The sequence below is a fragment of the Erinaceus europaeus genome, chromosome 18 (assembly GCF_950295315.1).
Source record: "Erinaceus europaeus chromosome 18, mEriEur2.1, whole genome shotgun sequence".
NCBI lineage: Eukaryota > Metazoa > Chordata > Mammalia > Eulipotyphla > Erinaceidae > Erinaceus > Erinaceus europaeus.
Window position 1 is genome coordinate 69,564,916 of NC_080179.1, and position 72,089 is coordinate 69,637,004.

The following is a 72,089-nucleotide window of genomic DNA, read 5'->3' on the forward strand; positions in this document are numbered from 1 at the left end:
GACAGTGTGAAATTTTAGGGATCGAGACAGGACATACCTCTGAAGACTCAGGGGAGAAAGCTATATGCCCAAACCCCTCTGCTTGGAGAAGATACACAGCCTGGTGGTGGGGGGGGGGGAGGGTGAGTGGGGGGGTGTTTGCAAGAGGGCTTTTGTGTATCATTTTGGGACAGCCTAGAGCATGTGTGAGAGCAATGAGGAAATGAGACCCCCCGAAGGCAAGCTGCAAATGTATCAGGGTGGGTGGGTGGGCTGCATCTGCAGGCTTAGAGGTTTCTGGGGCTTCTGTTGCTTTTCCCATGTACTTTGACCCTTTGTTTTTCAGAAATGTAAATCTGCAGAGATGGCGAGGTCTGGTGGCTCTTGCATTATTCATAAAGCACACTGTCAGTGAAAAGTTCCCACCTACTGAATCTTCCTCTGGTCCTCGAAAAGCTTTTTCTAATTGAATTTATGTTTCCCAGAGGACTTTCTCATGGTATAGACACCTTCCTGCAAAAGAAATCTTTCTGCAACTCAATAACCTTAGTGTCCATCCACCCCACCCTTGACACACACACAAACTCCCCTGGCGGGGGGGGGATGTTAGAAAATTGGAACAAAAGTAATCACTACGTGTTTTCCAAATTCTTTCACATTTCATATCACTGCTCCTTCTTCTTCTTCCTCCTCCTCCTCCTCTTCTCCTTCTCCTTCTCCTTCTCCTTCTCCTTCTCCTTCTCCTTCTCCTTCCCCTTCCCCTTCCCCTTCCCCTTCCCTTTCCCCTCCCCTCCCTTCCCCTCCCTCTCCTCCTTTTTCTTCTTCTACTTCTCCTTCTTCTACTTCTCCTCCTCCTCCTCCTCCTCCTCCTCCTTCTTCTTCTCCCTCTCCTTCTCTTTCCCTTCCTCCTCTTCTTCCCCTCCTTCTCCCTTCCTCCTATTCCTACAGAATAGGCAGCAATAATTTGGTAATATCATATGCACAAAAATCCTGTCTTTTTTTTTTTTTGCCTCCTGATTTGTTGCTGGGGCTCCATGCCTGCATTATGACTCCACTGCTCCTGGAGGCTATTTTTTTCCCTTTTGTTTCCCTTGTTGTTTACCTGTCATGTTTTGGAGGCATCTTGTGGCTAGGTCTTTTGTCTGACCCTTCTTGCTTCCTACATTTCTGTTGAGATCTGGAATGACAAGTGGACTGTCTGGTTCTATGGGAGTCACCTGTTTCCCCATCTATAGGAGAATGTCAGAAGTTAAATATCCTTTTATAGCCTGGGTTAAAAATGTCCTTACAGAAAAACAACACTATGAAACTCCAAGATCAGCTCAGAAGAGAGCTACCGGGAAAATTATCAGAGTCTCCCATGCCTGAGCCTCTGCTCTGAGTTCCATCCAACTAGGTCTCTTTAGCTCCCAGCTTGGCTTTCTCCCAATTTTGAAGCTTTGGATTTTTAACCCCCTCTAGACATGTCTGAGAATTGTTTTGTAAATCCCCCTCTCCGGCCCCTCTAAGAGCTTCTCACAAAGCTTATTCCCAAATTAAGGATTCAACACAACCTCTGAGATTGCAGTCTATATAATGATCCAGTGCATTCCTGATTTTCTTTGTAGCCAGCATGAAAGATTGCTGAAGTATTAAAAGGATGAAGTCCATTTAGACAGTCTGATCATGGAATAATGTCTCCCTTTGGGGGCCTGTTCTTATTTTTTACTTTTCTAATCTAGTTCTAATAGTTTCCTTTTTTTTTTTTTCTGTCCTTCCTTCCATCTTTCTCTCTCTTATGGATTTATTTTCTTTGTTTTTTCTTTTTGCTGCCAGGCTTATCCCTGGATCTTGATGACTTCATGAATCCACCACTCCCTTTGGCCATGCTCTTTTTCTTTCCTTTTTTAGAGGAAACACAGAGAGAGGGAGGGAGGGAGAGCAAGACAGAGGAAAGCAGGGATGCTTGCAACACTGTTTCACTGCTTGTGAAGCTTCCTTCCTGCAAGTGGGGACCTAGGGCTTGAAACCCAGGCCTCATTCATGATAGCCTGTGTGCTCTACCTGAGAGAGTCACTTGTTAAAATTCGGAGGCTCTTGCCGGGCTGGCTTGCTTCACGGTGGGTAACAGAGACGCGGAGACAACGGCTGGGCAGGGAAGCTGTATTTCTTTATTCAAGAACAACGATTCACAAACTAAGACAAACTAATCACCAAACAGAACTCTGCTGTCTCTTTGCGGCGTCTGCTGTCTCTTTGCGGCGGCACAAGCACTCCCTCTTACTCTGTAACTCGGGAACTCTCCAACTCTGGAACTCTGGAACTCTCGTATTGGGGAACCCTCTGAAACTCTGGCACACTGGAACTCTCTCTTACTCTGTAACCCTGAAACGCTCGAACTCAGGAACTCAGGAACCCTCTCTCCGGGTTCCTTGGGGCGGGGCCAAGCGGGCCCCCGAAATTAACTGGACTGATCCAATTCTCTTGGCGGGGGAGGGCTAGAACAAACCAATGTAAAGCATACGACAATCACTCCCTGGCATCCTTAGTAGGTACTAAAGGGATTGCAGCTAAATATTTGGGAACTGCCAAGTTAAGATGCCACTGCTTTAGGAATGTGTATGTTACTTCCTTCAACTTGCAAAAAACTCCCTATAAAGGGCTAAGAGAGGAACATACACACTGAGAACACTGTATTAGCTTGGTTTTGCTGTGATAACAACATCAAAAACTTTATCAATAACCCAAACCTCTTTCTTTCTCTCTTTCTTCCTTCCCCCTTCCTTCCTTCCTTCCTTCCTTCCTCCCTTCCTTTCTCTTTCTTTCTTTTTTTAATATTGATTCCCTTTTGTTGTCCTTGTTATTTTATTGTTGTAGTTATTATTGTTATTGATGTCTTCGTTGGATAAGACAGACAGAAATCGCAAGAGGAGGAGAAGAGAGAGAGGGCCAGAGAAAGACAGACACCTGCAGACCTGCTTCACCACTTGTGAAGCGACTCCCCTGCAGGTGGGGAGCTGGGGGCTCCAAAAGGATCCTTATGCCGGTCCGTGTGCTTTGTGCTGCCTACGCTTAACCCGCTGCGCTGCTGCCTGACTCCCTCTTTCTTTCTTTCCATCTTTCTTTCTTTCTTTCTTTTCTTTCTTTCTTCCATTCTTTCTTTCTTTCTTTCTTTTTCTTCCCTCCCTCCCTCCCTCCCTTCTTCTCTCCCTCCCTCTCTTTCTTCTTTTCTTCTCTCTCTCTCTTTCTTTCTTTTCCTTATTGTTTTCGAATCAACAGGTGAAGGCTGACTCTGCCAGGCTCTGCTGGGCTCCCCTAGGCTTGAATGGACTGATTATGCATACCCTTCATGTGCATATATTTCTATGATATCAAGAAGAATCACAACTGTGAACAGATTGGCATGACAGCATAAGCCACTCTCCTTGGAGTTACCACTTTTACCCGTTTTTTACTATTCAAAGCAAGTCATGTGGCCAATCTGAGCCCAAAGCCAATTGGGGAGAGTGTTCTAGTTGACATAAAGAGTCATACAAGGGAGTCAGGCAGCGGCGCACCCAACTAAACACACATGTTAACAAGTACAAGGACCAGGGTTCAAGCCCTGGTCTTCACCTGCAAGGGGTCTACTTCACCATTAGTCAAGAAAGTCTGAAGGTGTCTTTCTCTCCCTTTCTGTATCTTCCTGCCCCCTCTCAATGTCTCCTAGTCCTATCTAATAATAGTAATAATAAATTAGAAATGGAAAAATGGCTGTGAGGAAAAGTGGATTCATAATGCATGCACAAGCCCCAGCAATAACCCTGGTGGCAATAAAAATTAAAAAGAAAAGAAGAGTGACATTGGACTGATAATTATGGTCTTTAGGGGGGGTGAGGTAAGCCCCCCCCCCCTTTTTAAACCAATTCCTACATTTTGTGAAGTTTTTGTACCTTTAAGAGATAGCAGGTATACCTGTCTTGTTAGATAACGAAGAGAATTTGGGACGTTGACAGGTTAAGTAATTTGCCCAAGGACTGGCCAATATTGTATCAAGGATTTAGGACTAATCTGTTAGATTCTAAAATCCACATTCTTTCCACTTTTGTCTAGAGAGAATACAGATCTCAGACTGAAAAGAATCACAGGCAAGCAGAAACAAAAGATTTTGACGTAGATTTAAAATATAAACTTAGTAATATTGACATAGATTTAAAATATAAACTTAATGATGTCTGATGAATGTAAATATCGAAAAAAATTGTAGAAGCCTATTTATATAATGCTATCTATAAGACCAGGGTAAGATAAGGCAGTCTTTAGAATCAGCCTTAAGCAACAGTGGGGAGACAGCCTTCTCTCTGCGTTGTGTTTCTCTCCCGGTAATCTCTTCTTTCATCAAAGGCTCTTGCTGCCTCTGTCTAAGCCAGCAGCTGCTTCCAGGTTCTTGGTGTGGGTCCTCCTTTGTGTCAGTCCTTCCTGCAATGACTGAGTTGTAGAATGTTTCTGGATCACGTAAAGTCTTCGGTAGCCAATGGCCTCACAACAAGCACTCATAAAGTCTTCGGTAGCCAATGGCCTCACAACAAGCACTCATTTTGCTAAAAAATTCCTCAAAGAGAAATGCTTAACTCCCAACTAGGGCATTTCTTATTTGACCACCTGGTCTTGGAGCTCACTAAAGGAAGCAGGTTTCAGTTGTGAAATGTTCTGGTAATTCTACAATCAAATGTGCAAAGTCCAACTAATCTGTACATGAAAAGATAATTTTTGTTTTTATGAACAACCCTCACCCCTTCTATCTAATTCATAGCCTATTGTCAAGTGCATTTTCTGCCTTGCTGAAAATAGATATGTCCTTGCCATCTGCTGGGATGCCCCTCTACACTTCTCCCTTGAGATGTTGCTTATTGGTGTCTGGTGTGTGTGTGTGTGTGTGTGTGTGTGTGTGTGTGTGTGTGCGTGTGTGTGTGTGTGTCTGTGTGTGTCTGTGTGTGTCTGTGTGTGTGTAAGTTTTTGCTCTGTTGACTTTGGGGAAAAATCTCTCCATGCTACTGATGGTGAGAAACTGAAACAGAAGGTTTCTTGTATAAGCTCTTTCAAAATGCCTTCTTTGGCCCTCTTCTCTATTTTAGGAGAAAAAGAGAAAATGTGACAGGAATTCTTACTACCATCATTGTTTGGTTAGTCTGAATATAGAGGCTTCTAAAGTAGTAAATTATAATATTTGACTCCCTGTCATTAGAACCTGAAAGAGATTAATCCATAATTTTCATACTGCATGCTTGGTATGTAATGGATGCTTAACACCTATTCATTGAGTAAGTAAATAAATTAAAGAATAAGTGAATACATTTGGTAAGTATTTTCACTTAGATTTATTCAGTATTTGAGCATTAGAAACACACACACACACACACACACACACACATATAACAAGTCTTTACTGTGTGTGACTGGGGCGTTACATATTGTGATTTCATTGCTCTGGGTCACTTTTTTTTCCTTCAGGTATGTATAGAAAGACAGAGAGAAGGGGAGATATTTCCTCAGTTTCCAAAGCACCTCTCACATTGTCCCAGCGCTTGAGCCTGGGTCACTTACACGGTAATTCAGGTTCCTACCTGGTGAGCTATCTCTCCAGCCCATGAGCTTTTTATTTTATGACTTAAAATGTTATCTGAATCATCACCAACACAATTGTCATCTGGATATATTTGAAATAATTTTCTTTGAAGACCTTTAGTTATATGTACTTTGTTTATCGATGTGAAAATGACTTGTCAATATATTTTTATAGGATAGAAACTGCGAGAAGACCCAGGTTCAAGCCCTTGGCTCTGAGAAGTGGAGGAGTGTTGCCTGTGTGTCCCCTTTTCTGCTTCCTTATTCCTCTCTCCCACACCTGCCCCCTTTAAAAGGAAAAAAAAAAATAGGAAGAAGAAAAATGGGTTCCAGGAATGGAGGAACTGTGAAGGCACTGAGTCCTGGTGATAAGAAAGAAAGACAGAAAGAAAGAAGAAAAAAAAAGAAAGAAAGAGAAGTTTAAAAAAATCTTTCATTCAAAGTATATGAAACATACACAGATGCCACATTTTACATTGCAGCAAGTGCTTTTTTTTTTTTTTTTTTCCTTCACCTGTCGCCTGTCAATGCATTGGTTGACTGGCCTCATGGTATGGTGTGGAGAGAATGGAATAGAGGTCAATGAGAGGAGCATGGCATGGTAGACAGAGGACAAAGAGTAAGTAAGTGGATCATTGCTAATGTCAGAATTCCAGAAATGCCTGGGATGCTTGGAGCATTCCTGCTGAAGGTTGAAATAACATCACAGAGTGGCCCCAGCTCCAGAGTCCCACTTCATTTACTTTGTACTGGAAACCACTGTCAAAATGGCCCTGAGCCTCTCTGGAACATTGACCTAGTGCTTAAATCAAAAGAACCGAATAAAAATCTTACTTACAATCCTCAATGCTAATATGCCTGGAAAAATATGCTATGAAGGAAAAGGGGTGGGGAGAGGAGAGGGGAGGGCGGAAAGCTTTCATGAGCATAACTTATCTTTGACTGTCACAAAAATCAATAGACTTTACAGAGCTGAGGAAATTCAATAGATCGGCATTCATATTAAAGATTGGTTTGGGCGATTTGTCTCTCTCTAATAAGGCCAGCTTTGGAGCACAGCTTCCCTTCTTTTACAGCTCAAAGGGGGTGGGGATTTCTTCACCACAGCCAAGTCCGCTGGCTTGTCTATTGTCAAGACTTCACAATGGTCCTGCTTGTCTGGCCAAGCCTGGCTTCACCCTGGAGAACAGCCCTCACACTGGGGCGTGGAGTAACAGATTCCCTGCTCTCTGCCCGCATTCAGCCTCCCTCAGCCTGCCTGACAGCCTTTTCATACATCGTGGATTGATCTGTTTCAATGAAGAAAACTCAGAGCAAAGCTGCAAGTATTTGTGAGGTGTGTGTGTGTGTGTGTGTGTGTGTGTGTGTGTGTGTGTGTGTGTGTGTTTGTTTTTGTTTTTGTCTTTCCTGGAGACCACTTAATAGAATGGGTCCAGACATTCACTCTGGAAACTGGAGGCACGGCAGAAACATGTGAGAAAGATAGTAGTGCCCTGTCTTGACCCAACCAATGCCCATTTGCACAAACCTGTGAGCAGGCAACTGTGTTAGTTCAGTCATGTGGGGGAGATGAGGGCCCAGGGAGAATGAAGCCTGACTCCCACAGGTGGGCTATCACACCTTGGGCTTGCCAGCAGAATACCTCTACAGCACTTAACACAGGTCCCTGAGCATGGCAAGAAGTCACTAGATGTCCCAAGAAATTGAAGCAAATGACTAATACACACTGAGTTGCTGACAGGTGCCAGTCACTTTATTGACTGCAGACAGTTTTTAATGTTCATAACATGCCCCTGTAGATCATTTTATAACCCCCAAAAGTCTCATTTTTGTTTATTTTTATACTACAGGGGCTTGAACCAGGGTCCTTGTGCATATTGATGTGTGCACTCAACCTGGTGAAAAAAAAGTATGTAAATGTACTTTCTAAGTCCACGATCATTTAGAAGTAGAGAGCAACAGCAGTGGCTGATGCAGCGCCAGATCTAATAACAGAGAAAAGGGCTGATTGACAGAATGAGGGAGGGAATGACTGAGCAGCATCGGTGGGTGGCAGCTGTCTTCCCTTCCCTGAGCTGTTAGAATGGGCCCTTTTCCTATAGCAGGCAATGTCCATGCATCCATCTGTCATCAGGATACTACTCCACACTGACTTTGCCTTCACCTTTACTGAAGCCCTGAGCCCCCTTGCAGTGTGGAGCAGAGCATCGGGGCTTCCGTTCCTTCACCCACCTCTCTTACCCAGAAGCCCTTCTCCTGACCCTCCCACCAGCCTCCAAACCGTGAGTGTAGCCCAGAACTGTTCAAGTGGAAGAGGAGCTTGGCTCCCTGCCCTTCCATGAGCAGCTGGCAGATAAGCCCAGGAGAGAGACTTAAGGAAGAAGAGGAAAGTGGCCCGGCTGAACCCAGGCAACAGCTGCAAGTTACTTGAAACTTAATCAGTGAAAGCGCATGGAGTGATCAAATGCCACAGTCAACCTGTTCCCCACGTGTTCAAACACATCAAGGTTGAAACAGGGACAGAGTTAAGGATGGAAAAAGAGAGTTTAAGGAAATGGTGTTGATAAATGCTAAGTCACTATGATTGCATTTGTTACTGAAAGGAAGTTTAGGACTCACAGCCCTCTTCTAAAGAAGCCAGTGAATCAGTAGGTAAGGATTGAGGCAAGAAAAACTTACTGTCCGTTTGGCGTTTGGCGAAGGAGCACAAGAGCTTACACAATAGACTCTCATACCTAAGGCTCCGAGGACCAAGGTTCAATCGCGACATCTCCATAAGCCAGACTTAAGCAGTGCTCTGGGAAGGGGGAGGGGTGAGAGAGAGAGATAGAGTGAGAGAGAGGAGAGGAGAGAGAGAAACCATTTTTAAAAATATTTATTTTATTTATTATCCCTTTGCCCTTGTTGTTTTATTCTTGTAGTTATTGATGTTGTCGTTGTTGGATAGGACTGAGAGAAATGGAGAGGGGAGGGGAAGACAGAGATGGGGAGAGAAAGACAGACACCTGTAGACCTGCTTCACTGCCTGTGAAGTGACTCCCCTGCAGGTGGGGAGCCAGGGGCTCGAACCAGGGTCCATAAGTCAGTCCTTGCGCTTTTCGCCACGTATGCTTAACCCGCTGTGCTACCGCCCGACTCCCAAGAGAAACCATTTTTATACATGGCAGGATAGCTCACCCGGGAGGGTGCCCACTTTGCCATGCTCGCTATGCAGGTTCAAGCCTGGCCCCACTACAAAAGGGGAGGCTTTGGGACTGTGATTTTTTTCATGTCTGTCTCTGTCTCTGTCCCTTTTTTTATCTGCAAGAGTCAGCCTAGAGCTGCGAAACCCAAGAGATTTTAAAAAACACAGTCTTTGGGAGTCGGGCGGTAGTGCAGCGGGTTAAGCGCACGTGGAGCAAATCGCAAGGACCAGCAAGGATCCTGGTTCCAGCCCCCGATCCCCTCCTGCAGGGGAATCGCTTCACAGGCTGTGAAGCATGTCTGCAGGTGTCTGTCTTTCTCTCCCCTTCTCTGTCTTCCCCTCCTCTCTCCATTTCTCTCTGTCCTAACAACAACAACAGCATCAATAACAATAATAACTACAACAACAATGAAAAACAAGGGCAACAAAAGAGAAAATCAATAAATAAAAGATTTTAAAAATACAGTCTTCAATTTGACAGCTAACAAAACCGAAGATGGTGGACTCGTGCCTAAAGAAACATCTCAGGTCAGGGTGTTGGTGCAGCAGGTTGAGGGCACAAGTCACATTACTGTGCACATGGAACTGGTCTCAAACACCTAGAGCCCATCTTGTGGGGATAAACTTCCCTAGTGACGAGCTCATGCTACAAGTGCCCCTCTCACCTTCTCTACTGCTTCTCCACCTTAGGTTCTCTCTGTCTTTATCAATAGGAGAGGCAGAGAGGAAGAGAAGGAAAGAAATGAACCGAAAAGGGAAGGAGAAAGGGAGAAAAGAAAAGAAAAGAAAAAGAAATGGTGCCTTTAGGAGTAGTGGATTTGTTTGCTTGTTTGTTTTCAAATATTTATTTATTTATTCTCTTTCATTGCCCTTGTTGTTTCATTGTGGTAGTTATTATTATTGCTGTCATCATTGTTGGAAAGGACAGAGAAAAATGGAGAGAGGAGTGAAAAAACAGAGAGGGGGGAGAGAAAGACAGACACCGGCAGACCTGCTTTACCTCCTGTGAAGGAATCCCCCCCTGCAGATGGAGAGGGGGGGATCCAACCGGGGTCCTTAGGTCCTTAGGTCCTTAGGTCCTTGAGCTTTGCGCCACCTATGCTTAACCTGCTGCGCTACCGCCCGACTCCCAGGAGTAGTGGATTTATAACGCAGGTATGGAGCCCCAGCAACAATCCTGGTAGAAAATAAATAAATAAATAAATGTCATTCATTAATTAAAATAAAATCTGTCTCAGTCACTCAGGCAGTGAGCAGGAAAATTTTGTTTACTTTCCTTTTAAAAAAAATAATTTATTTATTTTTTTATTGTAGTGGATAGAGAGGGGGAGAAACTGAGATGGAAATGGGAGAGAAAGGAGACACCTGCAACACTGCTTCACTGCTCATGAAGCTTCCACCCCTGCGGGTGGGGACTAGGGGCTTGAACTAAAGTCCTTGCACATGGTAACATATACAATGAGCAGCAATTTTAAAGGTGAGGAGGAGCAGGCAGAAACTAGGGTAAAATTTCAGACTCTGACTGTCGCAAGAAGCCTCCACAAATTCTTCACACAATGGACTGGTAAGACAAGGAGCTTAAGAAGCAGTGGCTTCTTTAACATAGAGACTCCAGGTGTGCTCGGGGCTGAAGAAACCTCAAGGTCAATCTGACCCACAGTATCTTTCTTCATTTTATCAAGGCCACATCCGAGAATCCTGTTAGATGTTAGATTCTCACTAGCAAGCTTACTGTAAGTGACAGAAAATTAAAATTGCTTAGAGTAGTGGATCTCTCTCTCTCTCTCTCTCTCTCTCTCTCCCTCTGCCTCTCCTCTCTCTCACTCCTTCCCTATCTATCAAGATGGGAAAAGAGGGCTAGAAGGACACCATCATGGGGTTATGAGAACCTAAATCCATTTTCCATTGTGTTTCTTCACTCCATCTTCAGCCTGTATATTTTACTTACTTTATGGACCAAGACAAAAATTCAAACTATGCTTTATTCATTCCAAGCAAAAAAGAGGGAGAAATAACTAGAAGAAACCCCTGTTTCTTCCAGAGAACATTTCAGAAGTCTTATATGACATTTCTTGGCCAAAGCTTGAGCTGTGAAGGACTTCATTATCCACATTCTCAACTTCAAATCTGTCTGTTGTATCATTATGAAAGAAAGGGAGTATAATGCTAACGGGGGCCAGGCGGTGATCCAGCTGGCTGGGCGCACATGTTCCAGAGCGCAAGGACCCAGATTTGAGCCCCCAGTCCCCACCTGCAGGGGGAAGCTTAATAAGTGGTGAAGCAGTGCTACAGGTGTCTCTGTCCCTATCACCCCCTTCCCTCTCAATTTCTGCCAGTCTCTGACCAATAAATAAATAAATAATAAATAAAATACAAAAAAAGTCTAAATAAACTAATGCTAACAGACAGAAAATAATTCCAGAAAAAAAAGTCAGTAGTTGAAGCCAGTGATTCAACACACCCCCCCCAGAAAAAGTTAACAGAGAGCTGACTGATGGTACACCTGGCTGAACATGTAATAACATGTAATGAAGGACCTGGGTTCAGGCTCCCAGTCCCCACCTACAGGGGGAAAGCTTCAGGAGTGGCGAAGCAGGGCTGCAGATGTTTCTCTTCCTTTTTCTCCCCTCCCCTCCCCTTCCCTTCCCTTCCCTTCCCTCCCCTCCCCTCCCCTCCCCTCCCCTCCCCTCCCCTTCCCTCCCCTCCCCTCCCCTCCCCTCCCTTTCCCTTCCCTTCCCTTCCCTTCCCTTCCCTCCCCTCCCCTCCCCTCCCCTCCCCTCCCCTCCCCTTCCCTCCCCTCCCCTCCCCTCCCCTCCCCTCCCCTCCCCTTCCCTTCCCTTCCCTTCCCTTCCCTTCCCTCCCCTCCCCTCCCCTCCCCTTCCCTTCCCTTTTCCCCTTCCCTTCCCTTCCCTTCCCTTTTTCTCTTCCCTTCCCTTCCCTTCCCTTCCCTTCCCTTCCCTCCCCTCCCCTTCCCTTCCCTTCCCTTCCCTTGCCTTCCCTTGCCTTCCCTTCCCTTCCCTTCCCTTTTTCTCTTCCCTTCCCTTCCCTTCCCTTCCCTTTTCCCCTTCCCTTCCCTTCCCTCCCCTCCCCTCCCCTCCCCTCCCCTTCCCTTCCCTTCCCTTCCCTTCCCTTCCCTTCCCTTCCCTTCCCTTCCCTTCCCTTCCCTTCCCTTCCCTTCCCTTCCCTTTTCCCCTTCCCTTCCCTTCCCTTCCCTCCCCTCCCCTTCCCTTCCCTTCCCTTCCCTTCCCTTCCCTTCCCTTCCCTTCCCTTCCCTTCCCTTCCCTTTTCCCCTTCCCTTCCCTCCCCTCCCCTCCCCTCCCCTCCCCTCCCCTTCCCTTCCCTCCCCTCCCCTCCCCTCCCCTCCCCTCCCCTCCCCTCCCCTCCCCTCCCCTCCCCTCCCCTCCCCTCCCCTCCCCTCCCCTTCCCTTCCCTTCCCTTCCCTTCCCTTCCCTTCCCTTCCCTTCCCTTCCCTTCCCTTCTTTCCTCTACTTTCTCTCTCTCTCTGTGTGTGTCTCTCTCTCTTTCTCTTTCTCCCCCTCTTCTCTCAATTTCTCTCTGTCTTATCCAAAAGGAAAAAAACAAACAAAAGATAAGGAAAGAAATGGCCACAGGAACAGTGGATTTCTGGTACATGCACTGAGCTCCAGCAATAATCCTAGAGAAAAAAACAACTAATAAATGAAATCAGTGACTCCTCTCCTACATAGATGTCTGATATTAGTCTGCAATTGCTAATTACCAAATCACACACAGACATAGTGCCAGGCCACCCACTGAACTCATTTCCCGTAACACAATCAACCTCCAAGGAAAGCAGAAGGGGAGGGAAAGTGAAAGAGAAGAAAAGTCAAGAAAATTAGTTCAAAATTAGAGAAAACTAGTAAAGTGTGACAACTGGTTAGAGCTAGAAGTTTTAGTACCATAAGTAACCTGACATGGATCCCCAAAATTCCCAGGAAATCCATTCTTAGTATTCCTCTAACACACACATAGACACAGACAGACAGACAGACAGACACACACACACACACATAGACACACACAGACAGACAGACACACACACACAGACAGACACACACACACACATAGACACAGAGAGACAGACGCACACACAGAGACAGACACACAGACAGACACACACAGAGACAGACACACACACGAGACACACACACATACACACACACATACACACACACACACTTCCACTCCTCTCATAGCACTCTCCACAGCTGAGTGTGTATCTGTGACTTGGTCGCAGCTAACTCTTACTCACTAAGTATTATCATTTCATAAGAGATGACTTACATAAAAACAATGGACATTTGTAAAAAAAAAAAAAAAAGAATATTTTCTATGCTAGTCTTTGGAAGTGAAAATCATATACTGGATGTAAAGAAAGATGTGTTTCTCATTGGTTTTGCTTTATCTTGCCAGATATGGTTTCCCACTTAATGAGGATTTTGAATCTTTTTTATCAGATACTAGCTTGCCTACATTGCACTGCTTGCTTCTCTGAAAATTTCATTTTCCCGTTATATAGCTGTGCATTAACTGGAAGCCTATTTACATGGTTCATCAGGCCTGTGAAAAAAGACCATAAGAAACCTCAAGCCCCAAAGGCTTCTGTTCCCAAATGAGAAGGCCAAGTGTGTTTGAAAAAAAGTAAATGCGATTTAGTTAATTATTTTAATTATAGATGTTAATGAACTAGGGGGGAGTTGAAGCTTTCACCCAGAAATAAATGTTAAATCTTAGTGGACTACTTTAAAAACTACCAGTTTGGGAGTTGGACGGTAGCGCAGTGGGTTAAGCACACGTGGTGCTAAACGCAAGGACCCGCGTAAGGATCCTGGCTCAAGCCCTCGGCTCCCCACCTGCAGGGGAGTCGCTTCACAGGCAGTGAAGCAGGTCTGCAGGTGTCTGTCTTTCTCTCCCCCTCTCTGCCTTCCCCTCCTCTCTCCATTACTCTCTATCCTATCCAGCAACGATGACATCAGTAACAACGACAATAACTACAATAAAAAACAAGAGTGACGAAAGGAATAAATAGATTATTTTTAAAAAAACTACCAGTTCAATATGATGGTTGTCTTTTGGAGGTAGAAGGGCACAGGGATACAGAACTTTGTGGTGTGGAACTATCAATTGAAATCTTGCAATTTTGTCAAATACTATTAATAACAAACAAAAAATCAACTAAAACACCACTTGAGGAAATATAGAGGTTTTATGGTAAATTTCATCAACTATTCCTTTTGTTTATCCACATTTCTTAATCCTTTTACAGTTAGATGCACCCCTTTTCTAAAACAGCCCGGTGAAAACTAAATATGTGACTTATGAGTGCTTCAGTGTGAAACAACAAAGAGTTCTAAATTCTCTCTTGCCTTTCTCTTCTGTCATCATGACTGAGGAGCTCAGGGACATCCTGGAGTGTTCCAAACACTGTGGTAACAAAGTTATGGGGTCTCTGCCTTGACTTCCTGCGTTAACCACATGGAGCAAAAACCTGGTGGAGCAGTGTGGGCTATGCAGCAGTGACGGATCAACATTTCTCAAGTCTCCACAGTGGGATTGTTTTACAGCAGGGATGTTACCACAGCACCACCTGAATATTCCTGACAAACAGAAAGAGTTAGTAATTTAATATCCGGGAAAGAACCAATCTCTGAAACTAAAAATTAAACTTAGGCAAAAACTTCACAACCACAAGTTCTCAATAGCTCTCTTATCAGGATTTTTTTTTTTTTTTAGACCATTGCTAAAATATCTACTTAGCCTTAAGACCAGCTCCGTTTTATCCAACTGCCAAAGATATTTCTAAATCCAGTAGTCCTGGGTGAGTTATTCATTAACTAAGTCTACAAAATGGTTTTTGTTTATTCCTTTCTTACTGAGCTATTTCACTGCTAAGTTGAATTAAAAAAAAAAAGTGTATATAAGCTCCCCTTCCAGATGTTTAAATTATGAGCTTTCTAATAATCAGGCATTCAACCTCCTCAGGCCAAATATTTGATGGAGGAAATTTTCACAGTTTGGAAGAATACAGCTCCACAGAGTCTGCCAAATTGCAAAGTGCATTATTACCATGCACTGGAAAATCCTCCATTAGGACTGAAACTACAAAATGCTAACTAGACAAATTAGAGACTGAGAGGGATGTAGAGCTCACGGCCTGGAATGATTTGTTGATTGGGCTTATGTCAACTTGCTGAGAGAAGGACAACTGTAGTGATCAACTTGAGGACCTAGATAGGGACTTCGGCACCTGTAGGTGTCTCCCAATCACCTTTACTTTTCAAACTGCATTTGTCAAACATCTACAGATGTACTGATTGCTAAATTGTACATTATTTTTCCCCTTTCTTTTGCAAGTAGAGCCAGGGTCTCCCTGGATGCTTTTCTCCATTCAGACAGAAAAACTGATAGGGAGAGACACCATAGTGCTAGGATTTGCTCTGACCGCCTCAGCAATCCTTTGTGGGTTCAGGGTGCAAATGTGGGCTACATGCATCTCAAGGCAGGTGCCCCAAGTAGTGAGGTATTGATCAGATCTCTGCACTCTGTGAAGAAGTTTTCCATATTACAGACAGAGCCACTGAGGCTGAAGTTAGTTAAATAACACAAGAGACAGTCAGGATTCAGTCCCCTCGGGTCAAATGGTATCCTGTGGTATAAATGGGTTTTCACTCCATTTATACAGGTACACACACAGCTATACAGAAGTGCTTCTGATGAGGGGCCAGGTGGTGATGCACCAGGTGGAGTGCACACATCACCATGATGAAGGACTCAGGTTCAAGCCCTTGCTCCAGGGAGAAAGCTTCTCCAGCAATGAAACAGGCCTGCAGGTATCTTATCTTCTTCTTTCCCTCCTTCTACATCCCTTCTCTTCTCACAATTTCTCTCTGTCCTACTAAGCATCATAGTAAGAAACAAAAGGATAAAATGACCACCAGGAGGGGTGGAGTCGTAGTGCTGACATGGATCTCTAGAGATAACCGAGGTGGCAATATAATAAAATGTTTATAAAGAGGATTTCTAGCAAAAATTGAGGTTAATTCTTTATATATGTATACATGTGATTTTTATTACATTTATTCATTTATTGGATAGAGAGCCAGAAATTGAGAGGGAAAAGGGACATGGAGAGAGAGAGAGATAGAGATAGATACACCTGAAGCCCTGCTTCACTACTTACAAAGCTTTCTCCCTGCAGAAGGGGAACAGGGGCTGAAACCCTGGTCTTCGTACCTTGTAATATGTATGTTCAACCAGGTGCACCATCACCTGGCCCCAAAATTAATTCTTTTTTTATTATTTAAAAAAGGAGACATTAGGGAGTCAGGCAGTGGCAGCTCAAGGACCAGCGGAAGGATCCCGGTTCAAGCCCCCGGCTCCCCACCTGTAGGGGAATTGCTTCACAGGTGGTGAAACAGGTCTGCAGGCGTCTATCTTTCTCTCCCCCTCTGTCTTCCCCTCCTCTCTCCATTTCTCTCTGTCCTATCCAACAATGACATCAGTAACAACAACAATAAGAACTACAACAATAAAACAACAAAGGCAACAAAAGGGAATAAATAAGTATTTTTAAAAAAGACATTAACAAAACTATAGCATAAGAGGGGTACAACTCCACAAAATTCCCACCACCAGAACTCCATATCCCATCCCCTCCCCTGATAGCTTTCCTGTTCTTTATCCCTCTGGGAGTATTGACCCAGGGTCATTGTTTGCAGAAGGTGGAAGGTCTGGCTTCTGTAATTGCTTCCCTGCTGAAAATGGGTGTTGACTGGTTGATCCATACTCGCAGCCTGTCTCTCTCTTTCCCTAGTGGAGAAGGGCTCTGGGGAATAGGAGCTCCAGGACACATTGGTGGGGTCGTCTGTCCAGGGAAGTCTGGTCGGCATTATGCTGGCATCTGGAACCTGGTGGCTGAAAAAAAAAAGTTAACATCCAAGATTAATTCTTTAATCAATATAGATAAGTCATTGTCTGTGAATGAGTGCTATGACAGATACAAGATGTACAAACAGATTTTGGAAAAATCTTATCTTAAGAAGAATAATATGGTGCCTGGGCAGTGGTGCGCCCAGTTGATTGGACATGTTACAATGTACAAGGACCCAAGTTTGGATCTCTAGTGCCCAGCAGGGAAGAAAAGTCATGGGTGGTGAAGCAGTGCTCTCTTTCTCTTCCTTTCTGTCTCCCCACCCCTCTCAACTCCTCTCAGCCCTATTAAATAAAAATAAATGGGGAGGGGGTAAATGTGGTTGTTGGGAATGGTGGACTTGTTGTATAGGCACTAGGCCCTAGCCGTGACCCTGATGACAACTTAAAAAAAAGTTATAAAAATCATTAGAAAATAGGATAGTTCTCCCATTTAAATGTTTTTTTTTCATTTAAATTTTCTTAATGTCCAGACTTTCCACGTGAAGGCTCACATTATAAAGTCTGTAACTTAGTTATTCAGAGTACGCTCTGGCTCCTATGTGTTTTTATGAAGGCAAACTGACATATGATATGGTGCAAGTTTCAGGTGGAACCATACTGTGTAATGAGAGAAACGGTCAGGAGTCAGCATATCACATTAAACACGTGCTGTAGAGTCAGTCTGAGAGAAGCTGCCTGAGAATGAAGGCTAAAAGTCATGATCAAAAATAACATTGAGGGAGTCGGGCGGTAGCGCAGCGGGTTAAGCGCATGTGGCGCAAAGCGCAAGGACCGGCATAAGGATCCCGGTTTGAGCCCCTGCCTCCCCACCTGCAGGGGAGTCGCTTCACAGGCGGTGAAGCAGGTCTGCAGGTGTCTGTCTTTCTCTCCCCCTCTCTGTCTTCCCCTCCTCTCTCCATTTCTCTCTGTCCTATCCAACAACGGATGACATCAACAACAATAATGACTAAAACAAGGTTACAATGACAAGGGCAGAAAAATGGGGGGGGGGGGGGAGTGGCCTCGAGGAGCAGTGGATTCATGGTGCAGGCACTGAGCCCCAGCAATAACCCTGGAGGCAAGTAAAATAAATAAATAACATTGAGGGGCTAGGTGGTGGAGCACCTGGCAAAGCACACACTACAGTGTGCAAGGACCTGGGTTCAAGCCCCTGGCTCCCACCTGCAGGGGAAAGGCTTTACAAGTGGTGAAGCAGGGCTGCAGGTTTTTCTCTGTCTCTTCCCCTCCTTTCTCAATATCTCTCTGTCTCTATCCAATAATAAATAAAATGAAAAAATAACAATTTAAAAGAAAATAGCATTGACACCTTGCTGGTGGGGACCCAGCACAGTGGGAAACACTTCTTTGTTGTACCCTGCATGTTTCACTCTTTGTTGTACCCTGCATGTTTCACTCTTAAAAAATAGGGATTAAAATGTGTTTAGATGCTGATTTTTATGGTTTTTAAACATATGTAAGAACACAACATAGACAAGAAATTTAAGGGAATGTATCTTTATCTCCATCATTTTTATTGAATTTGAAACAGTCATTTTGTCTTCCTACTAAACTTATTTTCTATGATTTTTTTTTTCTAACCAGAGCACTGTTCAGTTCTGGCTGATAATGGTGCCTGAGATTGAACCTGGGCTTTCAGATCCTCAGGAATGAAAATCTTTGGCAGAACCACTATTCTGTCTCTATTGTCTATTACACACCCTCTTAAAAAATAAAATTTCTGGTAACTGCAAATATTATTTTCCTGGATGTATATTTTTAAATTTATTCCCTTTTGTTGCCCTTGTTGTTTCATTGTTGTGGTTATTGATGTCATTGTTGTTGGATAGGACAGAAAGAAATGGAGACAAGAGGGGAAGACAGAAAGGAGGAGAGAAAGATAACACTCCTGCAGACCTGCTTCACTGCTTGTGAAGCGACTCCCCTGCAGGTGGGGAGCCTGGGGTTCGAACCGGGATCCTTACACCAGTCTGTGAGCTTTGTGCTACCTGCGCTTAACCTGCTGCTCTACCACCCAACCCCTAGTCTTTCACTTCTTTAGGCAGAGTCAAGTATTGTGTGCCTTCTACGTGAGGTGCAGGTTTCCAAAGAGTTTGATCCTCTCAACCATGGATTGAAAGTTAGAGCTGTTAAGGAGGTTAGTTCTGTTAGGTTGAGAGTAAACTCTGCTAAGGACAAACACTATTCTTTTCCTGTGTGTTTATGTGAAATATTTCAGAAGGCATTCTCCCCAAAATTCATCCCATGTCAACTTATTGAAGACACTAAGCTACTGAAATAAATTCAACTTTCTAACTGCAAGTTGACAGCATTTTATGTGACTACAAGCCCCATTTACTTTAACAAACTTTTTCGTCTGGAAAAATCAATACGTTACACTTCTGTACCGTGGGATATTTGTGAGAATTGAATAGGACATATAATCAAATGAAACAATGTGTTGCTTGAATCATAATACACAGCCAACATAGATCTGTTTTCTTTCCTCTTTGTCCCAAATGGTAATGGTAAGATGTACTAAATAGACACTAAAGTATCAACACTTTAAAGTCAGTTACTTTTTTTTTTATCATTTTATTGGGAGAGGGGGGTTAATGGGTTATTAACACAAGGAATCAGGAGCCTTTAAATGTGTCTCAGTTTCTTTCTGTACATCTTCCTGGACTAAACATTTCTCAAAGTGAATGATTATTTCTTTCCCCTTATCAGTAAACTTTGTTTCTTATTCTTTTTCGGTGTTGTGCTAAGGATCAACTCAGGGTCTCAAACATATATAATACAGCTGAGCAGCCTCCTGGGTCTGTTTTCTTCTTCTTCTTGTTCTTCTTGTTCTCCTTCTCCTTCTCCTTCTCCTTCTCCTTCTCCTTCTCCTTCTCCTTCTTCTTCTTCTTCTTCTTCTTCTTCTTCTCATTATTATTATTATTGTTATTATTATTATTTTCTTTATTTAGATAGGGAGAAAGGAGAGAAAGGGTGGGATAGAAGAAAGAGAGAGAGAGGGAAAAAAGCATCTAGCTCTACTCTGCATGGACGCATGGTGCTTCTTTGTAGTGCTAAGGACAAATGGAATGGTCTTGGACCTTTCTACGCACACTTGACTGGCTAAGCAGTCTCCCAGCCTACACCCACCAACTTTCCTGTTCACGGTCAAATCTTCATTTCTCTGTATAGACGGACCACAATAGATGCACCTGATCTTTGTCAAATCTTTATTTCTTCCACTTGCTGAAAATTAAAAAAATTGTGGATAGTCCTATGTTTCCAACTCTCTGGAACCTTTCATGATGCATCATTTCATATGATTTTCCCATCTGACTGAAACAGTCTCTTGAGGGAATAATAAAACGGATGCTCTTTCTCTACATTCTTCCGCACAATGTGGCTTTGATGGAAAAACAAAAACTTTAAATGATTCCTGTTATGTGAACTCAAAACATTCAAAGTTTGAAGTCACTGAAGAACACTACATATGAGAATAAGAACTTGTCATTGAAAAAATAGCAGTTATTAAAGAAAAAAATCTTGGAAGGGCAAGCTTGCAAAGAGTTTTGTTGTTGTTGTTGTCAACCTTTTTGTTTTGTTTATGTCATCAGGAGCCAGAATAGAAGTTTCTCAGTTATCTGAAAAAACAGTGATTAACCAAATGATTACAGGCTTCTACATTTTGAGTATAGTATAGATGTGTTCTTGCTTTTCTGTTTTTCTTTCTAATTCTCCTCCTTCTTACATTACTGATTGCAAAATATTGTTTTTCAGCTGTATTCAGTGGACAGCATTTTTGCCCCCCCCCCCCAAAAAAAAAAGTGTGTTCATAAGCAAAGCATCACTGTGACTCTGTACCTGCCTTTATTCTGGGAAAAGCAGAACCAACTCAAACATTCTTTGCCTTCACCTTTGGTTGTGTCTTTGAAATGGTTACACAGTAGCTAATCGCTGTTATGACTGTTCATGCTAGAAATAGAACTTCTATTTATAAGTCCTATGATCCCCAAAATGGGAGAAAGAAAGGAGAAAATTATATGCAGAGAGTTTTATTTAGTCTCCAGAATCATAACCCCAAAGTGAGCTGGTTAGCCAGAAGAATGGCATGGGTTAGGGTGGAGAGTTGATTATGCTTAGTATAAAAATGGTTTGGTTTCAATGCATGTAGTGAGATGGCCCTCGGTCCAGTCCATTCACAGCCCTATTGGACTTGGAAGTTGGCTCTCAGCCACTCTAGCTGTGCATCTAGGGAAATGTTACAGAGTGGCCAGCTCATCCCAGAACCTGACTGCAGGAGGCTGAGCCAGACATTTTGAAAGGCTTGTTAAAGTGCTGAATCAGGGCCAGGCAGTGGTGCACCTGGCTGAGTACACACACCACAGTGCATAAGGACTCAGATTCAAACCCCTGACCCCCATCTGCGGGGGGAAGGGGGAGATTCATGAGTGATGGAGCCGTGTGGCACAAGTCTCTCCGTCTCTCCGTCAGTATACTCCCATTTTGCTCTCATTTTCTGTCTCTGTCTAAAATAAAATATTTAAATAATAAATTAAAAATAATGAAATGTTGGGTACCAGGTCGTATGTAGTGCAGCAGGTTAAGCACACATAGCGTGAAGCACAAGGACCGGCATAAGGATCCCAGTTTAAACCCCAGGTTTCCTACCTGTGAAGGGTAGGGGGGAGTGGTTCACAAGTGGTGAAGCAGGTCTGCAGGAGTTTATCTTTCTCTGCCCATGTTTCTCCCTCCTCTCTCAATTTCTTTCTGTCTTATCCAGCAACAATAACAATAACAACGACAACCAGGGCAACAAAATGGGGAAAACGGCCTCCAGGATCAGTGAATTCATACCGCAGTCAAATAATAATAATAGCAACAGCAGTCTTCTTCTTCTAGCATTTGCCCTTCTTCCGTAGCCAGTCAACAGCGTCAGGTTGAGCCTGATGTAAAGTTTCGAGACCTCCTTTGAATCTGGAGAGGTGGCAGTCGTTGACAGCAATAATAATGAAATACTGAAGGAAGTCACAAGAAAATAAACAAATAAACTAGCAGCATCAGGGAGTTCTGAACTCACTAAGCCTGGCATGGCCCAATTTCAGTTGTCTGTCTCTGGTAACTAGCAGCCAGTTCGTTACCTTCCAGCCACTGCCCATCTGCACCACTAGCCACACAGCAGGAATCAGAGCTATGGGGTCTGCCCACTTGGCCAACATTACAAAGAAAAGGTCCAAATTCTTTTTGAACAACATATAATGTCCCCTATAGGACCAAGGAGAGAGAACAATAGTTATTCAAAAGACTTTCCTGGTGGGGGAGAGAGCATAACAGTTATGCAAAGAGTTTCTCATGCTGAGACTCCAAGGTCCCAGGTTCAATTCCCTGCACCACTATAAGCCAGAGCTAAGTAGACAAAAGGGAGACTCTTGCCTGTGGCTCTCAGGTTCAATCCCAGGAACCACATTCCACCAGAGAAGGCATCTTGTGACTATTTTATCATTATTTGTAGCATGGTTTATGTTGTTAGTTAACAAGTATCCTCTCTACCACAGATGACTACATAGGTCCATGCAAGTTACTTCCATTACAGAATATGTGACTTACCAGAGTGGCTGTTCTGTCTGTACAGATGATTAACAATATGTATCAACAATAGCAGCAGCCACCTGGTAGGTAAAGGCCTAACTCTGCTTCTGTGGCATCTTATTTCCTATATATAACAAAATCAAGATATCAACACCACCCCTAACTCCAGTGTATCAGTGAGAAAACCAAAACAGAGAGATTGCAAGTATTTTGTCCAGTGCTTCACTGTAAACTATGTATGCTGTAAGAGCAAGGTTCTTTCGGTGATGTTAGCAAGAGCAGCTCTGAAAGGAGCTATGTGAGGAAAGAGACAACACTATGGAGAGGTCTGAATCTCTTCAGGTTGCTATTACAACAACCATTATACATGGGCTGGGTGGTAAATAAGTATAGCTTCATCTTTCCAGATCTGGGGGCTGGAAAGCCCAAAGTTACTGTCATGGCAGGTCCTGGGTCTGGTGAACACCCACTTCATTACAGTCTTTTTTGTCCTAACCTTACATGGAGATAGATAGTTACACAGATAGATAGATAGATAGATAGATAGATAGATAGATAGATAGATAGATAGAAGATAGACAAGGAAGGTCTGTGGGGTCTCAGCATTCAGATGATCCATTCACCGGACTCTACCTCTCAAAAGTCCTGTCTTTGAAAGCAATCATCTTAGAGAGTAGGTTTCAACATTAAAGTTTTTTTTTTTTAAAAAAAAAGGTTTTAAAGATAGAGGGAGAGGGAAGGAGGGAGAGAAAGAGAGAGAGAGAGAGAGAGAGAGAGAGAGATATGGTACCAAAGCCCCTTTCAGTGTGGTAGAAGACAGGCTTGAACCTGGGATGTGCACATGGCAAAGCAATGCACATATGTGTGTGTGTGTGTGTGTGTGTGTGTGTGTGTGTCTGTGTATGTTTTAACAGTATCCACACTTGGATATCTTGGCAGATCCATGACACTAATAACTTTATTATTTTCATTGGTAGGTAGAAAAAAAAAGAACAATAATTTGGAAGTTGGGCTGTAGGGCTGTAGTACAGCAGGTTAAGTGCATATGGCTCAAAGCGCAAGGACTGGGATTAAGGATCCTGGTTCGAGTCCCTGGCTCCCCACCTGCAGGGGAGTCCATTCACAGGTGGTGAGACAGGTCTGCAGGTGTCTATCTTTCTCTCCTCCTCTCTATCTTCCCTTCCTCTCTCCATTTCTCTCTGGACAGGACATCCAACAACGACAACAATAATAATTACAACAATAGAAATAAAACAACAAGGGCAACAAAAGGGAAAATAAACAAATATTAAAAAAACAATAATTTATAAAATTTACAAAAGTGAACCTTTAATTGGAAGTTAGACTTAAATGTTTCCCTCTAGTGTATTTATTTGCTTCCATGCTTTGAGTTTAGAGTGTCATCTTTGGAATTCTCATGGCAATCACCAAATTAATGTCATTGATTTGTTTGAGCATATACCAAGTGCCTGAGATGGTCAGTGTTTCCTAGAAGTCATGGTGTCTTACAAGAATCAGTCTTCGAAATCATCAACCTGGAGCTGATTGCCATGTTAGCTTCCTTTTCCGGAGTGCAGGGTTGCTGGAATCAGCAGGAATTTCCTAGCACAGAATTTCAATCCCACAGGCATCTCAGAAGTGTAAGGCATATTTTAAAAGAAGTGTCTGTCTGCATGCCCTGAAGGGTCTGCACACCTATAGTTCTCTCTCTCTCTCTCTCTCTCTCTCTCTCTCTCCTCTCCTCTCCTCTCCTCTCCTCTCCTCTCCTCTCCTCTCCTCTCCTCTCCTCTCCTCTCCTCTCCTCTCCTCTCCTCTCCTCTCCTCTCCTCTCCTCTTCTCTCTCTCTCTCTCTCTCTCTCTCTCTCCTCTCCTCTCCTCTCCTCTCCTCTCCTCTCCTCTCCTCTCCTCTCCTCTCCTCTCCTCTCCTCTCCTCTCCCTAGCTTTGAGTCTACTGCTGAGTTATTTCACAGAATTCACGTGATTTACCACCAGCTAATTTCAATCCTTCTTGCTGAATAACTGTAACTGCGAGCCATCACCACCATGACTGGTTGGCAGGGTGCTGTGATAGAAAAGTATCTGTGATGAAAGATGTTTCCAAGCAACTTGGGCAAGAAAGTGTTTTCCTGGGAGCAGCAAAAGAGGTAGGTGTGTGGGTTCTGGAGATGAGGGTTGTAAAGAGCTGTTGGGCTCCATGCAGAGGAGTGGGAACCATGCCCCAGGGGTCAAAGCCAAAACCCATTAGAAACCGCACAGCAGAGCTCCAAGTTGTGTTCCCTGTGGAGCTGGGGTGTGTTTATTTTATACATCATTTATTCCTCCCATGGAGGGACTTCGTAGAGGAATGGCCTCGAATACTTATTAACTTGCCTAGGACACTAGCACACACAGGCTTTCCATTTGAGATGGGCTTTATCTCAGCCACCTGGATTTGCATAGTCCTTTTCTTTCAGGACAGATAAATGTGTGTGTTGATTTGTGTATAGAATGAGGCTTCGTGTTTCTCTGGAGACCTATCTGTTCTCCATTGCTTGAGTCTTGCTTTTATTTGGTTAACAGTGTTAGAATAATGTCCAGAGAGGAAAGTTGCACTGTTCCTTTTATCTGTCACAGCATAGAAACAACGCTGACAGCAGGCAAAGTAACGCAGAAATACGTTGGGGATTGGGCAGTGGTGCTACGGTAGAGTGCACATAAGGACCTGGGTTCAAGCCTCTGATCCTCAGCTGCAGAGGTGGGGGGTGATGTCTATGAAAGGTGAAGCAATGTTGCAGGTGTCTCTTTCTCTCTGTGTCTTTTTTTCCTTGCGTCCCTCACAATTTCTCTCTGTACTATCAACAAAAGAAAGAAAGAAAAAAGATGGAGACTGGGGAGTAGGGTGAGGAGGAGGAGAAAGAGAAGAAGAAGTACATTTCTTGGCTTTATGAGAATCTCTTTTCTGAACTTTTTTTCTCTTTCACAGATGCTTCCTAATGGAGACCTATTGATATTCTTCAGAGATGTGTTTATCTAAAACAATGAAGACGTCTACTCTAAGGCTGCGTAGTTGGCAGCTTTTGTGATCTGATACTCAAAGCCTCACCCATTCTGCTGTGTGATAGAAAAAGCTCAAATGAAGAAAAGCTTCCGTTTATGATTTGGGAAACAACACCATGGTCATGCAGCTTTTTCTAGAGCAGAGAGCCTGTCAAACAGATTATTCAAGGATCTATGAGAATGGAGATGTGAGATCAGGCACTGGGAAATTGCCCAAATATTGCAACCCACTGATTGATTGATTGATATAGAGCAGGGTGTGTGTGTGTGTGTGTGTGTGTGTGTGTGTGTGTGTGTGTGTGTGTGTGTGTGTGTAGTGTAATTTTACCACTCTAAGCAACTTTTTCAATCAGATAAAGAGACAGAAAGGGGGGCAGACACCACAGCATCAGAATTTCCTCATTGGAACTTGGGTCAAGTAATCACAAGGCTCTACCTGGTGAGCTCTCTTTCCCACTTCACAGCTATTGTTTATTCATTCATTGTTAATGGAGCTCCTTGGAATACCCATTAGGTGCCAAGCACTTAGTGGGGAGGGGATGGAATTGCTTTAGTAGCCTCTCCTCACATTCTTGCAAAGCTAGTTTTCATCAAGTGGTGTTTCCACAGACAACTGAGAGAACATTTCCTTTCACAGTCTTGAACATGGCTGTCCATGGGGTAATGGGGGGAATGTTGGGAATAATGTCCTGAGCCTTACCCTGGAGTTCCTGAGTTCATAAAAATGACCCAAAGCAGGAGGGCGGGGAAATCTTTCCCAAGTACATTTGTTCTCTTTGTCCACAAGGCAAGGCACCATTATGGAGAGAAGGCAAGTGGTTGTTGAGTTATTTGTCGAAGTCCTCCCTCCCCATCCTTTGTAGTGTGTCTGCTCAGACTCCTACCAGGACGCACTGGAAGAAAAGCAGTCCCCTGAAAGGCTTCAGCTGCTGCACAGACAGAGTCACTGCCAACTCCCCTGGCCTGGGCACTGGCATTAACTCCACGCTTCCATTTAAGCAAAATGAAAGGGCAGAATGAATAGACTTAAGCCCTTTCACATTTTCTTTTCAAGTATACCCCACCTCTAGGCACCCCCAAGATGGCCTCCTCAGGTTTTGCTCGCCTCCCTTTCTGATGAGAAGACAATGACTCTGCTCAGAAACAATACTTTTCTGACATGAGAAGGCTCCAAGGCTGGATTTTCTATGCAAATCCAGAAAGCTGTATAACAGGGAAATTTCCTTCTCTCACACTGTTCCTGTATGTAGTGGCTGCTCCAGTTTCCTTCCACGGAGGGTCTGAATTGCCTGAGGGCAGCTTAATGAGATGCAGTTTTCACCTCCATTCCAAAGGTTTTTGTAAACTGGGGGTATGTGTGTGTGGAGGGAGGGAGGGGGGATCTGATAGAGGAAGTGCACTGGTTCTGAGCTACCATAGTAAGGTAGGGTTTTCAGGAATGAGAGGAAGGACTGAGAGGGAATATAGGGGCTGTCATTGCTTTGGAGGAAAGAGGAAGGTGCATTTTCCTCCCCGGGCATTCTGAATACTGCACATTCTTTGTCTTTCTTCATTTTCATCCCCTAGGTTGCCAGTTCTCTATTCATTTGCCCTTCCTCCCTTTTGGGGTAAAACCTGGCCACTGAGCCCAAAGTTAGCTCTGTGCTATATACTTCTTTATTTTTTAGAGCAATATGTATACATCATGACTTGCTGCAACTTCAGACACTGTCTCTGTTAGAGGGGGAGAAAAATAACAATGTTTCAGGGAGAGTGGCATTTAAAAAAAATTCAAGTTAATGAGATGGCTTTGGGATTATGGACTAGTCTTCCTAGTGGGGAAGAACTATAGCAGTGCTGCTGTCAAAAGCTTTATAGTAATAACCCCCACATTTTTTTTTAACATCTAACAAATTTTTGGTTAAGTCACTCCCTGGCTGTGCTTCTTCATTTAGATAGAGACAGAAATAAAGGGAGAGATACCACAGCAGCAGAGCATCCCCTGGTGCTGTGGTGTTACTGCCTCATGCTTCTGGGACTTGAACCCGGAGCCCTGGCTATTGTCATAACCTATGAGCTCCCTCCTCTCTCATTCTTTATATTACTGTGTACTTCCGGTCTTTCTTTTTCCTTTAGTCCACACAGTATGTTTTGTTTGTGTGTTCTCACTATACTTCTGATGTATACAGGACTAAACATCCCTTGTAACTATTCTGTTTACCGTAGACAATGCTAAGGAACAGAGAGGTTGATAGGTATTGTGAAAATGCTATGGTCCCCTCAGCCCCAGTATTTTCCTCTGTGTATGCTGCTCTGCGCCGTCAGTGGAGTGACACCAGTCTAACTGATAGACTTAAACTTGAAGTTCACCCTTCAGGGCCCTGTGAAGACCAATCTTCCACTGTCAAACGGTGTATGATGTTCCAGGCACGTTTCTACTCTTCTTCCCCATAAGAATCCGTAGAACGCCTCTGTGAACTTTGCCTTTTATATCTTGGGGAGAAACCCTGAAGAATGGGAAGTATGCCTTTCATCTCTATGGCAGTGGCGCCTGACACACGACGGGCAATCAGTACTCCTTTCCAAGGCCTGCTCTTACAGACTTCTTTCCACCTTTCTTTAGCTCTTTAGTCTGCCACATTTACTCTAAATAACCCAAAACACTCCCTTTATTATGGCCAAATGCTTAGAAAGTCTGGAGTGATTAAAAAAAATGTTTGTCCAATGATATATATATATATATATATATATATATATATATATATATATGTATGTATAATGTTTAAGCATATATGGTGGCATCTTTTTTCTTTGATCATTTTTTTCTCTTGTTTGGGGGGGTTGCTGGTTTATAGTATAGTTGTTGGTACATAGGCATAATATCTACATCTCCCTGGTAAATGTCTGCAAAACACTCTGGCTCCCAAAGTAGGTCCTTATCATCATACAGCAGGAGCTCAAAGCCCCTCCCCAAACCCCTCTCAGCCCATTGTCCCCAGAGTCCTCTGTTTTGATGCGTTGCAGTGAGGTAGCAATCTGTGTTAGTTCAAGCCCAGAAACAGGATCCAAGGCTCATAGGGCCCTTAGTTGTTTTATTTAATGAATATTTCCACACTCCCTTTCCTTGTTTGTGAAATATAGACACTGAAGAAAAAAAAAAAAAACCCTCCAATGTCTCTTTCAGGTGTAGAATGCTCACTCAGGATTCTAACTATTGTGTAGAGCAAGTAAAGTTGGGTTGGGAATTAAGAGGAATATAATAGAGGTCCCCACACTTTAGACTTGAAGAAGAGAAATCCTACAAGGACAGAGTAGATTAGTAAGCCTGGCTGCCAGCTGTGACTCTAACCACAGTGACAGGGCTGAGAGGTAGCTTGACCTCCTCATTAAGAAGCTGAGTTGAGAAATGTACAGAGGTGAAGCCAGGGGCATTAAACAGAACACTGGCAATCTTCTCTTTGATATTTATAGGTTATTTCTTTTCTCCTGATATCAGCCAATGTAATCATAGAGCCTGCTTTTACCATTGGTTTGTTCCTATTTAATAATATTTGGCAAAATAAGGTAGATATGTTCTTCCCTTTTTTTGGTATTAGTATACATTAAGGACAGTTTATATTTATATGTGCTTAATTTTGGCAAATTTATGCTTACGTTTTATGATGGCGTTACTCTTATTTAGCTAAGGTGTATGTGTGTTAGCATCATGAACAGAAAGTTGCACATGTGATATTATCTATTCATTGTCAAGTTCAATTTCTTTCTTTCAAGTTATGGGGTCTTCAATTCTAAACAAAGTCTTTCAAGTATGTAAACTCACCTGGTTATCCTGCTTTATTTAAAAAAAATAATAATAGAAATCAACCTTCCACTAAAGATGTAGAGATGACTTATTAATTCATAAGTAAGAAGATAATTTTATTCTATATTTTGGATCCCTTTTCTGACTACACTCTAAACACTGCCAATGACTAGCTACCTGACCACACTCCATTTGCTGCCCTCAGTACAACAGCTTTTAAAATTTATTTTATGATGACGTGACATAAAGTGACATAGGGTGAAGGCTGGCCCATCAAAAAATGGTGGCATCAGAAAGCAGTCCTCACTATTTACCTAAAACTCCACCAGTAGGAGGGAAAAAAAGTGATTTAGAACTAATTATACATGAAACACATGTGTCTTTCCAAAGTAGCAAATATTTTTGTCTATATGTATGAGTCTAATGTTGCTTTTAACATATGTCAAAATTAATGCTCTGTTCCTTTTTTTTTTTAAGCACTAGCTGCAAATATCCTCCTAGTGATGTGCCTTCATAACAGTCTGATCCCAGGAATTCTCAAGAAGAAGACAAAGAAACAGCACCAGGGATGGGAGGACCCGGAGACCAGACCAACTTAAAGGAAACTGTCAACCCCCCCGGGGAGGCATTAATAGTTTATTGGGTATGGAATATGCATAGCAAAGTAGAGGAAGCAGGCTAATAACCTTTAACATTAAGAAAAATAACTATTATTGTGACCAGTGTTGCATGAAGCACACACAGAGCACTCTTTCTGGACAGCAACAACAACAACAACAAAATAGCGTGTAGCCCACCAGAGCAATTAATGGAATGAAAGCACAGTTCCTTGCAGATGGATATGTGGGAGAATAATGGTGTGGGCCTGCACTGAGCTGTCATGCACAAGATACTACATCTGTTATGGAAATCAGGGCAAGTGGGGGCCTTTTGTTCATGTGAGAGCCCTCCCAACAGGGATTTGGCTGGAGTAGATTTTCTTGTTATTAAACATGATTTCTGGCTAGTAGAGAGCAGATGCTTCTGCGGCATTTGGAACTAATAACCAACCTTCAAGTGCATGCCACCCCTGAATGAGGCTGGTACTGGTGGAGAGACCAATTTCAATGTAGAGATAATGTGTTCAGTTCAGTTTCTATTTTGCACATGAATGATACTAATACCAGATGAGCCTTCTGGCCCAGAGTTTGCTGGAGACTCTGAAACCATGACACTGACTCCAAAGACCAGAGGTTCCCAGGTATACTTAAGAAGGACAATTCAGAATCAAAACAGGATTATCTTGGACTTTAGTTGGAAAGCTGGGGAAGGCTGGAAAAAGAGAGATACACAAACCCTCACTTTACTTGGCAGGTGGGCCCAGCCTATGGCTTTTCTCAGAAGCTCACATCTGGGCTGTGCCTCATACTGAATGAAATCTATTCATGAGGCCGCAGGTCACAACCTAATCACTAAAGGAAACCACTCCTTTATGCTTCACCACCACCACCACCACCACCACCACTACCACCACCACCAGCCCCCCAAGTCCCAACACGTTACTTCTGTGGCTTCTTGTTTTTTGTTCATTTGTTTTATTAGGATTTCTCTCAAACACTGTGACTTAGTAATAAGACAAACACAAAATTAAAGCATGTTTTCTACTCTAAATATCAATGTTATTTCTTAAGAGTTATTGGGATGAAAATCTTTGGTAATTATAAGTGATATTTGAATTACAGTAAAAAAAGTTTATGTCTAAAAAAGTACGGGGAAAAATCAAAAAGCAAAGACTAAAAATAGCAACTAACTACTTTTGTGTGTGTGTGTGTTTTCATTTTTTTAAACTTCTGGCAGTTAATCTTGTTTATTAGTCTAATGTAGCCAGAAATACATAGAAGTGTAGATATACACATAGATATAGATATAGATCATTCTTATTTTAAAGGACTGTCCTTTGGCTTAATCTTTCTTTTTCAGAAAAGAGATTCTGGGATGGGACCTATGACACAATTTGAAATGACAGAATGTTAGGCATTTCTAAACACAGAAATAATAGTCCATGTCCATGTTTTGTTTTTTTGTAATTTTACCCATATTTTGAAGACTTTATTTGAATTTACTCAACTCTTTCTTTAAAACACTATTTTTAGATGTGTAGGTTTTGACTTCCTTTCTTTAATTTGTGGTCCAGCCCATAATATGATTGCCTCAACCTGCTGAGATCTCACCTACAGCTTATGAGATGGATTCAGTTCAATATGTAACTAAACAATCACCTAGAGGCTAGGACTGAGTGAAACACTGGGTTGGCAGAAAAGTCATGAGGTTTTTTTTTTTTTCTTCTGTTTTTTCTGTGTGAAACCACGTCATGACTTTCCCAACAACCCAACAGAGTATTGGGTTGACTGGAAACTGCCAACCTTTTCATGGGAGAATCCTTCTAGTCACTGTTCTACTATTATGGCAACTCCAGATACTCCATAAATTAATAACAAAATGCAAAAGGGCAAAGGGTAGATAGCTTAGTGGTTATGTGAATAGACTCTCATGCCGGAGACTACGAAGTCCCAGGTTCAGTCCCCTGCACCACCATTAGCCAGAGCTGAACAGTGCTCTGGTTAAAAAATAAAAATAAATATGCAAATAGCGATTATCTGCATTAAAAAGTGGTTTTTCATTTATCATCAGTTTTTCATTTATCAAACCCGTGCTTGACTGATCCTTCCTACCATGTTGAAAAGGTAGTAGATAAATAGTGTTAGTCTCATTTTACAGACACTGAGTCATGTGACTACAATGGTCATCATATGACTAAAAGTAGCCATGTTGGAAGTGATAACTTCTGGCTCAGGAAGAAAAGACCCATGAAAGTTGTTTAAATCATTTTATGCCCTATCACCTGAAGCATGCAATTAGTTCCTTCCCTTCCCCTGCCTACCTGCTCAAGTTGTAGTTCAAATCCTTGCTGAGAACTGCAAAGTAAATAAGGCATAAGAGCCCTTTTGAAGCTAATATTTTCTTTGGCATTGCTGATAACTGTTGGGCCATGCTGTCTGGTAGGTATTCAGGCAACCAAATGCAATCAATCAATCAATCAATAAAAATAACAAAAGAAAAGAAAGAAAAAAAACCTTTTTTTTAAACAAAACATACTCCCAGAAAGTACATACAACTGTATTCTCTGAAACCATGGTGGAAATATATATATTATTATTGTTGTTGTTGTTACTATTCAATAGCAGGGCTGTTAACCCTGATGCCCTGGCCAGTTTCCAGGTAAAGGATTACAATTTGCCTTGCTAAGAATGTCCCCTGCTGCTTTAATTAGATATGGCACTGCCCCTCCCTTTTCTGCACAGTTTGTAGCATGCCCTGTCCTGCCAGCCAGCTGCTATCACTCACTCCAGGAGGATGAAGTGATTCTTCCAATATCAGGAGACAAAGCACTAGTCCCCCAAGCTGGATTTTAAAACACAAAATTCAAGCCTGGCATGGCGGATGGTTAATATTTTAAAAATTAAATCATACAATGGGAAAGGAGCTTTGAAGATGATCCCTTTAATCTGGGTCAGAGAAAGGTCACCTTTACAGGAAACCAGAATGCCAAATGCATGTAGCCATCTCTCTTTTCTAAAATTCACCCAAATCTGGCCAAAGGGGGGAAAAAAAAGAAAAAGCAAATTGTGGTTTTTGTACAAATGCCTGCTCCTCCCACTCTTATACATGCATGGCTAAGAAGCATTGGCATATTTCTGTTTACTAATATGATAGTAAAATAATTTTAAATCTTCTTCTTCCCTTCTAATTTTGATAAGAATGCAATCATGTAGCTAAGTGGAAATCATTTAAAATCAGGACCAAGGATGCAAAGGGGAACTAGAAAGAATATTCTACACCTTAGAAATGGATTTGTGAAGAAAAAAGAAACATTCATACAGTGTGACTGCAAAGCAGTTTTCATGGGATTATGTGAAAGGCTATATCCCATATGGTGTTTCCAGACTGCACCCCAGAAAGCTGCCAGAAGGTGAGAGCTAGCTTGACAGTGGCAGCCGCCATCTGCATGTGGAGATGCTGCCCTCAACGCCAGGCCGGGCCTCCATCTTGCCCAGCACACCGAAGCTGGACAGCCCTCTTCCCGTCCACATCACCAGTGCCCCTCTGTTTTACACAGCTTTCTGAGTGTGCCTGTCACTTCATGAAAATAACTTGTTTCCTCTTTCCATACATGGTAGCGGACCTCTTTTGTTCAGACTGTTCACATGATTCTTGTTCTGTTTCTCTCCCCCCGACCTTTGTTTCCAATGAAGGGCATGACTAGGATTTCAAAGTGGCAGTTTCCACTCTCCAGTTATGTCATTATTTAAGAAATTAGGTGAGTAGGGCCAGGCAGTGATGCACCTAGTACAGCGCATATGTTACAATGTGCTGGGACTTGAGCTCAAGCCCCCAGTTCCCGCCTGCAGAGGGGGGAACTTCTGTAGCAGTGAATCAGGGCCACAGGTGTCTCTTCTTTTCTCTCCCTCTCTCCCTCCCCCTTCCCACTTAATTTATCTCTGTCTCTGTCCAAAAAAGGAAGAAAAAAAGGGTGATGGTTGCCTGGAGCAGAGGATTTTTATGCAGGTACTGAACCCCAGTGATAACGCTGGAAGCAAAAATGGAAAAAAACTAAAAGAATGTTCAAAATGAAAAATCCAATGGGCACAAAAGCCAAGGAATCAGGCTTTCAGTGGCACTGACAAGTGCACGTTTGCTTAAACCCACACAGTTTAAATGTCTCATATAACAACGGATGTGTCTGTGGCATATTTTTGCATCCCATCCTAAGTGTGTTACATTCAGAAAGATTAAATGTGGGTAGCAAGCCAGGGCAAAGCAATACAGAGTGGTGAAGACCACAGAAAATTCAAGAATTCTTTTCCATTATTAAAAAAAAAAAGGAGGGGGGCAGGTTCTATTCAGCAAGGCATTTGATTTGTGAGTTAAAGTGAATATATATTTTAAATATTTTTATTCCTTAACAAGAGAGAGACAGAGTTGTAATGCATCCTTAACCAAATTCATTTAAATACTTATTTTATTTTAATGAGAGAGAGAGAGCGAGAGAGAGAGAGAGAAAGAGGGAGAGAGAGGGGGGGGTTAGAAGGAACAAGCCAGAGCGTTATTCCAACACATGCAATGCCTGGGATCAACCTAGAAACCTCACTTTTAAGAGTTTTATCATTTCACCCACTGTGCCACCACCCAGGCTATGTAAGTAAATAACTAAATATATATTGTTAATTTTTTTCAAGTTCAGTCTAAAAATAAGTATGGCTACTACTCTCTCTCTCTCTCTCTCTGATTTGTGAATCCTCTTAGTTCTTGGCACTATCCAAAAAAAGAAGAGACATTCAACATAAAACAAAACAAGCTAAATACTGATGTGACTATGGGTGGTTACTATTTTTTAGAATATATTACACTATTTCCTGGTAAGTTGAAAATGGCAGAATTAGTAGAACCACTCTGTGACTTCAATACATTATTATTATTATTATTCAACACTCCTTTGGGGCTTTTCAGTTCAAATTGTCCTAGTGCATTAACTAGATTTGAATCTTCAATTATTTGCCAGCAAAATTTTCTTCTTTATAGTTCAGCCCGTACCTCCAGATATGTCTCCACACACAGTCCCATGATCAGCTTTTCTGGCAGAATCAGGCTCTGTTCCTCCAGTCTTGCCATATTTTGCCTGCCAACATATTTCCAGCAACATGATATTAATATTTGTAAATATTTCCCTTCAGCCTATTCAAGAGGCTTTGCTCATGGCTTTTTTCCAACTAACTGATTCAGAGTGTCCCTATGGCCAACTGTAATCCCTCCAAGTTCACTCTGTTTTCTGTATTCTGTTCTCTGTGGCTGGCAACTTTGGGCATAATTGGCATTGCTATATATTTCTTTATTTGCCACCAGGGTTTTTGCTGGGGGTTAGTGCCTACACAACAACTCCACCATTCTCTGCAGTCATTTTTGTAATTTTCTTGTCAGAAAGTGCAATGGAGAGGGGCAAAGTGAAGGAAGGACACCTGCAGGCCTGTTGCACTTCTTGTTAAGCTTCCTCCCTGCAGGTGGAGAATGGGGACTTGGACCTGGGACGTCAAGAATAACGATCAGACACTACCTGGTCCCAGCGCTTCTATTCTTTCAGGATTTATAATGCATCTCTGACCAAATTCTTTTAAATATTTATTTTAATGAGAGAGGTACAGAGAGGAAGATACAGAGAGAAAAGACAGAGTATTGGGAACACTCCAGATTAGGGTGGTGCTAGGACTTGGACCTTGGACTTTGGGGACATCGGTGTGAAATTCTTCTGCATATCTATTATGTTATCTCTTCAGTCCAAAAAAAAAATCTTTTTTTTTAAGAATACTATTTTGGGGGCCAGGCGGTGGGTGGTGCACCCGGTTAAGAGTGCACATAGTACTAAGCACAAGGACCAACTCAAGGATCCAGGATCAAGCCTCTGCTCCCCACCAGCAGGGGGGAAGCTATAAGGAGCAGCAAAGCAGGTCTGCAAGTGTTTATCTTTCCTCTCTCTCTCTGTCTCTCTCTCTCTCTCCCTCCCTCTCTTTTTCCCTCTAAGTCACTCCCTTCACACTCAAGTTCTCTCTGTCTCTATATAACAAATAAATATGTAAGTAAATAAATAAATGATAAAGAAAGAATGCCCAGAGGATGATTAGTAAATCACAAAACTTCGCAGATGGGCTGGCTCCCTTGGAAAGAGGGTGCTTTATACACCTCTTCATAGTAAGGAACACATGCTTCTTACTGATATTAAATAAAATAATAATCCCATCTCTCCACAGAAGCATTTGGTATTGTTCTGTGCTAATGAAATGTCACTCCAGTGACACATCCAGAGGCTGAATCTCTAGAGCGTTTGCTTGTCTTCCCTGTAGGTACTGACTGGAGAGAATGGGTGCTAGACTGTAGGAGGGAAGCAGAAGTTCACTGTCAAAGTCCAGGGGGAACATGTTAGCTCACCTAATGATGCAAGCAAGACCGTTGGAAGCAACTGACGTTTTTCTCCATGCCTCCTTTCATCCTGTTAAATAAATAAATAAAAATAAATGCTTGATCTTCTTTTTTGCTGATGAAATGAGACTTTGACAATAGCCTTCTATGTCTTACAGTCTCCTGTCTGCTGACTCCCATCAGTTCCCACAGAGAAATCACATGGAGTCCAAGCATTTCAACTTCCTATTATGTCACTAGATCTTCACTTGGTCTTCAAATTTCCCTAACTTGCTATATTATTTTAAAGCACACGGAAGTGGTTGTTATTTGTTGTCATGAGGATTTCACTGCTCCAGGCTGATTTGTTTTGAGACCGAGACGGACAGACAGAGTGAAGTCACCACTGCACCAAAGTTTCCCCCCAGTGAGGTGGGGGCTGGACTCAAACCTGGCTCACTTACGTGGCTGGCATAGGAGGCGCACTACCCAGGTGAGCTGTTTTGCCTTCCAGCACCCAGCAACTTTCCTCCAATATCACAAAACAGAACTTACACTTATAGATTCTTTTTATTGCCACCAGGATTATCTGTAGGGTTTGGTGCTGTCGCAGCAGATCCATCATGCCCAGTGGCCATTTTTTTTTTCCCTTCTTTTGATATGGCAGAGAGAAATTGAGAAGGGAGAGAAAGATAAAGAGTGAGAGAGAAAGAAGGAGAAAGAGAAAGACTAACATCCTTGCTTCACCACTTATAAAACCTCCCCCTGCAAATGGGGACAGGGAGATTGGACCTGGTGGTGTGTACGTGGTGTGCGCTCAACTAGGAGCATCATAGTCAGGACTCCATACTTGAAGCTCATTCATTTATTTAATATCCGTTTCAATATCTGTCTAGCATCAGGACAACAGGACTGTGTCTCTTTCATTCCATATACAAGTTTCATCATCTAACAGCAGTACATGGCATGGAGTGGGTAAGTAAATAATAAGTATTGCACAAATGAATGAATTAATCGCATGGTTAAACGAACACGGCTTAAATAGATGAATGAACCAGTGATTTTGAAACAGAAGCCACCAACTACGAGTTTATTCACAAGGAAAAAGTGGAAGTCTTAAGTATCCTTCACACATTACCAGGAGGGGATTTAAACTCAGGTACCTAGACAAGTGGGTGCTGAGTGAACAGACACTGCCTCCTGATTTTCTGACTCTGCACAGAGTAAGGAGGGTCAGATTTGTTATTTACAAAGCTGCCTGAATTTTTCAGCTTTTTTTTTTTTTTTTTTTTTTAGGTCAGAACTGGCAAGGTAGCAGGATGCCCCGGAGAATTCATCTTTGATTCTCTAAATGAATGTTCTAAAGGAAACATATTGGCAAAAGCCACAGCCTACAGACCCTGGAAGCAGCCTAATGTAAGGGCTGGCCTGAGGGAGGGAAAGAAATCAATAGTTTTATCAGTGAATGAGACCAGCTTCCTTATAACCTTCGTTGGCAAAGCAGGGAGCCCATAGGGGAACTGATGTTGGCGCTGTCTCCCTCAGTTTTCTCTGCTTCTGCTTGATAGCAGATACCAGCAGGGCGCCTGGATGCGGCAGGGGTAGCCAGGCAGGGGAGGGGTTCCCCCTGGAAGCCCAGCTGGCTTGCAGAGATGATTTCCCCACTCAGCTCTCTCTGCTCAGCCATTAGGAGTCCATGGGGGTATCTACCAGACAAAAGTCTGACCCCTGGAACATTAATTGTATTTCTCAATCAACATTAGACCTGGAGTCATGGGCTTTCTTGTCACCAGTTGTGATCTAGCCACATCATGGGAAAGAAATGAAAAGATTCCTGAAATGAAAATCCTACCTGGAGGTTGACCCTCTCAGTGCACAGAACTCCCAGGAATAGTGGCCTTTTTGTGCAATTCACTGCTTAATGCAGATGAAGGTTTTAGACCTTGATGTATTCCTTATCCCAGTGGTCTGTGGTCTTTCCAAGGAAAAGAAAATGGTTTCCCATGACAGTGTCCATTAATCAAAATCAATAGCCATAAAAGCATTTTTTTTGGTCTTGTTTTTGAGCAAGGGAGGAGGAACCATCTGGAAAGAGAAACTTGACTCCTCAGGAAGGAAATACTCTCAGCCCAGCATCCAAAAGAAATTATCCCTTAATCAAGAATGTAAGTACTTAAAAAAAAAAAAAAAGTCTTATCAAACCCTTTAGCTACTAGCGTAACTTTACTGTTTGAGGTTTTTTGTTTAAAATATAGGCAGTTATTTTATATTTCAGGCTCTCCTTAATTAATTAATTAATTAATTTTATTGCCACCAGGGTTATTGCTGGGGCTCATTGCCTACACTATGAATCCACCACTCCTGGTGGCCACCCCCACTTCTTTTCCCCTACTTTTTACTAGATAGGACAGAGAGAAATTAAGAGAGGACAGGAAGATAAAGAGAGGGAGAGAAAAAAAGATACCTGCAGGCCTGCTTCACCGCTCTTAAAGCAGACACCCTGCAGGTGAGCAGTGGGGGTTTGGACCTGGGTCCTTAAGCTTGGTAGTACGTGCACGTAACCAGGTGCACCACTGCCTAGACCCCGTTAATTAAGTTACCATTCTTTATTTATTTATTTATTTTTGCCTAAGTACTGCCCAGCTCTGGCTCATGGTAGTGCTAGTGACTGAACCTGGATCCTTGTAGTCCAGGACATGAAAGTCTTTCTGCATAACCATTGTGCTATTTCCTCTTACCTCTCCTTAGTTTTGGTAACGATATCATTCTAAAAATCACACAGCTAACAATACTCTGACCCATTTATTCTTGGTTATTCTTTTTTTAAAATTTTTTTAAAATCTTTATTTATCTATCGGATAGAGACAGCCAGAAATAAAGATGAAACAGGAAGGTAGAGAGGGAAAGAGACAGAGAGAGATACCTGCAGCACTGCTTCACCATTTGCAAAGCTTTCCCTGGGGCTCAAACCCGGGTCCTTGCACATTGTAACATGTGCACTCAATCAAGGGTGCCACCACCTGATCCCTGGTCACTATTTTATAAATTCAATCATCACACTTCTCTAACCACTCTATAATATGTGTTTTATCCCAATTTTGAGTGTAATGGGCTTAAGACTTTTGTTGGTTTATTTATATAGATTTGTAGTGGTTATCTAGAATATTCTTTTTTTTTTTTTCCAGAGCACTGACAGCTCTGGCTTATGGTGGAGTAGGGGATTGAACCTGGGACTTGACTGAGCCTCAGGCATTAGAGTCTGTTTGCATAGTCATTATGCTATCTACCTCCACCCTATCTAGAATATTCTAGAGGCAATTTAGTTAAAGAAAATTAAATTAGAGTGTGACTCTATATTTGTTGTATTTAAAGATAGTCCTGGATGAAAGGAAATAAAATTAACTTGAAATGAGAAAGGAAAATGTCCTTTTAGAAAGTTTCTGGTAATAGAAAATATAAGGCCTCATTATGAATCAGCATTCTCTCATTTTACTATTTATAAATCAAAAGCTATCACTATTCATGCAGCTTCAGCCTGGTTCTGTGCCAGTATTCCCATTAGGTTCTTCTGATTTCTTTCTTTCTTTCTTTCTTTTTTTTTTTTTGCAGTTATTTGGAGAGGAGTCAAAGAAACTCAGAAAAAAAAATCAACCTAGTCCCAATCTTAGAAATCTGCCTTACCCAAGCTGTGGCTGCATATGATCCTCCTTGCTGATGACAAAAGATTTTGAGCTCTACTCTGTTTAAAGGAAAAGATTGCAAGACCTCTTCAGCTAACCTCAGTCATTGTATTTTTTTTTTTTCATGATTGCACATACCAGTGTTTTACAAGATTTCTATGACCTGAAAAGGCTAGTACAGTTTCTATGACCTGAAAAGGCTAGTACAGTTCTGAAACTTCTAGGGCATCAAGCAGGCCTATCTAGTCACTGTGCAACCTTGTGCAAGCTAATTCTCTTCTTTGTACCTTAGTTTCCTTATCTGAAATCTAACTGGCCCCCACAGTTGGGGGTGGTGGCTTGAACTCAGTCCTTGAACAAAAGTTTTTGGTCCTTCTGCTCGTTATTTTATGATGACTACATATGTTTAGCAATAGTGCATTGGTTAGATAAATCATGAAATGTCTATGAAATAAAATATCTCCTTGGATGTTTGAAGACATAAATGTTGATATGGAATGCATGTTCAATTATATGTAAAAGCGTTTACTTTATATTCACTGGTTCTTACGTGCGTCCTCGAGTTTCACGCCATGTGCACTTAACCCGCTGCACGACAGCCCGACCCCCTCATTGGTTCTTAATTTCATCTCCATGGCATCTGCCCCAGAAAGTTGTCTAAAATGTTAGAGATTACACTGGATTAGAGCTTGAATTCATCTACCAACACTTCAGTATTAGAGATAATACATTCCTATAAGTCTGAGCTCACATTCTTTGATCATGACTAGGAACATTCTAGGTTGCACTAATTTCAGGACCCATCTTTCTGGAGTGGGAGAGTGATTAATTCCCCAATAAATTAATTTTTAAAAGAAATGAGTGCAGCCTGCAATGTTCCTCAGATGTGACCATGAGCTATAAACTCAGACCAATAGGGACGTAGAGGTCACACAGGCTCTGGCACTAAATATAAATATACATTTACATCTGGGCCCTGGAGCAGGTGGATGGAGGGAAATAGTTCATTTTAGCCACAATATATTTTTTTATAAGAATGGGAGCTACTCCCTCCCCTAATCCAACTTTCTAGCCCTTTTCTCTACTTTGACACCATTCTCTCAGACAATATTCTCATCCAACCAAGGCTAGCTACAAAACTCAAGCAAAACTACTATAGTTGTGTGCTCCAAGAATAGGCCTAAAATAGTTCTCCTAGCTTTCTTCTACCCTAAAATCCCCTAATCTCATCTGCTCTGATCCTACTTTCTGGTTCCTGTTCATTAACCATCTTGTCTCAACTTAGGTCCTCCCACCTTCCAGACACCAGGCTGCAGATGCTACCATGATTGTACCCCAACTTCTCTGGGCAGACGACCTCATCAATGTGTCCTGGACCCTCACACCTCCAGAGCTCTGCCCTACTAGAGAAAGATAGAAATAGGCTGGGGGTATGGATCGATCTCTCAATGCCCATCCTCAGCAGAGAAGCAGCTCCAGAAGCCAGAACTCCTACTTTCTGCTCCCCATAAACAACCTTGATCCATACTCCCAGCAGGGGAGAAGTGATAGGATGAAGATAAGAGGACTCTGCACTCCAGCTCCATCAGCACCCAGAGAGAGAAGGACAAGGAGAGGGACATATGGAGGTGGTTATGATGTCAGGAGTGGATTAGAGGGAAAGAGAGGATTGAATCAGAAAAAGAAGGGGCAGCTATGTATAAATGTGGACAGATAGTTGTAGAGAAGATGGTCGGCCCATGTCTACAACTTTAGGGGAACTGTGGTGGATTGCAGTGGGGAGAGTGAAGATTCAGAACTCTGGTGGTGGGAACCAACGGTGTGGATTCAACCCCTGATGACCTGTAATTCTGTAATATAAAAATATAAAAATAAATAAATAATAAAATTAAAGAAAAAAATTTTTTTTAAAGATTATGAGTGTAAATGTCTGAGGTGAGGGGATTGCTCAGTGACAAGAAGCCACTTTACCACTTGCATGTATGAGGCCCTGGGAGCAATACCCAGAACTATACACACAAGAACAATAAAAACAAAGAAAAGGACCCAGGTCCCTAGTCAGGGAATCCTGAGATTTCCACACAGACATCATGGGCCTAGACCTCTAACAGATCCCTGCCTCCACTGACACTGGTCATCTCCATCAGAAACAATATAGTGGACCCCTCTGTGAGCCCCTATAGGACCTTGTCCCCTATGAGGATCAACAATGGTAGGAACTGCCCCATTCTCCAAAGAGAGGTTGGGTCAACATACTCTACCACTCAAGAAAGATGGGTCCCGAAATTAGCGCAGCCTAGAATGTTCCTAGCCATGACCACAGAATGTGAGCTCAGACTTCTAGAGATGCAGAGGCTACACAGGCTCCTTCCTGCAAAGAATATGGGCCTCAGATCAAATCGACAGGGTTTACAATGAACAATATTATATACGTTTCCCATATTTGGAAGCTACTCTCTGCCCTGACTCAGCTTTGCAGTCCTATCACCAATTCTGACACCATGTTTCTAGACAATCCCTTTGGACTACTTATGTTAGCTGTCAGGCTCAGGCAAAAAATTAGTAAAGTGATGAGTCCCTTGGAATAGACCTAAAATAGACCTATTAATATTTTCCAAATTGGAGACCCCCAAATCTCATCTGCTATATTCTTGTCTTTAGGTTCCTGATTATGTAAAAATTATTCTGCTTTTTATATTAATGCCTTTTCTTTTTTTTAAAATATGTCATCTATTTATTCCCTTTTGTTGCCCTTGTTTTATTGTTGTAGTTATTATTGTTGTTTTTGTTATCGTTGATGTTGAATAGGACAGAAAGAAATGGAAAGAAGAGGGAAAGACAGAGAGGGGAGAGAAAGACAGTTTGTAGACCTGCTTCACTGTGAAGCGATGTTCTTACAGGTGGGGGGGCATGAACTGAGCCATGTGCTGCGCTTAACCCGCTGTGCCTGACTCCCATCTTAAAGCTTTTTCAGCCACCAATTTGCAGATGCTACCATGACACCAACGTGACTTCCCTAGGCAGACCAGGTGACCTCACCAATGTGTTCTGGAACCCCCACCTCTCCAAAGCCCCGCCTCATTAAGGAAAGAGAGAGACAGGCTGGGAGTATGGATCAACCTGTGAACACCCATGTTCAGTGGGGAAGCAATTACAGATGACAGACCTTGCACCTTCTGCACCCCATAATAATTCTTGGTCCATGCTCCTAGAGGAATAAAGAATAGGAAAGATTTCAAAAGAGGGGATGGCATACGGAGTTCTAATGGTGGAAATTGTGTGGAATTGTACCTCACTTATCCTATGGCCTTGTCAATATTTCCATTTCATTAATAAAAAAGGGGGGGCTGGGTGGTGGCACACCTTGCTGATGGCACACATTACCAGTGCAAGGACCCAGCCAAGTTCAGTCCCCTAGTCCTCACTTGCAGGGGGAAAATTTCATAGGCAGTGAAGCAGTGCTGCATATGCCTCTCCTTCTTTCTGCCTCTCTATCTCCCCCCCCCAATTAATTTCTGTTATATCAAATAAATAAGTAATCATAAACCATTAAAATGTATTTTTAAAGAGACATATGGGAAGGGTAGTTAGTTTTGAACCTGGTAAAGTATCATACACATGACTGTGCTTAAGGACCTGAGTTCAAGTCCTTGTCCCATCCTCCAAACTGAGAGAAACTTCACAAGGAATGAAAAAAAATCTTGCATGTGTCTCTCTTTCTGTCTCCTTCTCTCTCTTCCCCATCAATTTACCAGTCTCTATCCAAAAGAAATAAAAATATAAAAAGTAAAATATAGTAAAGACATAATGAGTGACACTCTGTGGATAATGGAGCAGGACCTTGCATGGTGATACAACTTTCCTTCTCCAGCTCTGTTTCTGCCTCACTCTCACGTAGAAAATAATAATAACAAAAAAGAACATTTTTCTTAAACTGGGATTTTGGGCCTGTCAACAGCACCATCTATGTGCTGTTATGTACTTTATCAAAGTCACTTAATTTCTCTGTGTTTTGTTTTCCTCAACTGAAAACAAGATTAACCATAACAACCATAATAGAAACTCAATTCTTTTCTTTTTTTTTTTTTTTAGCAGGGCCCTGGCTCTCCATCCTCCATAGCAATGAGGACTATTGAGTGACTCTAGAATAGTCACTTATCACAGGCATGAATCTTTTTTTTTAAATGTCGTTATTTGGGAATTAATGTATTACACTCCATAGTAAATACAATAGTTTGTACATGCATAACATTTCCCAGTTTTCCATATAACAAAACAACTCCCACTAGGTCCTCTGTCATCCTTCTTGGACCTGTATTCTCCCTGCCACCCACCCACCCCAGAGTCTTTTACTTTGGTGCAATACACCAATTCCAGTTGAGGTCCTACTTGTGTTTTCTCTTCTGATCTTGTTTTTCAACTTCTGCCTGAGAGAAACTCAATTTCTATTATGAAGATAAAACTGTCAGAACAAGTGAAGTCTTAGGACAGTGCTGGGCATCTGGTGAACACCACATACCTGCTAGTCCTCATTATTCTGAGTCATAGCCTGGAGAGGATTCTCTCAGCCCAACTCCTTTATAATTAATGCCAATTATCTAAGGTCTTAGTGAGTCAGCTGTCAGTTATGGGTTTTGATGTTCTTAAGTTTTTGGTTTCTTCTCTGTCTTCCCAGTTTCTGTGTGGGAAAGATGTAAAGAAGATTGGAAATGATCGTCAGCCTGTCTCAGAGTCGGCTAGACTCGCAGTAAAGTGTGTGCCCAAACCTTCATTTCTGGATGCTCTGCGAAATGTCTGCCACTGAAATGGGCGTCAGAGTCATTTACTAGCCATTTCTAGATTGAAACTGAAAAACCTGGTTTATGGAAGTGAGCGTTTGATTTAAAACATTAGAAATGAAGTATCATAGAAGAAATAGATACAATATTATTACAGAACAGGGCCCACATGCTTCAGTGAAGCACATGTCTTGCTTTTCAAAAGGAATTACAGATATAAAGACTATACTTGCTTTGGAAACACTTAAACGCGGAAGACATTCTTTTCTCATTTTATCTATATCAGTCTGTTCACATTTATACAGAATAATTGAAAGAAAAGGAATATATAGATGAGAATGGTCTTTAACTGCAGCTATTGATTCTACCCCTATATTTTTATTAAATTTATTTATAAAATAAAAAATAAAAAATATTGACAAGGCCATAGGATAAGAGGGGTGAAATTCCACACATTTCCCACTACCAGGGCTGTTGGTATGCATGAGACCCCTTCTGTTTCATTTGGTTTAAATCCCCCCTGCTTAACACTATTCTATTTACATAACCACTTCATTCTATTTATATAACCGCTGTTAACAAGCACCTCCCTCCAGGGCATTGGTTCAATCCCCACTGTTTCATGATATGTTTTTGCTCCACCCCCCCTCCTTGTCACACCCTGATCCTCTCCTTGTCACACTCTGATTGTCACCAGTCACTTTTCTCTCCACCCTCTCTATGTCACACCCTGTTTCCACCCTACTTGGCAAGTATATATAAAGACAGCATTGTGAGTTTTAGAGTACTTTACCTTGAGTTTAGCTTAGCTCGTCTTAGATTGTGCTGCGTCCTGCATGAATAAAGAGATACTGCCTACAGCTCAACTATGAGTCCCTGGTCGTCTGTTACCTGCCCGTGAAGCCAGCCCGGCGAAAACAACCTAACCCGTCGAAAACAACACAGGGCTCCATATATTCTTTATCTCTCTGGGAGGATAGACCCAGAGTCATTATGGGGTGCAGAAGGTGGAAAGTCTGGCTTCTGTAATTGCTTATCCGCTGAATATGTGCATTGGCAGGTCAGTCCATACTCCCAGCCTAGTTCTATCTTTCCTTAGTGGGGAAGGGCTCCAGAGAGATGGGGTTCCAGGGTACATTGGTAAGGTCTTCTGCCCGGAGAAGTCAGGTTGGAATCATGGTAACATCTGCAACTTGGTGTCTGAAAAAGCATTAAGATATGAAGAACAAACTGTTTAATAATCAGAAACCTAGAGACACAGATATAGCAGATGAGCTTTGGGGTCTCCATTTTGGAAAAAAAACTAGTAGGTCTATTTTAGGTATATTCCAAGGGGCCCATGATTTTACTAATTTTTTCCTGAGTCTGTGAGCTAACATGCAGGTAGAGCAAAGGTATTATCTGGGGAGATGGTGTCAGGGTTGGAAATAGGACTAGAAAGCTGGGTCAGGGCAGAGAGTAGCTCCCAAATCTGGGAGAAGTATATAAATACCATTAACTATAAAACCCATCAATTTTATCTGAGGCCTATATTCAGGATAAGAACCAGTGTAACCTCTGTATCTCTATAGGTCTGAGTTCACATTCTGCGGTCATAGCTAGGAACTTTCTTCACTGCATGTTTCCAGACCCATCTTCTTCTAGTGGTAGAGTATATTGGCTCAATGCCCCTTTGGAGAATGGAATATCCCCTACCATTGTTGATCCACAATGAGGGCAAGGCCCTGTAGGGGCCCACAAAGGGGCCCATTATGTTGTTACTGATGGAGATGACCAGTGACGTGAAGAGAGGAATCTGTTAGAGGTCTATGCCCATCATGTTTGTGTGCAAATCCAAGGATTCCCTGACTAGGGCCCCAGGAGATGAGGTGCCCTATTAATAAACAAAGGACCCATTGTTAAAATGTGTTGGTCTCAGAGGGTTGGGCAGTAGCACATGGTGCAAAATGCAATGGCAAGGGCCAGTGTAAGGATCCTGGTTTGAGCTCCCAGCTCCCCACCTGCAGGTGGTGGGTCTCTTCGCAAGAAGTGAAGCAGGTCTGCTGGTGTCTGTCTTCCCCTCCCCTTTCGATTTCTCTCTGTCCTACTCAACAACAGCAACTATAACAACGATAACAACTACAAGGGGGAAAAAATATGGGAAAAATGGCCTCCAGGAGCAGTGAATTGGTAGTGCAGGCAGGCACCAAGTCCCAGCAATAACCCTGGAGGCAAAAAAAAAAAAAAAAAAAGAAAAGAAAAGAAAATACAAATAAAAAAGGTATGTTGGTCTCTTGCCTTTATCCAGCTTTTGTTGTCCTTACTTTGTCTGATAATGTTGGCCTTGGAGAGTGACAGAGGGAAGTGAAATAAGAAATAGGTGAAGAAATTCTCTAAGTCTAAGTAGAAACTATTTGATTAAGTACTTTCTTTCTACTTGCTTGCTGCACTTAATTGAGTCACTGCAAACTATTGTGTACTTTTGCTTTAAGGTGTATATATTTCCCCTAACTTGTGGATACATGTGTGCCTGCCCTGTCTCTGGGCCCTGGTTCATATCTAGGAGTTGGGGGTTTGTTAGGAGGTGTACTACATTAATTGGAATTAAGGAGTCCTATGAGTTAGGAAGAGTCTCACAGAGTACTAGAGCTGAAGGTTTAACGTCACATGCCTGCTGTCTGTGGACACCATCCGAAGTGAAACATGTAGATGTGATACTGGTTGCATTGATTAGGTTGAGGTCATCAGATACAGTATCAATTAAGTGTGGGTTGAGAGAAGCCTGCTGAAAAAATGAACCCCACTCCAAAGTTTCCATGACTGGGAGAAATATGTTTTTTCTTTAAATTAATTATTTTTATATTACAGAATTACATGTCGACAGGTGTTTGAATCCACACCATTCCCACCACCAGAGTTCTGAGTCTTTACTCTCCCCACTGCAATCTACCATAGTTCCCCTAAAGTTGTAGACATGGACCAACCATCTTCTCTACAACTATCTGTCCACATTTATACATAGTTGCCTCTTTTTGTTTACTGATTCAATCCACTCTTCCCCTCCAAGCCATTCATGACAACATCACTAGCTCCATATGTCTCTCTCTTTTTCCTTCTCTCTCTCTGGGTGCTGATGGAGCTGGAGTTCAGAGCCCTATTCCCTTCATCCTATCACTTCTCCCCTGCTGGGAATATGGATCAAGGTTGGTTGTATAGAGAATGGGGAGGGCTCCTGCTATCTTAGGGTTTAAGAAGGAAATAGATGGTTATTATTATAGCCAAGTTATTTGGAAATTTGGTTCACTTTGAACCTACCCATATATTTTAATCTGTTTATTTCATTTTTTATTTTTAAAGTGTCTTGTGTATAGGAACATCCAACAAAAAACATGAATTGCTTAATAAAAATGGAAAGCAACTAAAAACAATATTAAATTATAAAAGGATTCAATAGATAATATATTATTTACCAAGGTTACAACATCAATGTTTATCTCTAACCTTTTAGCCCAATTTTTAAATTTCAGGTCATCTCTATATGTCCAGATATATGGTATGCCTTGTGATTTAACTTACTCAGAATTACTAACAGTTACTGTAACATTTTAATTCTTGAATTACTTAATTAATCTCCACTGCAGCGTATTTTAAACAGGGTTACCAATTTCCATGGATCAAAGAATTAACTGAAAATGAATTGCCTGGGTCTAAAAGATACGGCTAATGAAATAAATATAAATGTTGCATTTAAAATTGTGGCAAGATGAAGACCACACATGTGAATGAAAGAAACTTCAGAGATTAAAATAAAACTAGTTGTGTACTGACAGTTCTTTTTGGCAGTCCATGCTTTGGTGAGAAGGATGGGAGCATCAAGAACTTTCAAGTGGAGGAGCTACAAGGATGAGCATGTCATCAGAGAGCACGCCTGTGTAAACTAGGCTGATAGTTTCCCCTCTCAATCACTGGAAAAACAGGTTTTATGTTCCGGAGTTCACCCATACAGGAAGCAATTGACTTTCTGAAGATGAAAGCCAGAAAACGTCCTGGGAAACAGCCAACACTGGCTAATTTCACCAACAGGATGTGATGGATGACAGAGATAAAGATAAGAAGAAAAGTGATATAATCATTGGACTAGTCGATAGATCTTCTATAAAGAGATCTGAAATTTACATGATTTCATAAAATATTGGGTATGCTAGTAAGAGCGGGCTTTTATTATTATTATTATTATTTTACTCGTATTCATTACTTATCTGATCAGAAAACAGCAAGAGTCATTTGAATGCAGTTACCTTTAAAAGGACATTTTTGAAATAAAAAGTGGCAAAAGTTAGGTATAAATCTAGGAAGGGCTAGTGAACTTTAAGTACAAAATAGAATTTCATTTAATTCTATTTAGTACTTTCATGTATTTTTATAATGGTGTTGTGTAACATTTGTAAAAACAGAAGTTCCACTTTTATCATATTTTCTTCTAAATGTAGTAAAAAATAGGACTTCTGAATTTCCATGTGCAATGATTTTACAGATCTCCCTTTACATATCTAGTAATTACAGAAACTCCAGCTTTATCTTTCATAATGTTATAAAGGCCTATTTCTAAGCTTAGGCTCAATGATTTTAAATACAAGGTAAGTTTGCAATCTATTTTCTTTTTCCTCATATTTTGTGTCTTTTTCAATGTTCTGTAACTCCAAATTCATCCTAACAAGTTAGACATTTATGCTTTCTTTATGTTCCAAAAGTTGTTTCTCTCCCTTTCCTGCAAAAGCAAACCCAATCAGAAACTAGAAATGGTTTCAGTCTTAGTCGGTAGCACCAGTGAGAAAACAGAGGATCAACCCCTGAGCTGACAGTGCTAGGTATGGATGCTCTCTAGCTAAACATCAACAATTCGATTTTTTTTTTTTAAAAATGAATATATGTTTTCTGATTTCAGCTAACCCTAATGCCAAGAACTTAAGATACCTTCCTCATCAGAGGAAAAATGAATTTCCTATCTGTATCAACACTACAGAATATTGAGTGGAACAACAGTTATAGCAATAGCATTTCCTAAATGGTTTTATCTATTAAATTTCTAAACACATGCCTGAAAAGCTACAGACAGTTTCCTGTGAGGACAGTGGGAAGGTTTTCTTCATAGTATTAGCCAATAAGCCAGAGCTAAGTGTGTACCATGTCAAGTCCATTAATAATACTTAATCAACCTGTTCATTCAATCAATAATTCATTTATCAACCTAAATTTGTTGCATATTTACTAGGGTTCTAGCACTGATGTAGGTACCATAGACAGAAATTAATCAGAGCCACACATAAAAAGATAAGCTTACAGCAATGTAAATACTGAAGAAGAAGGGCTTTTAGTGCTATGGGAACATGTCATGGGGAAAGTGATTGATTCAGTCAAGATCTTCCACACAACAGGCAAAATAGCTCAACTTGTAGAGCAGCAAACTTGTATGACAGACATTTCAGTTCAGTCTCTGGCATCACATGTACCAAGGTGCTACACAAACTTCCTTCCTTCCTCCTCCTCCTCCTCCTCCTCCTCTTTTTCTTGATGTTGTTGTTGTTGTTGTTGTTGTTCTTCTTCTTCTTCTTCTTCTTCTTCTTCTTCTTCTTCTTCTTCTTCTTCTTCTTCTTCTTCTTCTTCTCCTTCTTCTCCTTCTCTTTCTTCTTCTTTGTCTCTGATCCACCTAGCATAGGTGAGTCAATTCTAGCCATATTTATTTTATTGCTAAAATATTCTTTGTAAACAAATGGCCTGTGTTTTCAGTGTATCATTTTTTTGTTTACTTAACAAATACATATCAGACAGTCATCATCCACGACTTATTATAACTAATAATTCTCTCTCATCACTACTTCATGTGAAATTATATTCATGTGTAATATAATAAATAAAATAAATCTTAAAAAATCTAATTTTACTCATTGGTAGAAGTTAAGAAACCAGGACAGTTAAGTGAAAATATAAGGTAAAATCTGAATTGAGCACGGTGTATTGCACTAATCAGAAGGACTGTGGGAAAGGAGGCATAGGAATGGGATGGAGGAGCTATGAGATCCTGGGGATGGGGGTGGGGAAAGGGCCCAGTTTGGGAGGAGAGATGTCTTCTGTACACCTAAACACCTATTATGGGAAGATAAAGAGGTGCTATTTGTGTGTCAATAACTGTACTGTAAACCACTAATCCCTTAATTAAACATTTCAAATAATATATCCTTTCTAGAATGGTGCCCATTGTACTGAGTCTAAAATAAGTAAGATGAATCTAATAGGCTGATGTTATAGGTATTGCCGTAATCAACTGTTCAGATAGAGAACTGAGTCCCAGATGTATCTAAAACATACAAGTAGGCCAGAATTTGAATCCTGATTCTGTGAGTTTTACCATTCAGCTTTGCCATTCAACTCACAATACTGATTGAGTTTGTATGTCTTTCTACTAGCACATTCTTGAGCTTGAGGAGTTCTATTTTATTATTATTATTTATTTATAAAAAGGAAACACTGACATCTTTGATTCACTAGGAAAGTAAAAAGCAAAGCTCATAGTCTATTTTTAAAGTGACTATATGTATGTTATAGGTCTTGATTTAAATTTTTACTTTTATGCTTTTTTAAATTTTGTTTTAACCATATTTATTTATTTATTTATTTGGTAGAAACAGCCAGAAATCAAGTGGTAAGGGGGAGGTAGAGAAGGAGAGAGACAGAGAGACACCTGCAGCTCTGCTTCACCACTCGCAAAGGTCTCCCTCTACAGGTGGGGACCCGGGGCTGGAACCTGGGTCCTTGCACATTGTAACATGTGTGTTCAACCAGGTGCGCCACCACCTGGCCCCCTTTTCTGTTTTTGATGCATCTGTTTTATTATCTTGTTTTATAAAGTAATAAATCATTAGCCCTTCTTAGAATATAGGAAGATATAAATAAATAAACAATAAATATCTTTCAAAGAAATGTTGATTTAGAGAATGAGTTTTCATAAATCTAATTTGATTATTTTCACTTGTTTTTTATCTTTTATTTGTTTATTTAATTAATTTATTTTATTTTATTATTTATTTATAAAAAGGAAACACTGACAAAACCATAGGATAAGAGGGGTACGACTCCACACAATTCCCACCACCAGAACTCCATATCCCATGCCCTCCCCTGATAGCTTTCCTATTCTTTAACCCTCTGGGAGTATGGACCCAGGGTCATTGTGGGATGCAGAAGGTGGAAGGTCTGGCTTCTGTAATTGCTTCCCCACTGAACATGGGCATTCACTGGTTGATCCATACTCCCAGCCTGCCTTTCTCTTTCCCTTGTGAGGCAGGATTCTGGGGACACATTGGTGGGCACTTGGCAGTGAATCAGAAAGTCTCCAGGACACATTGGTGAGGTTGTCTGTCCAGGGAAGTGTGGCTGGCATCCTGCTAGCATGTGGAACCTGGTGGCTGAAAAGAGAGTTAACATACAAAGCCAAACAAATTGTTGGCCAATCATGAGCCTAAAGGCTGGAATAGTGCAGATGAAGAGTTGGGGGAGGGGGTCTCCATTCTGTAGATAGCTAGTAGGCCTATTTTCGTTATATTCCAATATATACTATACTAGTTTTTTTTTTTTTTTTCCTGAGCCTGAAATCTATGAGAGGGTGTAAGTACAGCTCTTCAAGGGAAAAGAAGAATAGTTAAGGGTATCTGAAGGGGATGTGTGGAGGTGCACTGAGAGAGCAGCGAAGTCATCATAGTGATACTGATGGCGCGATGGTTATTGTGATCAAGGAGCTTCTGGGATAATTGCTGTAGAGAGTCTACAGGACCTAGGTAGCAGCAATAAATGATTCTGTCAACTCCTTTCTGATTCACTGCCAAGTGCCAGAATTGAATGGGTAAATAAAGTAATAAAAAGTAAAGGATATGAGTTTTCGGGCTAGTGAAATTAACATTGGATAAAGTGAGCAAATTAAATGAGTTAAAGAGTCAAAGCTGAACTCCTGAGCTAGGGTGAGTGGAGACAAAAATCAGCATTTTTGTAGAGTAGGTATTATAGGGAACCCTGTGTCCTGATGCTTATTCTAAAAGAAGAACGCATTCATGGATTCAGAGTAGATGCTCTGCTGAGGAAAAGTTTGTGTCTGGAACTGTTACATCTCAAAATTTCATCTGCAGAAGTAGTAGAAATAAGAAATAAGCAGGTTTCAAAAGTTAATTTCTCTGAAGTTTTAGGATACTTTAATTATTAAGTTGAATAGAAATGATGTGGTTCCAGTAGGGATTTATGTCTGAGGCCTGGGGTTCAATTCTGAGCATATTTCCAAATAGATGGGTGCAATGATATTTTTCTCTCATAGACAAATTAAACAAATAGCTATTTAAATTATAAATTAGGAATAATCAGTTCTTTTTTAACTGTACTAACAATAGTCTGATATATCAATAGATCCATAACAATAACTTCTAAATCTGAAAGACACTTGGAAAAAATTTCTAATCTAAGGGGTTACTTTTAAGGCAGACTAGATTTTGGTAGAATTATTCTGCAACAGAGTAATTTTAAAAAATGATATATCATTGATATAAAAATATTCTCTGAGAATCGACAAGCACAAGAGATGCTCCTACTAATTTAATATCAAGAAGAGTATTTGAATTTCACATAACTATATCCACTTATATTAAAACAGGTATCTGGACATCTGAAGGGAAGTAAAAGTCAGGTCTTTCTCCAGGGCTATTGCATATTATCTAGTGAACAAACAATACAAACATTATGGAATTGTTTCTTTAATTCCTTGATTCTTTAACAAGTCCTTATAGAAACATGACCTAAGTGAGAAATGTCAGCTAGTAATTTCCACCAAATCATGTTGTTCATAAAAGTGCATGAGCCAAGGAGGTTGGAGTGAAAACAGTAACTAAATCACTTTGAAAAACTACTCTGCATTATTTTAAACCAACCTATAAATTACTATTTAGTGAACATGTGTGAAAGATATAACATTGATCAATACTCTAGCCTTTAATTTTCATAGTAGCTATACAATTTTTAAATCCTTTGGAAGGTCTTTATATAGGTTGCTTATATTCCTAGAAGAATGCATTAGTTGCCTTTCTCTCCCCCCCCCCCCATTCTGTTTAACCAGAGCACTGTTCAGCTCTGGTTTATGATGATGCCTGGAACCTGGAGCCCTCAGGCATTAATGTCATTTTGCATAACTTTATATTATCTCCCCTGCTCTTTGTCCTACTTTAATTTTGATCATCATAACAAAATTCAGAATTCTTTCCATCTCTAAAATACTATAACACACTACTGCACAGAGCTGTAATACAAAATAGATCAGTTATTCTAATACATCTAGAGCATAGGTAAGTCAGTTCTACCTGTGTTTATTTCATTGCTAAATATTCTTTGTAAACTAATGGCTTATGTTTTCAGTGTATAATTTTTCTTTCTTAACAAATACATATCAGACTATCATAATCCATTACTTATTATAATGACTAGTGGCATATAACCCTGAGACTCATGAATGTTATAATTTGGTGGTCTTCAATACAGTAATACACATGATAGTTTTTGAAAGGACTCATTCAGGAATTTCAGTTTTGGGAAATGCATTCTCAAGATTCTCCAGTTTCATTCTTCCTTAAAAATTATCTCAGATCGAATGTCATACATTAGAAAAGGTAACAGCAACAAATTCTGGAGAGGTTGTGGGTACAAAGGAACTCTTCTGCCCTGCTGGTGGGAATGTAAATTGGTCCAATTGCTATGGAGAGCAGTCTGGAGAACTCTCAGAAGGCTAAAAGTGGACCAATCCTATGACCCTGTAATTCCTCTCCTGGGGATATATTCTAAGGAACCAAACATACCCATCCAAAAAGATTGTGTATACCTATGTTCACTGCTGCACAATTTGTAATAGCCAAAAACTGGAAGCAACCCAGGTGTCCAACAACAGATGAGTGGCTGAGTAAGTTGTGGTCTATATACACAATGCAATATAATTCAGTTATTAAAAATGATGAGTTTACCTTCATCACCCCATCTTGGGTAGAGCTTGAAGAAATTATGCTAAGTGAGATAAATCAGAAACAAAATGATGAATATGGGATGATATCACTCATAGACAGAAGTTGAAACACAAGATCAGAAGGGAAAACACTAAACAGAACTTGGACTAGAGTTGGTGTACAGCACCAAAGTAAAAGACACTAGAGTGGGTTCAAGTCCTAGAACGTGATGGCAGAGAAGGATCTAGTGGGGATTGAATTGCTATGTGGAAAACTGGGAAATATTATGCATGTATAAACTATTGTGTTTTGCTGTCAACTGTAAATCATTAATCCCTCTATAAAGAAATTTAAAAAATGTCTCATATCTTGAATTTTCTAAAAAGGAACCCAAGATTTTTATCTAGGCTTAGTAGTATGCTGCTTAGAAAAGAGAGACTGTTATCAGAAGTAAATCAACTATGGTTGATATGTAGTAATGTAAACAGCTATATTGGGTCAAAGGGAAAAGGAACAAAGAAACTGCAAGGGGAAAAAAAAAAAAGCAGGCAAGAAGGAAAATTATAGATAAGATTTCCAGAAAAAAAAAAGTCACTGCTATGTAATTATCTGATGCTTAAGGATGTAGTCCTTGTGGTTTTGGTAGACTTGTCTGAGGCATGTCTCTCTGCAAGGTTGGCGGGGATATAGGCAGGGAAGGGAGAATAAAAAGAAAGATAAATGTTGATGGGGAAGAAATGCTGTGAAGTCTTCCAGCTCCGGAACACTCCCAAATGTTTCCTGGACTCACTTTCTGGCAGTTGTGGACTCTGTGAACTTTGTTGTTACAGAGTCAAGCAAGCAAAGAAACAAACCAAGAAAGTTTTGATGCTATTTTCCCATGTGAATAATGGGAGGATTTTTTTCTAGCTAAAGACATAGATTCTTTCAACATAGAGTTAAGTGAGTCCCCATGTTCTAGCTTTTAATTTTTATTCATACATGTATGCATCTGTTGATCTTAATTTCTAAGCACCTGCTAGGTTCTAGTCAATGGATTACATACCAGGGGCACGAGTTAATTAAAAATTGACAGAAATAAATAGCAGGTCTCAGCAGTGATAAGTGTTGAGAAGGATAGGCACAAAGTGATATGCTTATCTAATGGGGAAAATAACTGCCGAATCAACTAAAAAGAGCTTTCCTAGGATGGTACTATTCATGCTAAGATCAACAAGATTCAGATTCTTAACTCTAGAGATCTGCTATGTAACCTTGAACTTCTAGTCAGCAATTCTACATTGCACACTTTTTTTTTCCTTTTTTTAAATTTCTTTATTGGGGTATTAATGTTTTACATTCAACAGTAAATATAATAGTTTGTACATAACATTTCTCAGTTTTCCACATAAAATACAACCACCACTAGGTCCTCTGTCATCCTTTTTGGACCTGTACTGCCCCCCCCCACTCACCCCAGATTCTTTTACTTTGGTGCTATACAACAACTCCAGGTTCTACTTGGCACACTTAATTTTTATTAAGATCTTAGATACTGTTTTACCACACAAAATAAAAAGAACAAGTGAATGATGAATAATAAGTAAGTCCAGAGGCAAAAAAAGCAATCCCATGTTGTAGATGTTAGTATGACTATCACTTAGAAGGGAAAATTGGGCCTCAGGTATTTTTATAATGGAGGAGTGAGTGAGCTAGACCTTGGGACCACGTACATAGGTTAAGCTGTACACTAGTTACATTTTCTACTAACCCACATTGTTCATTTCATAAAAGTTGTTTTATAGGCCACACACTCATAATGTAATAAATACAAGTCAATATAAAACTTGATTCCCTGAGGCACTTTGAAAAGTAAATGCCTTAATTAATTCTTTATAATTAGTTAATTAATTTTTTACCAGAGCACATCTCACCTCCGGTTTATGGTGGTATGGGGATTGAACCCAGGATTTTGGAGCCTCAGGCACGAGAGTTTCTTTGCATAACTTATTATGCTACCTACCTCCACCCCATTACTTCATTCTTATCCTGAAATGACATGGGGTTTTTGGAAAGCAGTAATGAAGTAGTTCTTCACTTTTCTTATGCTTGTCATATAATGACATCAATTCTGGATCCTTCTTATCCCTCTTTGTTTTAGAGGTCTATGCCCAGTGTTGCATTTGGTGTTGACTACATTCCTCTGAAAATGTAGTGGAAGATGTGGTTTCCTGAAATCTTGCTTCTTTATTTTTAGTCCTCACTCTAAAATAGGATATATTTTCTTCATTGCAATTGCTTACTTGGTTCATGTGCTCACTTGGGGTCATATTAAATATGCCCTAGATTCTTTTTTTATTCTTCAAATAAAGTTAATATTTTCCACATTCTATTTTTATAGTGTTTTTTTTTTTTCTCACCCTGACCAATGCTGTTTTTCTCAACTTATGCTACTAGGAAACTTCAATCTCTTGATTTTAGAAACATCTAGCAGTGGTTCCAATCTTGTTTATGCTGGAATTGGCAGAGAAAATGAAAGAGAAATATTAACTTTACTGTTCATTCAACAAACACATATTTATTGAAATTCTCAAATATTATGACAACCAGACTAGCATATTAATTATAATGGCAAATAATAAGTGTTCAGACTATAATACATCTTGTGACATATAGAATGTCCTCTAGATTCAGATAACAAGAATATGTAACCATATTTGTAAGATAATGTGCCTGCATCAGGAACATCTGAATTGAGATTTAAAGGGTTTTAAAAGAGTTGCCAAGATAACGCTAAGACTCTATTCTCATCTGCTCTATTCCTACTTTTTGGTTCTGTTTATTATTAAGTATTATGTCCTGCTTTGTATCTTACCTCCTTTCAGCCACCTAGTTGCAGATAATACTATGATTCCTTTCTTCATTTTTATGTCTGAGAAATGTAAGATAACATGCACTAATGCCTTAACATTTTGTTTTGGAGAGAAGAAACTTATAAATATACAGCACTATGTAGTAGCGGATCATAGGAGAAGCAGGGACAGTGAGTGGAAAGAGAGGACATTGGGTAAAAGATGAGGTATAACTAGTGACTATGGGACACAAAACACTGAACTCTGATTCATAGAGTTGGTAGAAAGTGATCATGGAGAACCGCAGCCTAAGACAACTTCTGTTATTTCACTAGAATGGATAACAAGCATTGTATCATATTTATCCCTTCTACTTCTATCACTTTCTTTGTTCTTTAAATAGATTACAAACAACAGCACCAAAAATTAGTGAAATTATACTTTCACTCTAGCCGAAGACATATTTTGTGTAGATATAATACAGTATGACAATTCCTTTATGCTATATGAAATTCTTCCTTATAATTTATTTTTTTGACTTTTTAAAATGCTAATTCATTATTTAATAGTGGTATACAAGTTATACAATAGCAGGTATATATTTACACACCACACCCACCACCAAAATTCTGTGTCCACCATCACCTTTTGCATAGTGATAAAGAGATAGAGGAAGGCTGGCCAAAGGAAGGTGTTAAATATCACTCATGTGGACAAGCTACTTGCTCTGCTATAATTTTATGGCAACAGATAAATTAAAAATAGTATGTTTGACCAAAATCTAATGGTAAGTCAGATACAAAATAGCTCAGTGTTGCCCATAATAAAAGGAAGTGTGATCTTGGGTTGACTTTTAAGAATGTTTCTTAGAGTGGAAGTGGAGTTTTCAAAAGACAGAACTATTTAATGAATTGGAATGAAAATGAAAGTTCCATCCATCCACAAATGTAATGATTTGTAAGAAAAAAGACAAAGAAATTTTGAATAGATTGGATTTTGATTGTTTCCATATTATGTCTCAAGTCTTAAATTGTTCTTTCAGACTTTGTTAGAGATGTTTCTTATGAAGATATCATTTTCACTTTCATAATTCTTCTCAAAATATGTCTTCTGTTTTTCAATTAGTAGTAAGGCTTGCCAGAAACAGTATGTCTCATGAGTATATGAAACAATTTCTAAGTCAGAGACATGTTGCAAAGCTTATGGGAGAGAGGAAATTTAGAAAAGAGTCACACTGAGAGAACAAAAGTTATCAATGTCTGTTTCTTGGTTACAGTATGACTCTGTGGCACCCAGCACACTGTGAAATAGAGGTTTCATGAATCAGTAGTGACCACCTGCTACTTTTACCATTATCCTGTGTCAGGATTGAATCAAATGCTGATATGAATGGCATTAATAAATATTACTGTTTATAAACAAAGAAAATATTTTTTTTTGAGAAACAACTCCATTGATGATTCAAGGGCAAATTGAAGAAATCCATATTTAAATTATTCTAAAATAGAACTTCTTATCTATTTGTGGGCATCACTTAAGAGAATGACACAAAAATACAAACATCTGGAATCTGATTCTAAAAGTTTATTTGACTTTTATTTCTTTAACTAAAATTCTGCCAGTGGCCTCCCATAGTCTACCTGCATTTTTTTTTTACATTTCCTCAACCTGTTTGGGGACATTAAGTAACTGAAAAAACAACCACCATTTTCTCTGGAGCTGTCTCAAGAGACAACAGGAAACTGCCAACGTTATACCCATAAAGCTACTTACTTTCTTTCTTGGCAGTACCTCAAAGGATGATGAAGTATATGTGATATGAAAGGGCCACAAGACAGGCTTGGGTTCTTTGGAATGACAGCTTCATCTCAGGACTTGCTTTGCCAACTGCACCTGAACATATGCAGCTGGATTATTTAACACATTGAGAATATTTTTTAAAAATGGAAGCAATATATTCCTTTCTCTCCTGATGCTCATGTTATTATAATTAAATCAACATGAAAAGATGAAAAGGATCCCACCCCCCTACACCCACAGTCTATATAAAGCCACATGGAGAATTACTAATTCCTGCCTAAGGTGGGCTTAGTAGATGCTGGGCAGAGCATCAGACAAACCTCACACAGAAAAATGACTTATTATGAGAAGGGAAGGCATTGCTCACATTGTCCCCCATTATGGGATTAGGTTTGGAATTGCTGGATCCTTTTCTTTGAGATAGTTTAGCCATTAATGCTTTCTTGCTCTTGAAGATAATTGACTTCTCCTTATCTGTTAGGATCTCCCATTTTCTTCCAACAACATGTATTCACATTGGAATTCTTGCATTCTTGTGAAAAAAGACATGCCATTCCTTTTATTGGTGACTGTGAAAGAACAATGCACTTGTGGCTCTATACATGAAATCAGGAGGACACCTGAGCCTTTTCTCTTTCAATTCCAGGAAAAGGATGAATTGACCTTTGGAGGTGAAAGAAACACATTTCTTTCATAGACAGACTGAATCGTTGTCCTTCAAAGAGTCATACGGAGAAAAATGCATCAACCATTTACAATCTGATCTCATCTTTCTTGTCCTCTGAGTCTCCTAAGAATCTGTCTTCGAGATTTAGGGCATGAGTAGAGTACATAAACAATAATAAATACTGTCTGTTTATATCTTCCCAACATTTCTTACTGGTCTGAATGGGGATTTCATTTGTATTTTTCTTTCTCACTCATCAGACTGGCATCTATAAGGATGACAGGGTCAGATTCATCCTTCTCTATGCCCAGCACAGAACAGTGTCTGACACATGGAAAGTACTTCAGAAGTACGTGTTATCAATTGAGTCAAAGCAAAAATAACCAGTAACTTTACAATTATGGCCTCTTAAGTAACCCATGTAACCACAAGTGAATGTAGGCAAGTGTAGTCAGGGGATTGGAAAGGTATGAGAAAGGGACCCTCCAGGATTTAAGAAGCTGTGCTAAGCAACTTCCGGAAGAATGGCAATGGAGTAGGAGCCATTTCAGATCAAGCCTTTAATAAACTAGAAAAAAATGAAAAATCACCTGGAAACTCAACAAAATACAATCAGGATCTCTCCATAAACTCACTAAACTATAGCCACCAAGATGTGGATGCTACTAAGATTTCATCATGAACTCCCTGAGCAGATGACCTCACTAACATGTCCCAGAAACTCACCTCTCTGGAGATTTACCCCACTAGGAAAGATATAAGCAGGCTGGGGATATGGATCGACTTGCTATGTCCAGTGGAGAAAGCAATTGCAGAAGCTAGAAGTCCCACCTTCTGCATCTCATAAAGAATTCTGGTCCATACTCCCAGAGGGAATAAATGTTAGGGGAAGATGACCAGAGGGCTCTGAATTCCATTCCTTCAGGACCCAGAAAGAGAAAAGGAGGATAAAAAAGAAATAAAGGAAAAGAAAATAAAAAAGAATGGACACTTAGAAGTAGGTGTGACTTAGGAAGAAAAGGCAGGACCATAGAAACAAATGGGAAAATGCATATAAATATAGATATGTAGTTATAGTAATAATAGTCAACCCATATCTATGTTCCTGAGAGAACTAATGAAGTTTCCATTGGCGGGAACAGGGACACAGAACTCTAGTGATGGGAAAGATATGGAATTATACCCTTGTCATTTTATACTTTTGTAAGTCAATATTAAATGACTAATAAAAAAAGTATTGACTAAATGAATGAATGGGACTTTCAAAGCAGAAGGTATCATCCCAACAAAGATTTCGATTGGTTCATTTTTCGCTCTCGAAAAAGTTCTATTGCCAGAAGGGCCACATTTAAATATGGAAGAAGCCATATATTCTAGTCTCATGAAAAGTAAATGGAAAGTGACCAGGCCTCATCATACATAAAGGCTATTCATTACTAAGGTCTGGAAGGAGAGAGAGACAGAGACACAGACAGAGAAAGAGAGACAGAGAGAGAAACCAGAAGATGACTCTGGCACATAAAATGTCAGCAGGAACTGAACTCAGTTCTTCATGTTTAAGAGTCCAGTGTTTTAACTATTGTGGGACCTCCCTGACCATGGATTTCATTTTCTTGCTTATAGCACTGGGACCAAAAATAAAATAAAATAAAATAAAATAAAATAAAATAAAATAAAATAAAATAAAATAAATTCTAATCTAATGAAGATAGAATAACTGTGATAAATACCAAGGTAAATCATTGAACTTCCAGACTTAACATATGAAATGATTTAGGTCAGTTTTTTTTTTTGAGAGAGTAAAGATTTACCACATTCATCAAGTTATTAAAAGAAAATTAACTTTAAGAAAGCGTTCAAGAGGTTCTGGGAAGATGGCGGACTGAGAAGCTGCTAGCAGCGTGTGCTCTGGTCACATCTTCTGGAAACGGTAGGATTTTCTGCCTTTAGCAGGCCAGTCAATAAGAATTAGAGTAAAGGTGGCATGGACTAGTGGGTAGGCTGCTCCAGACTTCCCAGGCAGCGCCGGGCAAGGCGGGTGCGCCGGGCATTGTCCTCCGCCCGGGAAGGCGGCTCCTCCGCCGGTTGCAGAGCACTGCTGGGCGGCCGGCAGAGGATCCAGAGGGAGCACTATAGCTCGGGGGATTTCTCTTGGGAGTCTCCAGGGACCACCACGACCCTGAGGGCGGATCCAAAGACTTCTAGAGTATAGCTCTCATTGGATCAAAGGACTTGGAGCTAGTTTCCATTTTCGAGAAATCCTTTAAAAAAGTCTGGAGGGGGGGTTTCCCGGAAGATGGCGGACTGAGAAGCTGCTAGCCGCTGAGCTCCAAACACATCTCCTGGAACAGTAGGATTTTCTGCCTTTAGCAGGCCAGCCAATAAGGGGTCCTAGCGGTGACAAGGAGATGACTATAACTTAATTTGGGTTAAGAATTAGAGTAGGGGAAAAAATTCTTTTTTCTTCCTTTTAATTTTCAAGCATACCTCCTTCCTCCCACCCCACCCCCCCGCCATAAGCAGTCCCTGGGGACCAGCTCCTAGCAGGATACCCCACACCACCAAACAGGGTGCTTTTTTGAATTCACTGATACACATTTGGGAAGTTCCTTGCACTGCTCTTTAATTATAACTCTTTTTCTTATCTTCTCCCTTTTCTCTCTCTTGTCTCTCTCTCTCTCTCTCTCTCTCTCTTTTTTAATCGTGTCATACGCTTCTTCCTTCTTCTTTGCCTTTCTGAACTTGTGAATTACTTTGGGGAAGAAATCTGACGCAGAGTGGACTCTCTATGTGTATATCTCTGCTCTAGTTCCCTTTCCCCTCTTGTTACCCCTAGAATATATGGTGGAGAGTAGATTTGCATAACTGTCTATTCTTGCTATCCTCTCTTTCTTTTCTCTTTCTTCACTGGGATTTGGTTACTATTTTTTCACGGACTGGAGAAATTGTTTGGCTAACTGGTAACGATTAAACTGCTTCAATACTTACTTCAGTTTCTACTGTAATTCCAGAGGTTGGTGAGTGCAATTGTCATAAAGGTATTTAGTACAGTGTTACTTGTACTCAAGACACAACAACTGAGGAACAACAGAGCATAAAAAAAAAAAGAAACACATAAATAAAAAAATGGGTAGATCAAAAACAAATAAAACTGCTACTCAAATGAATGAAGACAAGAGCCCAGAAGAAACTACAAATCAGCCAGAAGTAACCATAGATAAGAAAAGTATGCAAGCAATAATAAACTTATTAATCACAGAAATGAAAACAACATTGGAGGAAAGGAATGGCAGTATTAAGGAAACAACAGTTGAGACCCCCAAGGAAAATACTGATTATCTTGAGGCAACTAGAAAACTGAAAGCTGAAATAGCTGTAATGAAGAAAGAAGCTGAGGCAAGGGAAAGCAGACTAACAGAAGCAGAAAACAGAATTAGTCAGACAGAGGATGAGTTAAAGAAAACTAAGAAAGAGGTGAAAGAGCTTAAAAAGAGATTGAGAGACACTGAAAACAACAACAGAGACATATGGGATGATCTCAAAAGAAGTAACATTCGTATAATTGGCCTGCCAGAGGAAGAAAGAGAGGAAGGGGAAGCAAACATTCTAGAGGAAATAATACAAGAAAACTTCCCAGACCTGAATAACAGAAAGGATATCAAGGTTCAAGAGGCCCAGAGAGTAGAATCAACCCAGAATCAACCCAGACCTGAAGACACCAAGACACATCATAGTCACAATGAGAAGTAAGGATAAAGAGAGGATCCTAAAGTCTGCAAGAGAGAAACAAAAAGTCACATACAAGGGAAAACCCATAAGATTATCTGCAGACCTCTCCACTCAAACTCTAAAAGCCAGAAGGGAGTGGCAAGATATCTATCGAGCCCTGAATGAAAAAGGGTTTCAACCAAGGATAATATATCCTGCTAGACTTTCATTCAAACTAGATGGAGGGATCAAAACTTTCTTAGATAAACAACAGTTAAAGGAGGCAACCATCACCAAGCCGACCCTGAAAGAGGTTCTAAAAGACCTCTTATAAACAAGAACATCACTATAATACTTGCAATATATCAGAGCAAACAAATTTTTTTAGAACAATGGCACTACAATACATTAAATCCATAATATCAATAAATGTCAATGGCTTAAACTCACCCATCAAAAGGCACAGGGTGGGGGGATGGATCAGAAAACATAATCCAACCATATGCTGCTTGCAAGAATCCCATCTGTCACAACAAGATAAACACAGACTTAAAGTGAAAGGATGGAAAACTATCATACAGGCTAACGGACCACAAAAAAGGGCAGGAACAGCCATTCTCATCTCAGACACGATAGATTTTAAATTAAATAAAGTCATAAAAGATAGGCAAGGACATTACATAATGATTAGAGGATCAATCAGCCAAGAAGACTTAACAATTATTAACATCTATGCACCCAATGAGGGACCATCTAAATACATTAAGCACCTACTGAAAGAATTTCAAAAATACATCAATAGTAATACAATAATAGTGGGAGACTTCAATACCCCACTCTCACACTTAGACAGATCAACAAAGCAGAGAACCAATAAAGAGACAAGAGAATTGGATGAAGAGATTGACAGACTAGACCTCTTGGACATTTTCAGACTCCTCCACCCCAAAAAACTGGAATACACCTTCTTTTCAAATCCATATAACACATACTCAAGGATAGACCACATGTTAGGCCACAAAGACAACATCAATAAATTCAAGAGCATTGAAATAATCCCAAGTAGCTTCTCAGACCACAGTGGAGTAAAACTAACATTTAACAACAAACGGAAAATTATTAAAAGACACAGAATTTGGAAACTAAACAACATGCTCCTTAAGAACCACTGGGTCAGAGACTCACTCAAACAGGAAATTCAAATGTTCCTGGAAACTAATGAAAATGAAGACACAACCTATCAAAATATTTGGGACACAGATAAAGCAGTACTGAGAGGGAAACTTATAGCCATACAATCACATATTAAACACCAAGAAGAAGCTAAAATGAACGACCTTACTGAAACCTCAAGGACTTAGAGGAAGAGGAACAAAGGAACCCTAAAGCAACCAGAAGGACAGAAATCACTAAAGTTTGAGCAGAAATAAACAACATCGAAAATAAAAGAACCATACAAAAGATCAATGAAGCCAAATGTTGGTTCTTTGAAAGATTAAACAAAATTGACAAACCCCTAGCCAGACTCACCAAACAAAAAAGAGAGAAGACTCAAATTAATAGAATTGTAAACGACGTAGGAGATATCACAACTGACACCACAGAAATCCAGAGAATCCTGAGAAACTTCTATAAAGAACTATATGCCACCAAGCTAGAGAATCTGGAAGATATGGAACAATTCCTAGAAACCTATGTACTTCCAAAACTGAACCAAGAAGAACTACAAAATCTAAATGCACCAATCACAGACAAAGAAATCAAAACCGTTATTAAGAACCTCCCCAACAACAAAAGTCCGGGACCAGATGGCTTCACAAACGAATTCTACAAAACTTTCAGGAAACAGTTAATACCCATACTTCTTAAGCTATTCCATTAGATTGAAGAAACAGAAATACTCCCTTCCACCTTTTATGAAGCCAACATCACTCTGATACCAAAAGCTGATAGGGACAGAACAAAAAAGGAAAACTACAGACCAATATCTCTGATGAACATAGATGCCAAAATATTTAACAAGATCTTGGCCAACCGGATACAGCAACACATCAAAAAGATTGTTCATCATGACCAAGTGGGATTCACCCCAGGAATGCAAGGCTGGTTCAACATCCATAAGTCAATCAATGTCATTCACCACATCAATAAAAGCAAAGCCAAAAACCACATGATTATCTCAATAGATGTAGAGAAAGCCTTTGACAAAATCCAACACCCATTCATGCTCAAAACTCTACAAAAAATGGGAATAGATGGGAAATTCCTCCAGATAGTGGAGTCTATATATAGCAAACCTATAGCCAACATCATACTCAATAGACAGAAGCTGAAAGCATTCCCCCTCAGATCGGGGACTAGACAGGGCTGTCCACTGTCACCGTTACTCTTCAACATAGTATTGGAAGTTCTTGCCATAGCAATCAGGCAAGAGAAAGAAATCAAAGGAATACAGATTGGAAGGGAAGAAGTCAAGCTCTCACTATTTGCAGATGATATGATAGTATACATAGAAAGACCTAAAGAATCCAGTAGAAAATTACTGGAAGTTATTAGGCAATATAGCAAGGTATCAGGCTACAAAATCAATGTACAAAAATCATTGGCATTTCTTTATGCAAACACCAAATCTGAAGAAGAAGACATCCAGAAATCACTCCCATTTACTGTTTCAGCAAAATCAATCAAATACCTAGGAATAAAGTTGACCAAAGAAGTGAAAGACTTGTATGCTGAAAACTATGAGTCGCTACTCAAGGAAATAGAAACTGACACCAAGATATGGAAAGATATCCCATGCTCATGGATTGGAAGAATAAATAGCATCAAAATGAATATTCTCCCCAGAGGCATATACAAATTTAATGCAATACCCATCAAAGTTCTACCAAGCTTCTTTAAGAGAATAGAACAAACACTACAATCATTTATCTGGAACCTGAAAACACCTAGAATTGCCAAAACCATCTTAAGGAAAAGAAACAGAAATGAGGTATCACACTCCCAGATCTCAAACTATATTATAAAGCCATCATCATGAAAACAGCATGGTACTGGAACAAAAATAGGCACACAGACCAGTGGAACAGAATTGAAAGCCCAGAAGTAAATCCCAACACCTATGGGCATCTAATCTTTGATAAGGGGGCCCAAAGGATTAAATGGAAAAAGGAGGCTCTCTTCAATAAATGGTGCTGGGAAAACTGGGTTGAAACATGAAGAAGATTGAAATTGAACCACTTTATCTCACCAGAAACAAAAATCAACTCCAAATGGATCAAAGACCTAGATGTCAGACCAGAAACAATCAAATACTTAGAGGAAAACATTTGTAAAACACTTTCCCACATACACCTCAAGGACATCTTTGATGAATCAAACCCAATTGCAAGGAAGACTAAAGCAGAAACAAACCAATGGGACTACATCAAATTGAAAAGCTTCTGCACATCCAAAGAAACTACTAAACCAACAAAGAGACCCCTCACAGAATGGGAGAAGATCTTCACATGCCAGACATCAGACAAGAAACTAATCACCAAAATATATAAAGAGCACAGCAAACTTAGCACCAAAAAAGCAAATGACCCCATCCAAAAATGGGCAGAGGATATGAACAAAACATCCACCTCAGAGGAGATCCAAAAGGCTAACCAACATGTGAAAAACTGCTCTAGATCACTGATTGTCAGAGAAATGCAAATTAAGACAACACTAAGATACCACCTCACTCCTGTAAGAATAGCATACATCAAAAAGGACAGCAGCAACCAATGCTGGAGAGGTTGTGGGGACAGAGGAACCCTTTTAAATTGCTGGTGGGAATGTAAATTGGTACACCCTCTGTGGAGAGCAGTCTGGAAAACTCTCAGAAGGCTAGACATGGACATTCCATATGATCCAGTAATTCCTCTCCTGGGGTTATACCCCAAGGACTCCATAACACCCAACCAAAAAGAGGTGTGTACTCCTATGTTCATAGCAGCACAATTCATAATAGCTAAAACCTGGAAGCAACCCAGGTGCCCAACAACAGATGAGTGGCTGAGAAAGCTGTGGTATATATACGCAATGGAATACTATGCAGCTATCAAAAACAATGAACCCACCTTCTCTGACCTATCTTGGACAGAGCTAGAAGGAATTATGTTAAGTGAAATAAGTCAGAAAGATAAAGATGAGTATGGGATGATCCCACTCATCAACAGAAGTTGATTAAGAAGATCTGAAAGGGAAACTAAAAGCAGGACCTGATCAAATTGTAAGTAGGGCAGCAAAGTAAAAACCCAGTGGTGAGGGGTAGACATGCAGCTTCCTGGGCCAGTAGGGGGTGGGAGTGGGCGGGAGGGATGGGTCACAGTCCTTTGGTGTTGGGAACGGTGTTTATGTACACTCCTAGCAAAATGTAGACATATAAATCAGTAGTTAATTAATATGAGAGGGGGAAAATCAATTGTATGTCTCAAAGTTTCTCAAAACACAAACTGAATCCTTTTAATATATAGGCTGTGTATTTGATATGCGGACTCTCTCAAAAGCCTAGACCAAGTAGATTAGAAGCATCCAATAGCACAGCTATATACAAGATACTGGATACTGTACAGCAAACCATAACAAAAGGACTTTTCAAAGTTAACCCAATTACCAAATAATGTGATGATAACATTAACTATCGATTGTCTTTTTGAACCCTAAGACAGCAGGAACCTCACATCTCCACTATAGAGCCCCTACTTCCCCCAGTCCTGGAACCCTTGGATAGGGCCCACTTTGCCGTATGCATCTCCCAATCCAAACCAAATAATATTGCATCTGCCGATCACAACCTAACCAACACAACGATTGCCACCTCAACATGCTTCACCTCAGACTGTGTCCAGAGACTTCACGTGTGGAATGACAACCCTTCAGCTTCATCACTCGGGTGAGACCTTTCCTTTTATAGTACACTCTAATTTCATCTCAGGTAGTTCACTTTCTAACAAAGCCCCATAACCTAGATATACACCAGTTTCTGTGAGAGAGAGCTTATGTGCACACGTACCCATAAACTACTGCAAAATATATACCTGAAAGCAGAAGTACACTAGAGTTTGCAGTGAGTACCTCCCTAACACTTCCTCTCCACTATTCGAAGCTTGGGATCCATGATTGCTCAACAAATAGTTTGGCTTTGTATGTTAACTCTCTTTTCAATCACCAGGTTCCAGATGCCACCAGGATGCTGGCCAGGCTTCTCTGGATTGAAGACCCCACCAATGTGTCCTGGAGCTCAGCTTCCCCAGAGACACACCTTACTAGGGAAAGAGAGAGGCAGACTGGGAGTATGGACCGACCAGTCAATGCCCATGTTCAGTGGGGAAGCAATTACAGAAGCCAGACCTTCTACCTTCTACGACCCTCAACGACCCTGGGTCCATGCTCCCAGAGGGCTAGAGAATGGGAAAGCTATCATGGGAGGGGGTGGGTTATGGGGATTGGGTGGTGGGAATTGTGTGGAGTTGTACCCCTCCTACCTTATGTTTTTGTTCATTAATCCTTTCTTAAATAAAAAATTTTAAAAAAAAAGAAAGCGCTCAAGAGATTCCCCAGTAGTTTATACTTCATCTTTCATCCTTGTGGGGTAGAGAGGCAGAGTGGGGACACTGACTGAAAGGGAGTCTTGATTCTAACAGTTAGGCCATTCAGAAAAGGAATAACTTGAGTCTGTGGTAGTGAATTCATGGAAAAAGCCCATAGTCTTTATAATTCAAAGGAGCTGCATTGAGCCAGTGAATGGAAAGATTTTTCTCCAGCAGACCCCATTGGTTTCCATTGATCCTGTTTCAAATCACCATGGACTTTGTCACTTCAAATATGCTCGCTTTATATCTATTTATTCTGTCACAGTTTTTTAAAAAATATTTATTTATTTATTCCTTTTTATTGTCCTTGTTGTTTTATTATTGTAGTTATTATTGTCGTTGATGTTGTCATTGTTGAAGAGAAATGGAGAGAGGAGGGGAAGACAGAGGGGGGAGAGAAAGACAGACACCTGCAGACCTGCTTCACCGCCTGTGAAGTGACTCCCCTGCAGGTGGGGAGCCGGGGGCTGGAACAGGGATCCCTACTCGGGTCGTTGTTCTTCTCATGTGCGCTTAACCCGCTGCACTACCACCAACTCCCTCTGACACGGTTTTGTAGGAAGATCCATATTTATTCTTTATGTGAAGAAAAAAAAAGCAGAAAGAGAAATTTTGTACCTAATTATATAAAAAAGTGATAAGAAAAAAACGACAAAAACTTTGGGCCTAAAAGTGACAGAAAACAACATCTTTAGCAAACTTCCAATTGCCTCTGAGGAACATGAAGAATAAAGGGCTCTCACGGCTGGAAAAGGGACAGAAAGCTGAATCAGGGAAGAGAGTAGCTCCCTAATATGGGAAAGGGGTATAAATATTATTAACTGTAAACTCCATTGATTTGATTTGGTCTGGAGCCCATAATCAGCTTAGGAGCCTGTGTGACCTCTGCATCCTTGTAGATCTGAGCTCACATTCTGTGGTCATGAGTAGGAACATTCCAGGATGCCCTAATATCGACCCATCTTCCTCAGGTGTAGCATAGAGTATGTTGTCCATCCCTCCCCAGACAATAACTTGGATCCACCTGCATATCAGATTTTAGGCTCAGGAAAAAAAAAAAAACTAGTATAGCTACAGGCCCTTTGGAATATAACTAAAATATGCCTACTAGCTATAGCTACAAAATCTACAACACTTCATCTGCACTATTCCAGCCTTTAGGTCCATGATTGTTCAAGTTTGTTTGGCTTTGTATGTTAACTCTTTTTTCAGTCACCAGGTTCCAGATACCAGCATGATGCCAACCAGACTTCCCTGGACAGACGACCCCACCAATGTGTCCCGGAGCTCTGACTCCCCAGAGTCCCACCCTACTAGGGAAAGAGAGAGGCAGGCTGGGAGTATGGATCTACCAGTCAACGTTCATGTCAGCGGGGAAACAATTACAGAAGCCAGAGTTTCCACCTTCTGCATCCCACAATGACCTTGGGTCCATACTCCCAGAGGGATAAAAATAGAAAAATTATCTGTGGATGAGATGAGATATGGATATCTGGTGGTGGGAATTGTGTGGAGTTGTACCTCTCTTATCCTAGGTTTTTGTTAATGTCTCCTTTTTAAAATAAATTAAAACAAAAGAATAAAGGGCTCTCTTCTCATCTGCAATTTGTCACATCCCTCCTTTTGTACTATTTAAGTGGGAGACTGAAAAATCCAAACGACTTTCAGATGATAAAACATGTGTCACAATAATGTTATAATGATACACTAGCTTTGCATTAGAGTGAAATAAAATGCAAATGTTCTGTAATAGTCTTATCGGCTATTTTTCCCCTGAGAGTAGGGGATGTATGGAGTGAAGGAGCTGGCAAAGTGAGGGGTGGGATGTGCACATTCCAGATGACCTCATACATGAAGGTTTTTTTTTTTTTTTAATGTAATCTTGTCCTTCCCTTTGGACAAACCAGGCCCAATAGGTTTCTTGAATGCTAAGGTGGTGGTAAGAACTCTAAAACAGAGTGTTCGTAATAATCCAAGTCAACCCAAGGAGTACGCTTTTTTTTTTTTTTTTTTTTTGCATCTCTAGCTATTAATTAATTAACTTAGTGCCTGCCTACAGTGGCCAATTATAGGTATTGGTCAATGAAACATCATCCTCCCTTGTGTTGCTAAGGTACAGCCAGGGGTTCTGCTCATGAGGAAGGAGGGAGTACACAGTTACTGAGGAATGGCTGGGCAGCCACCAAGGAAGTCCAGATGTTCTGAGGCTTTTTAGAGATGTTACAAAGACCATGTTGACTGAGGGCTTTTTAGTTATTTTTTTACAAAACGATAAGTTTGGAGAGCTTGTGATTAGATGTGGCTGCTCTACCTAGTTGCACAATAAGGAGATGAAAAGCAGGGGCTTAGCTGCCTGGGACTAGATAAGCAAGAGGAGTAGAAAAGAAATCCTCCTCTCCACAATACAGTGATAAAGGAAAGCCTTAGTTGTGCTGCCCTGATGGTAGATGATGGTCGCATTGCTCTCAGCAATGTTGATAGTCAGACCACCTGCTGCTGAACGGTTGGAAAGAAAACCCTAAGTTGCCAGAATTAAGTCAAGTTATTTCTATCCATCTCTGTTCCTTGGACTCTTTCAGCCCTTTGTGGTTAAAGTGATTCTCAGTGATGCTTCAACATGTACAGGGTGCTCCCTTGTGAAACTAAAGTAAAAAAGGTTACCTCCTCTTCTTAGCGGTTTCCTCAGAATAAAGATTGCCACATCCAGGAGAGTATGGTTAAATTAGCTGACTGCATTTTATCATTATTCCTACTATTAACTGTATCTGACTCATTGAGAATATATATATATATATATATATATATATATATATATATATATATGCAATTGAAAACCTGCCCAGCGGTCAGAGTATGAAATCTTTATTTTTCTGAAGTTTAATTTTAATGCTGGCATCTCCAATGTCCTTTTTAAGGTGAAGGATTCTATAAC